The sequence below is a fragment of the Mustela erminea genome, chromosome 15 (genome assembly GCF_009829155.1).
Source record: "Mustela erminea isolate mMusErm1 chromosome 15, mMusErm1.Pri, whole genome shotgun sequence".
NCBI classification, from domain to species: Eukaryota; Metazoa; Chordata; class Mammalia; order Carnivora; family Mustelidae; genus Mustela; species Mustela erminea.
In genome coordinates this window covers 6551172-6623260 of record NC_045628.1, presented here as the reverse complement: position 1 = coordinate 6623260, position 72089 = coordinate 6551172, and positions in this window count along the sequence as shown.

Genomic DNA, 72089 nt, shown 5'->3' with positions numbered 1-72089 from the left:
ATACCAAGGAGAGCAGCAGAATTCCAGAATTTCTCCTCCAAGGAGGAGGAGAAAGCAAAGCACGGAACTCATGGCTTTCTCCCTGTGATTTTTTTTTTAGTCTTGCAGTTAATTTACTTTTTTTCTTTTTCATTTATTTTTTTTCTCGCCTTCTGGTAAAATTTTTTTTTAAAACTTTTACCCTTTTCTTTTTTAACGTTTTTTAACTAGTTTATCTAATATATATATTTTTTCTTTTTTATATTTTTCTTTATTTGTTTTTTTTTTTAATTCTTTCTTTTTTTCTATTTTTTTCGTTCTTCCTTTTGAACCTCTTTTTATCCCCTTTCTCCCCCCTCACGATTTGGGATCTCTTCTGATTTGGTTAAAGCATATTTTCCTGGGGTTGTTGCCACACTTTTAGTATTTTACTTGCTCCTTCATATAATCTTATCTGGACAAAATGACAAGACAGAAAAATTCACCACAAAAAAAAGAACAAGAGGCAGTACCGAAGGCTAGGGACCTAATCAATACAGACATTGGTAATATGTCAGATCAAGAGTTCAGAATGACAATTCTCAAGGTTCTAGCCGGGCTCTAAAAAGGCATGGAAGATATTAGAGAAACCCTCTCGAGAGATATAAAAGCCCTTTCTGGAGAAATAAAAGAACTAAAATCTAACCAAGTTGAAATCAAAAAAGCTATTAATAAGGTGCAATCAAAAATGGAGGCTCTCACTGCTAGGATAAATGAGGCAAAAGAAAGAATTAGTGATATAGAAGACCAAATGACAGAGAATAAAGAAGCTGAGCAAAAGAGGGACAAACAGCTACTGGACCATGAGGGGAGAATCTGAGAGATAAGTGACACCATAAGACGAAACAACATTAGAATAATTGGGATTCCAGAAGAAGAAGAAAGAGAGAGGGGAGCAGAAGGTATACTGGAGAGAATTATTGGGGAGAATTTCCCCAATATGGCAAAGGGAACGAGTATCAAATTTCAGGAGGTTCAGAGAACGCCCCTCAAAATCAATAAGAATAGGCCCACACCCCGTCACCTAATAGTAAAATTTACAAGTCTCAGTGACAAAGAGAAAATCCTGAAAGCAGCCCGGGAGAAGAAGTCTGTAACATACAAAGGTAAAAATATTAGATTGGCAGCTGACTTATCCACAGAGACCTGGCAGGCCAGAAAGAGCTGGCATGATATTTTCAGAGCACTAAACGAGAAAAACATGCAGCCAAGAATACTATATCCAGCTAGGCTATCATTGAAAATAGAAGGAGAGATTAAAAGCTTCCAGGACAAACAAAAACTGAAAGAATTTGCAAACACCAAACCAGCTCTACAGGAAATATTGAAAGGGGTCCTCTAAGCAAAGAGAGAGCCTACAAGTGGTAGATCAGAAAGGAACAGAGACAATATACAGTAACAGTCACCTTACAGGCAATACAATGGCACTAAATTCATATCTCTCAATAGTTACCCTGAATGTTAATGGGCTAAATGCCCCTGTCAAAAGATACAGGGTATCAGAATGGATAAAAAACAAAACCCATCTATATGTTGCCTCCAAGAAACTCATTTTAAGCCCGAAGACACCTCCAGATTTAAAGTGAGGGGGTGGAAAAGAATTTACCATGCTAATGGACATCAGAAGAAAGCAGGAGTGGCAATCCTTATATCAGATCAATTAGATTTTAAGCCAAAGACTATAATAAGAGATGAGGAAGGACACTATATCATACTCAAAGGGTCTGTCCAACAAGAAGATCTAACAATTTTAAATATCTATGCCCCCAACGTGGGAGCAGCCAACTATATAAACCAATTAATAACAAAATCAAAGAAACATATCAACAATAATACAATTATAGTAGGGGACTTTAACACTCCCCTCACTGAAATGGACTGATCATCCAAGCAAAAGATCAGCAAGGAAATAAAGGCCTTAAACGACACACTGGACCAGATGGACATCACAGATATATTCAGAACATTTCATCCCAAAGCAAGAGAATACACATTCTTCTCTAGTGCACATGGAACATTCTCCAGAATAGATCACATCCACGGTCCTAAATCAGGACTCAACTGGTATCAAAAGTTTAGGATCATTCCCTGCATATTTTCAGACTACAATGCTCTAAAGCTAGAACTCAACCACAAAAGGAAGTTTGGAAAGAACCCAAATACATGGAGACTAAACAGCATCCTTCTAAAGAATGAATGGGTCAACCGGGAAATTAAAGAAGAATTGAAAAAAATCATGGAAACAAATGATAATGAAAATACAACGGTTCAAAATCTGTGGCACAGGGGCGCCTGGGTGGCTCAGTGGGTTGAGCCGCTGCCTTCGGCTCAGGTCATGATCTCAGGGTCCTGGGATCGAGTCCCGCATCGGGCACTCTGCTCAGCAGGGAGCCTGCTTCCTCCTCTATATCTCTGCCTGCCTCTATGCCTACTTGTGATCTCTCTCTGTCAAATAAATAAATAAAATCTTTAAAAAAAAAAATCTGTGGCACACAACAAAGGCAGTCCTGAGAGGAAAATATATAGCAGTACAAGCCTTTCTCAAGAAACAAGAAAGGTCTCAAATATACAACCTAACCCTACACCTAAAGGAGCTGGAGAAAGAACAAGAAAGAAACCCTAAGCCCAGCAGGAGAAGAGAAATCATAAAGATCAGAGCAGAAATTAATGAAATAGAAACCAAGAAAACAATAGAACAAATCAACGAAACTAGGAGCTGGTTCTTTGAAAGAATTAATAAAATTGATAACCCCTGACCCGACTTATCAAAAAGAAAAGAGAAAGGACCCAAATAAATAAAATCATGAATGAAAGAGGAGAGATCACAACTAACACCAAAGAAATACAAACTATTATAAGAACATACTATGAGCAACTCTACGCCAACAAATTTGACAATCTGGAAGAAATGGATGCATTCCTAGAAACATATAAACTACCACAACTGAACCAGGAAGAAGTAGAAAGTCTGAACAGACCCATAACCAGTAAGGAGATTGAAACAGTCATTAAAAATCTCCAAACAAACAAAAGCCCAGGGCCAGATGGCTTCCCGGGGGAATTCTACCAAACATTTAAAGAAGAATTAATTCCTATTCTCCTGAAACTGTTCCAAAAAATAGAAATGGAAGGAAAACTTCCAAACTCATTTTATGAGGCCAGCATCACCTTGATCCCAAAACCAGACAAGGATCCCATCAAAAAAGAGAGCTATAGACCAATATCCTTGATGAACACAGATGCGAAAATTCTCACCAAAATACTAGCCAATAGGATTCAACATTACATTAAAAGGATTATTCACCACAACCAAGTGGGATTTATTCCAGGGCTTCAAGGTTGGTTCAACATCCACAAATCAGTCAATGTGATACAACACATCAATAAAAGAAAGAACAAGAACCATATGATACTCTCAATAGATGCTGAAAAAGCATTTGACAAAGTACAGCATCCCTTCCTGATCAAAACTCTTCAAAGTGTAGGGGTAGAGGGCACATACCTCAATATCATCAAAGCCATCTATGAAAAACCCACCGCAAATATCATTCTCAATGGAGAAAAACTGAAAGCTTTTCTGCTAAGGTCAGGAACATGGCAGGGATGTCCATTATCACCACTGCTATTCAACATAGTACTAGAGGTCCTAGCCTCAGCAATCAGACAACAAAAGGAAATTAAAGGCATCCAAATTGGCAAAGAAGAAGTCAAATTATCACTCTTCGCAGATGATATGATACTATATGTGGAAAACCCAAAAGACTCCACTCCAAAACTGCTAGAACTTGTACAGGAATTCAGTAAAGTGTCAGGATATAAAATGAATGCACAGAAATCAGTTGCATTTCTCTACACCAACAACAAGACAGAAGAAAGAGAAATTAAGGAGTCAATCCCATTTACAATTGCACCCAAAACCATAAGATACCTAGGAATAAACCTAACCAAAGAGGCACAGAATCTATACTCAGAAAACTATAAAGTACTCATGAAAGAAATTGAGGAAGACACAAAGAAATGGAAAAATGTTCCATGCTCCTGGATTAGAAGAATAAATATTGTGAAAATGTCTATGCTACCTAAAGCAATCTACACATTTAATGCAATTCCTATCAAAGTACCATCCATCTTTTTCAAAGAAATGGAACAAATAATTCTAAAATTTCTATGGAACCAGAAAAGACCTCGAATAGCCAAAGGGATATTGAAAAAGAAAGCCAACGTTGGTGGCATCACAATTCCGGACTTCAAGCTCTATTACAAACCTGTCATCATCAAGACAGCATGGTACTGGCACAAAAACAGACACATAGATCAATGGAACAGAATAGAGAGCCCAGAAATAGACCCTCAACTCTATGGTCAACTAATCTTCGACAAAGCAGGAAAGAATATCCAATGGAAAAAAGACAGCCTCTTCAATAAATGGTGCTGGGAAAATTGGACAGCCACATGCAGAAAAATGAAATTGGACCATTTCCTTACACCACACACAAAAATAGACTCAAAATGGATCAAGGACCTCAATGTGCGAAAGGAATCCATCAAAATCCTTGAGGAGAACACAGGCAGCAACCTCTTTGACCTCAGCCGCAGCAACATCTTCCTAGGAACATCGCCAAAGGCAAGGGAAGCAAGGGCAAAATGAACTATTGGGATTTCATCAAGATCAAAAGCTTTTGCACAGCAAAGGAAACAGTTAACAAAATCAAAAGACAACTGACAGAATGGGAGAAGATATTTGCAAACGACATATCAGATAAAGGACTTGTGTCCAAAATCTATAAAGAACTTAGCAAACTCAACACCCAAAGAACCAATAATCCAATCAAGAAATGGGCAGAGGACATGAACAGACATTTCTGCAAAGAAGACATCCAGATGGCCAACAGACACATGAAAAAGTGCTCCATATCACTCGGCATCAGGGAAATACAAATCAAAACCACAATGAGATATCATCTCACACCAGTCAGAATGGCTAAAATCAACAAGTCAGGAAATGACAGATGCTGGCGAGGATGCGGAGAAAGAGGAACCCTCTTACACTGTTGGTGGGAATGCAAGCTGGTGCAGCCACTCTGGAAAACAGCCTGGAGGTTCCTCAAAATGTTGAAAATAGAACTGCCCTATGACCCAGCAATTGCACTACTGGGTATTTACCCTAAAGATACAAACGTAGTGATCCAAAGGGGCACGTGCACCCGAATGTTTATAGCAGCAATGTCCACAATAGCCAAACTATGGAAAGAACCCAGATGTCCATCAACAGATGAATGGATCAAGAAGATGTGGTATATATACACAATAGAATACTATGCAGCCATCAAAAGAAATGGAATCTTGCCATTTGCCACAACATGGATGGAACTAGAGCGTATCATGCTGAGCGAAATAAGTCAAGCGGAGAAAGACAACAATCATATGATCTCCCTGATATGAGGAAGTGGTGATGCAACATGGGGGCTTAAGTGGGTAGGAGAAGAATCAATGAAATAAGATGGAATTGGGAGGGAGACAAACCATAAGTGACTCTTAATCTCACAAAACAAACTGAGGGTTGCTGGGGGGAGGGGGGTTGGGAGAAGGGGGTGGGATTATGGACATTGGGGAGGGTGTGTGCTTTGGTGAGTGTTGTGAAGTGTGTAAACCTGGTGATTCACAGACCTGTACCCCTGGGGATAAAAATATATGTTTATAAAAAATAAAAAATTAAAAAAAAATGAATATATATAATCCAAAATTCTTAACATGAGCTATAAATTACAATCACAATTTTATACAAATATATTCAAAATCATCTCATGCCTTATCCTTCTGTTCTTCCTATAACAGGGAAATATCTGTTTCTTAACAGAGAAAATTTTTTTCGTATTCACAGAATCAGTAAATACAATTCCTTTCTAAGCATATTTGAAGTTGCTCCCGTGACTACTCTCTCTCTCAGCTGCTTATTTCCTTTGTCATTTAAAAGATTTATCTAGGTGAGCCTGGGTGGCTTAGTCAGTTGAGCGTCTGCCTGTCTCAGGTCACCATCCTGAAGTCCTGGGATGGAGCCCTGCAACAGGCTCCCTGCTCAGCCGGGAGTCTCTTTTTTCTCTGCTCCTCACCCCGTTTGTGCTCTCTCTCTCTCTTTCCAAAGTAAGTAAATAAAAATCTTTAAAAAAAAAAATAAAAGATTTATCTAAATTTATCGTTTTGTCCATTTTTATAACTATTTTTCAAAATAAATCATATTTATATCTAAAAAAAAGAAAAAGAAAACTCTGTAGAATTGTATATTGACATGTAATTGTTGGACATGGGAAGTCAAAAGGAGAATTTAGAAATCTTGTCCTACAGGGATACCTGGGTGGCTCAGTGGGTTAAAGCCTCTGCCTTTGGTTCAGGTCATGATCTCAGGGTCCTGGGATCGAGCCCCACGTCGGGCTCTCTGCTCCACGGGGAGCCTGCTTCCTCCTCTCTCTCTCTCTCTCTGCCTACCTCTCTGCCTACTTGTGATTTCTCTCTCTTTCTGTCAATTAAATAAAATATTAAAAAAAAAAAAAAGAAAAGAAAAGAAATCCTGTCCTACATAGAAAGCAAATAAGCAAATGTTTTGACAGGGATGCTTGGAAAACAGAATATTATGTAAGGAAAGTCAAGGGCTGTAAAGACTCAAATGATATCAGGGAAAAATAGATTATCTTAGCAAAGTTTGAGAGTATTTCACTACCAACTTTCTATTTTTGCTAAAAATATAATGAAAACTAAAATGCCTTCTTCCATCATTTCACTAATACTCTGTCCTTTTAAAATACTTTATAATTTCACAAGCCAGTGAGTGCCAAAAATGCAATGCTTCATTCTTGGATTTGTTCCCTCTTCAGCGACCATACACATTTTTCCATCCAAATGCTTTGATTCCATATTCAGAAGTTCATCTACAAAGATGGAAAAGATCCTTTTAATTGAGAATCTAGGGTAGAGCCTGTCAAGAATACAAACAAATAAGACTTAGAAGAAGGCCAGTTAGATTTTGCTGGTGTTAGCGTGATGACTGGTGAGAGACTGCACACTGAGATTGACGGTCAAGGATTAGCTGCCATTCCTCTTGCTCTTGTGCAGTGTGACTTTGACCTCCCATGCCCCGTCCACTTCCCTTGAATCCAGGAGGGGCTGCCGACTGCTTGTAGCCAACACAACACAACAGAAGTGGCTCTATGTGATGCACAGGGCTGGGTTCCACAACGAGGCAGTTTTCGCCTCGTTCCCTGGACCACTGGTTCTTAGAGCTCCAAACAAGAAATCTGGATTCCCTGAGGCCGCCGTGCTGCCAGGGACCCAAACTGCCTGAAGATACTACCTGAGAGAGTTTTGTTCAATCATCCCAGGCTTCAGTTTGTCCAGCAGTAACGAAGGACATGTGAGCGAACGAGCTTCTGGGAGCCCCAAATTTCCAGCTGCGCCGTGTTGCAGCTGAGCCCCAGGTGTGAAGCAGGGACAAGCCATCCCCGCTGTCACTTCCTAACTCCTCACCCCCAGGATCCGTGAGGGTGTCTGTCGCTCTCAGTTACAGAGAGCCTCTTTCTACCCGCTCTCGTAATGGGGGCGTGTCCTTTCGAGGCTCATCTATGGATTAGTTACCCAATTTGGCTTGAGTCCTCTGGTCTGTGCACTGAAATCCCTTCCTCACGGAACCCTCCGGGACCCCTAGTTCTGATATTCCGTGAAATTTACACGTAGCTTATCGGTATCTGTATGCTAATACCCACCACCCGGTGTTTTACGTTTATTTTTCCTTCTGATGGCCTCGATAACCTACCATCTGACACTTAGTTCCATGCATTTTGCTGGAAGAAGAATGAATGAAGACTAAAGAATGAAAGAACTTGGGGCGCCTGCGCGGTTCAGTGGGTTGGGCCGCTGCCTTTGGCTCTGGTCATGATCCCACAGTCTTGGGATCCTGTTCCCGCATCATGCTCTCTGCTCAGCGGCGAGCCTGCTTCTCCCCCTCTCCCTCTCTCTCTGCCTGCCTCTCTGCCTACTTGTGATCTCTCTCTGTCAAATAAATAAGTAAAATCTTAAAAAAAAAAAAAAGAATTTAAGAACTTTTCTTATGTTACCTTGGGAAGGCTGCAGCCAAAACCAATGAGCCCTAAGGACAAGTGTGGTTAAAGGAGAACATGGGATTGCCACTGTGTTACCAGATTGTGATTCAAGTATTTGCTACAATGTGTGCACACGCGCTCTCATGGAATGTGAAAACAAGGTACTGGCCATCTAAATATGGAGTATGTGTTTTATTTATATGTATCCTATAATGGAGTTAGTATGCAAATTCAATTTCAGATCATACTTTTTAAATGGAAACAGGGAAGTATAACAAACCAGGACAACCGGATGTCCACAGTTCTCTGAAACTATTCAACACATGTTATAGGAGTGACCCTTTCCATGTGAATCATAAATTGAAAAAAATTAGAGCAAAATTTCTTCATTTAATTGATATAAAAACATGTCTTAGGAGAACTTATTGGGAGATACTGAAAATATAAAGTCTCAGTATTTTAGACCAAAAACATTAGAAATGGCGTACCTTTCTTTTCTCTTTTCTTACTTTCCTTTTCTTTGTGTTATTGCTCTGTCATATGCAAATGGCCAGGTGTAATAGAAAGATAATGTGCTAATTTTTAAGTCATAAAAACGAGATTAGACCTCTGATTCTCCAACAGAGCAGTAATGTGGTACCAGAAACCCAATGTAACCATTTTTACTTTTTTGTTGCCTCATGTGACAAGTATCAAAACGCTGCCTGAGGGGGTTTGTTATCACATGGGAGGGAACGCCACAGGTCGTGTCATCAGTGCCTGCTGTAGAGGAGACGCTCCTGAAATTAAAGAATGAGTACTGGACTGAAGGGTAATGAGATGCATAGATTTTTTTTTTTTTTAAGATTTTATCTATTTATTTGACAGAGATCACAAGTAGGCAGAGAGGCAGGCAGAGAGAGAGGAGGAAGCAGGCTCCACACCGAGCAGAGAGCCCAATGCCAGGCTCAATCCCAGGACCCTGGGACCATGACCTGAGTCAAAGGCAGAGGCTTTAACCCACTGAACCACCCAGGCGCCTGAGATGCATAGATCTTGAAACGTACTTCTCCTACCCAAGTACTACCCAGGCCCAACCCTGCTCAGCTTCTGAGATCAGAGAAGATCGGCCACAGACTTGAAGTGGACTTCGAATGCTACTGGGAAAATGAATCATGAGCTGTACCCCGCTCACGCCATACATTTGGTTAAAATAATGATTAAATAATTATTGTATCTTGTGAAGCTTAAGAATAGAAACTGGTCTGCTCTTCTATACACAATATTATTATACACAATAATACTATTTTACAATAAAAGGACACTTAGGCTCAGAGGCTTAAGTTGAATTTTCCCCCCTAAATAAGTACTATATATATATATATATATATATATATATATATATATGAAGTAGTATTAACGATCATACCAATAACTCAAGCTTGAAAGGTAGTATGTACTAGGCATCACGTAAATCACTCTGAGGTCTTCACAAGGGTCTTACATCCCTGACTTTGGCTTCTTCTCTGCACTATGTGTGGCTGATAGTGGATTCATCCTCTGCCCAAAAGTCATTTCTTAATTTCAGCATAATTTGCCATCTGGAGAGGCTAGGAATGAGGAACGGTTTTATTTCCAGACCCAGCAAACTCTGGCAATGCCACATGTACCAGTTCTTTTTCCAGATTACCTCTCTCCTCCAACATTTATCAAAGGCCGTGAGATGAAGCCAAGTGGTTCTCATATTACTGTCCTGCCTGGAAATCGCTTTTCTACATTTAAGCTTCACTAATAATTTTTTTTTAAGATTTTATTTATTTATTTGACAGAGAGAGAGAGATCACAAGTAGGCAGAGCAGCAGGCGGTGGGGGGGGCGGGGGAAGGGACGGGGAGGGGGGTGGAAGCAGGCTCCCTGCTGAGCAGAGCACCCAATGCGGTGTTCGATCCCAAGACACTGAGATCTTGACCTGAGCTGAAAGAAGAGGCTTTAACCCACTGAGCCACCCAGGCATCCCGCTAATACTTTTTTCTAAAGGTTTTATTTATTTATTTGACAGACAGAGAGAGAGATCACAAGTAGGCAGAGAAGGAGGCAGAGAGAGAGAGGTGGAAGCAGACTCCCTGCTGAGCAGAAAACCCAATGCAGGGCTTGATCCCAGGACCCTGAGATCATGACCTGAGCTGAAGGCAGAGGCTTAACCCACTGAACCACCCAGGTGCCCTGTTTTTAAAAATTCTTATGTTACTCTAGCCAGTGGTATTACAAAACTTTCTGCTACTATATAACAAGGATTTCCTTTTTGCTGGCTTTTAATATTATTTTTCTGATTTTCCTTCAACGGGGTCCCAAAAGCCTCCTTGAGACCCAGCAGGCTTTAGCTCATACTCTGCCCAAGCCTCCCTCATGAACAGTGTCCCTAATACTCTCCTTGCTTCTCTCCACCACTGTGTCCCCGAGCTAATGCCACATGCTTGGCTTCTTACAGCAGCTGCTTCCTTCTTCGTTCCAAAGTATGTTTTAATTCACCTTAAACCAGTGGCTTTGAACATCAACAATCATTTTACTGCTGACTAATCTGCTATGTGGGCCGGACTTGGAGAGGCACCCTGTCTCTGTCTCATGAAGAAACGGCAAGAGCAGCTGGAAGGCAGAGATGGCTTGACCTCAGGGACTGAAACCATCAAAGATCTCATGCATGCCTGACAATTGACGCTGGCTGTGGGCTGGGACTTCAGTGGGGCTGTGTTCATCAAAAGAGGCTGCTATAACAAAATACCACAGGTTGTTTAACTCAAACAATACTCGCTTATTTCTCACAGTTCTGCGTGCTGGGAAGTTCAAGATCAACGTGCCCAGCAGATTTGGCTCCTAGCATGAGTCCTCTTCCTACCTTGCAGATAGCTGCCATCTCACTGAGCCTCTCATGGCAGAGAGGGGAAGCACTGGTGTCTCTTTCTCTTCCTACAAGGGCACTAATCTTACCATGGGGGTCTCCCTTCAGGACCTCAGCGAAATCTAATTAACATCCAAAGTCTTACCGCCAAATACCATCATATTGAAGATTAGAGCTTCAACATATGGATTTGGGAAGACACAATCATTCAGTCCACAACAGACTATCAGCCAGAACACTCATGTATAGTGTCTCTCCAAGCTGCTGTTGGGTTTTATCCCAGCATGATGACAAGATTCTAAAAATGAACATCTTGAGGAAACACAGCAGAAGGGCATGACCTAGCTCTGCTCTGAATGTCTATGCATCACATTCACCAAGCTCTCTCCTTTGGGGTACCCTAGATCCCACTCAGGTTCAGAGGGATGAAATTCACTCACTCAAAGACAGCAGAGGTACACCACATGGTAAGAAGCACATGTGGAAGGGGGCTACTGTGGCACCCACTTTGGGAAGTACAGTCACCACAGTGGGCAAGTTTCCCTTTACCTACAGTGAAAAATGATAAACCCCAACACAGCCCAAGAATTTATAAGGAAAAACTCTCCTACAAATATAAAAACACCATCTCCTTATTGGAGAGCCTTAATTTATTTTGAAAAAGAAAGAAATAAAGAAATGAAAGAAAGAAAGAAAGAAAGAAAGAAAGAAAGAAAGAAAGAAAGAATCAATCAAGGAAGTGGCAATACGTGTCTTACAAGATTTCAGAATTGTTATGGACTAGAGGCCACTGTGTGCCTCCCATTCTCCCCCTTCCGGAACAGCACTGAAAGTCCTTATTCTGTTTCTCTGTCACAATGAACTACTGGGTGTGTGGTAACTTCTCTCTTTACCCCACAGGTCTTCAGACTGGAAGGACATCCTCGAATAGCAGTACAGAGGAACTATACTCAAGAAGCATCCTCCACACACGGACAGGACCTAGATGGGGCAATGGGACAGTTCTCAGTGGTATCAGGAGGGCATGAGCCTGTGGGTTCCTGGGGGAGGGTTCAAATGTATTTTGCACATGAGAAGGAAATGCATAGTTGTGAACAGGTTATGACAGGTTGTATTTTTCAAGAGGTCCTCTACAAGGTATATCACCCTACATGCTTTTCTTAACACGTTCATTAGCATTCCTCCCATCAAGTGGTGGGTTCTCGGTCCCTTCTCCTTGAACCTGGGTAAAATGCTGTGAATAGAGCAAAAGGAATACTAGTGGCTACCAAGGCTGGGTCATAGGCCAGTCACACTTCTTCCCTTTATCTCTTTGGGATACTCACTTGGGAAGCTGGCAAATGTGCTGTCAGGAAGCCAAGTAGTCACATGATAAGAACATGTGCACGTGAAAGAAAGCCCCAGCTGAAATCCCAGCTGATATCCAGCCCCCGCTGTCAGGCCAAGTGATCCGTATGCTGATTCTAGTCCCAGCTGTCAAATAACTCCAGCCCTTGGGCTGGCCCGGCTGATGCTGAGCTGTCTACACGGAGCTCTGACCACACTGTAGAACTGCAGGCAAACTAATCATTGCTGCTTTCACACTCTTGAGCTCTGGGGTCCTCTCCTGCCGCACTACATAGCTAGAACAGGACACATCAGCTAATATGAATCCACTGCTGCTTTTAACAAAGGGGCTTCCTTGCATCCTCCTATCAAGACCTGAAAATCTTGAATTCATATTGATATTATTATTCCATATATGTAGATTAAATAAACCGTTGTTTCACAATCTCCGGTAGCAGGACTGCCAGCTTCAAACCAAAAGCAAGTAATTTAAGTAGGGGAAAAAGAAAAAAAAGGCACGTTGGGGGGAGGGCATGCATGAGCTCATTGGTTCATTCCACCTTATCTCACTCAATACCTCATTTTATCAAGACAGACTCCAAAACACACACACATGCACAACATGATCTTCAAGCAGAGACTGTCAACTCAGATTTGTCCTATGGGCCTTATTGCACAATCCTATGATGAGTGTCATTTGGAAATGCTTATGCTAGAGGTAAGGCCTTCCTTTGCCAAGTATAATCTTTACTTCCATACAAAATCTAGGCTAGAAGACTTTGCGAGGTTAGTTTTACATCACATTTCCCCGCGGGAATTAATGTCAAAACGTATCTTTAAAAATAAATGATAGAAACCCAAAGTATAAGTAGTACGATCTACTCTAAAAGAATTCCACATATATATGTATATCTATACATGTATATATACACACATAATATAACATTATTTCACATAGATATCATGTTCTTATTCTGTCAAATTTTGTTCCTTTGTTTTCCCCTTTCTCTTCATCCTTTCTTTCAGATCCCAAGCATTTCCAAAAATTGTTGCATTTCAGATCGCACTGCCAGCTGCATACTTTTCTGCCTTACTAATCTGCAGACATCACTCACTTGATAACACTTCACACAGCTGTCTACCCCAGGCTTAAATGACTTTCTGATTTCTGAACAAGAAGTAGCTACACAAATAATGGCTCCAGGCCAAGGTCTTTGGCAGTGTGGTTTTATCCACCAGGCCTGGCACAGAGCAACCTTAAGAAAAATGGCTTTTTAATTTCTATTAAGAGTCTACATTTTTATCCTATCAAGTGACAAAGAACACAATTAGCGACTTGCTATATGGCTTGTCACACACATATCTTAGTGTTTTTTACCTCATTTCACTTCCCTTAGGGTTTATCAGAGAGGCCAGCTTGTCTTTCTTTTTTTTTTCTTCTTTTTTTTCTTTTTCCTTTTTCTTTCCCTTTCTCCCCCAGACCAATGTTACTATGACTCTGGCAACATTTTCTCCTCCTTTTTGTTATAATCAAAATACACCTAGTCCTTCAGGAGGCTCTTAATTGTTATCAGCTGGAAAAAGCTATCAGAAACTTGGAGTTAATGCTCCCTGATAGGTGGAGTCTCAACTGTGTCAACCCTTTGAACACAGCCCAGGCCTCCTTTCTAATACACGTTGCAATGGAAGTTGTTTACTGAAAGAAATAATGGGCCGAACAATTAAAATGTCATTAATTAAAATGTGCATTCAAAAAGCCAATAATAATCATAAATAATAAAAAAATAGCAGCAATGCACACACACACACAAATTGATAAGACGCAAAGAACCTAATGGAGCTGGATGGAACCACAGAAGACGTGAAAAGTCACGATTTTGTTCACCGTTAAGCAAAAACTCAAGAAATAGGAACTGCAGGCTTTCTATCAAACATGCTGACAAAATATACCAGCCAATAAATGTTTTAGGAAAAAAAAACCCTTGTTAGTTAAAAAAGATAGCACGAGAACAAAAATATCTGTTATAGATATTTTTCTGACTTAGGAAGAGAAAAGGTGGTACTTACTCAGAATCTGTTACCCTTTAGTCAGCTTGGGCTGTTTTGGCATCATTTGACTCTGAAAATGCAAAATGGATTTCATGTGAATGATACAAGATGCCTCCAGGTTAGGTCAGAGACAAAAAGGGACTCTCAGAAGAGGTGGATAGTTAATTCTTAGCCTGCTCCATTAAATTTTGCCAAATCTTACCGCTGCAATAATAGTCAGGGTTTTTAATTCTCTTTTTACCAGGTTCATTACAAACTGTACTAGTAAATATGCTGGAAAGTGCATTTAAAGCTAAAAGGAATAATGGCAAACAGCACTGATAACCTCTTATACCGCAAACCCCCTTTTTATTAACTTTTTTTCAACTTAAATAAAACCTAGAAAAAGAATTCATTGGAACTTTGCAAATGAACTTGAAAAAAGTATTATTTTTCTCCAGAATGAGTAGGCTGAATCTCAAAGTGCAGTTTAAAATCAGTCCATTGCATTCTCAATAATATCTTAAATATGGGGCAATTATAGTTCTCTCCTAAATCTCCTGACTTCTCGCAACGGGAATATTAAGCAAAATTGTAGATAGGTCTCAAAATTGGATTGCACTTTATTCTGCTCTCTAGACCAAAACCAAGATGAGCTGAGCTTGCCAATCACAGTCCCTTCTGCATATGAGATTATTTTATCAAAATAAGGGAAGAAAAGGAAACAATATGTCTTTTCAAGGACTAGAAACTATGCAAATAGCTTTCAACTGCCCCTTTATGATGGAAATGCAAAGGAAGGGGGCCCTGTAGGAGGAGGGCTGGCGGCCCTGTATTATTCCCATTCAGGGGTGATCCTTCCAACCGGACTCTGTCCATCTGTGTGCGACAGTGACACTGCTGTCTGACAGCTTTTCCTTTCACAAAGGCTTGGTGACTATCACTTCTCTCTGTTGGCATTCTTCTTTGAAATTTCAAGCAACTTTAGGGTAAAGGATACCCAAATCTGGTCCTTTTTTTTTTTTTCCTTGCCATTTTTTATGAATAAATGAAAGAAATACTCCTGAACACCTGGGTGGCTTATGTGGTGAATGAAGCCTCTGCCTTGGCTCCGGCCATGCGCTGGGCTTCCTGCTCAGCAGGAAATCTGGTTCTTCCTCTCCCTCTGTCCCTCCCTTCGCTTGTGCACCCCCCCCCACCATGTTCCCTCAAATAAATAAATAAAATCTTGAAAGAAAGAAAGAAAGAAACCCTCAGTCCATACTTCATGCCTTAAACCAGACTGGTAAACAGATAATCCTGCCCTAATCTCATCTTGACAATGGTTTTTTTCCAAGACAATATTACTGCGTTTGCCTACTCCTCAGAAATTACCCATCCCTGTACTCTGGCTGTGGAATAAACAAGCATCGAGCATGTCCAGGACAGTGAATCTCTGTTCTTCACTTTTGGGCATTTTGCTTTATAGCTGGTCACAAGAAGCTACTACTTTATTGATGTGTTTCTTTTTCATCGACTTGTATGTAAGCTCTATGAGGCCAGGGAGCTTTTTCTAATTCATAGCTGCGACCCCGTAAATTAGATCAATGTCTGACTGTCAATAGTCAATGAACATTTGCAGAATTAGTGGGACAATATATATTGAATGAATAGACGTACTAAACTCATAATTCATATTAGATGACTAGGATATGATGTAATGCCTCAGATTCCAGGTCTCAAATATCTTAAAACACTTATTTTAAGAATATCGCCAATAAACAAAGGAATTGGCATGTTTTACTACATCACCTCTAAAGAAAAACCTGGATAATATAAATATTATTCTTAATGCTCACATTGATGAGACACTATGATTGGATGGATTTGGTAGAAAAATATACACCATGTTCTTCAGTCTTGGGTCTCTCCAGCCCTTGTTCAAGGGAATCCTGTAAATTTGTCTGTGCCTAGGAGGTTCAAATTTAAATTTATTTACCAAGTATTAGAATAGGAATTATAATAATAAAAATGTTAAGATTATCCTTGATGAAAAAGCTGACTTTCACAACAGGCAGTAAGCTGTTATTATGAGAAGTTGGAGAAGGTGAAACTTTATAAACTATGCTCAAGAAGAGTTTTGACCAATTCACACCGCTCAGAGCTGTTCTGTAAACTCAGAAGTTTTACTGTGATGGAAATCTCTTCAGAATGTTCCCTGAACCACTGGACTGGTTAAATTAGTATTTGTCATTCATTTGGTTTTTATTTTATTTTATTCTTTTAAATTTTTTATTTATTTGAGAGAGAGAGAGAGCCAAGGAGGGCATGAGTTGGAGGAGAGGCAGAGGGAAACAGAAAAGCAGATTAACTGCTAAGCATGGAGGCCCACCTGGGACTTGACCCCAGGACCCTGAGATGACGACCTGACCTGAGGGCAGATGCTCACTGACTGAGCCACCCAGGTTCCCCTCATTCAGTTTTTAAAAACTTTATTGATGGCCATATTAAAAATATTCACTTTTCTAAAAACCATATTACTTCACATGCATTTAGAATGATAAGCTGTGTATCACCAGGACGGAGGGAAAACAAACAAACTGTCCTTTAAATATATTCAGAATTTGGGATGCCTGGGTGGCTCAGTCTGTTAAGCATCTACCTTCAGCTCAGGTCAAGATCCCAGGGTCCCGGAATCAAGTCCTGCATCAGGCTCCTTGTTCAGTGGGGAGCTTGCTTTTCCTTCAACCTGCCACTCTTCCTGCTTTCTCTCTCTCTCTCTCTCTGTGACAAATAAATAAATCTCTCTCTCAATCTCTCTCTCTCTCTCTCTATATATATATACACATATATATATATTCTGAATTTTAAGAAATGCATTTGGGGAAAAATTAAGGTGTATTTTGAACTGAAAGGAAAATAATTTAAAACTCCAATCTTGATTAATTTAAAAGACAAAAAATAGGATATACTGTGCATGAATTTAAAAAATCTAAACAGATCCATGAATAATGGGATTTATATTGAAAACATTAGCAAATTGAGCTTCCTACTTTACAGTAAATAAACACAGAGCATACAAGTAAAATCAGGATAGGCTCTAGGGACCAGGACTCACAAACGAGCATTTACACCAACCATTTCCAAGATTATTGGGGGGGGGGGGGACGCAGAATAAAAGGATCAACTTTAAAGTTTTCTTTTAGCCTAATAATCCATGTTATTCAAGTTCTGACAATGTTACTGTGAGGTCCGATCAGGCAGCTAACTGTGATGGAAAGACAGGGCTCCCTAATTAGCCATGAAGAAGGTCCTTGTGGAGGGAAGCAGATAACTTTTTCTTTCCATAGTATGAAATTGTAGACCTCGGGTCATTCAAATGACATCTTTTATTACTGCTGAATACAGAAATATGCTGTAATACAGAAGCTGCCCCTGGAGAGCTGAGTTATGGATTATTCTACCTAGGAAGAAGACAGACACTCACTTTAAAGCATTGTTCCATCTTAATACCAACAAGACTACATTACTTCTCCTGCTGGTAGCAGCAAACACTGCGACTGTGGGCTTTATATGGGTTCCTTTGTTATCGACCCCATTTCCCAGGGTTGACTTGTCTTTATGGTTATTTTAAGTCACACATGGAAACTACACTCACTGTATATGACTTGTCAGCTGAACTAAACTATTTTACAAAATTGTACAGTGCTTATTAAGAGCACAGTATGGTCTTAAAAATGAAGCAACACATTTTTTTTTTAAGTCCATTAAAAATAACATGAAGCAACTCACCAAACAGTCCTGGAGGAGAGCGAGTTACATTCTTCATATGGTACCAGCTTCATTTATCAAGTCTGAGCAGTTCTGATATATGCCATAAATGGTAGCCAAAACAAGAGCTGGAGGTACTCACGAGGGAGCACACAATGGGGGATCCAATGTCATGAGAGGCATCGCCTTTGGAGGGGAAATTCCCATGACTCGGTTTTGATAGTATATGAAATTCAATCAGCAGCATTTATCAAAAACTTTGCTAATTTGAGATAAGGAAAATAGCTATTTACAGCTATTGTTTTTAACTGATGTCTGAGTATTACCGTAATTCTCATAGTGATGCACTTGTTTATAAAAATACAAAATCTTCATTTTAGTTAACATAAACAGGCGACAACAGTTGCATCTGTTTTGATAAAATTAAAACAGTAATATAATTTTATATAAATTTATAAATATTTTATATAAATAAATTTTATTTGTTTAGAGAGAGAGCAAATGGGGGTAGGAGGAGAGAGAGAGAGAGAGAGAGAGAGAAGCAGAGTCCCCGCTGAGTACCAAACCTCAAGTGAGGCACGATCTCAAGTTCCTGAGATCATGACCTTAGTTGAAACCAAGAGTCAGATGCTTACCAGACTGAGCCACCCAGGTATCCCAAGCAGAAAAAAACCCCAAAAACGTAGTTTAGCTTTTCCTAATGGCAGATAAATCAAATGTAGTAGGGAAAGAGCATAATTCAGAAACGAATTCTAAAGGAGGATCTAAACTGGACTTGGAAAAAGAGAAACCTCAAAACTATGCATTTCTTGGACATGGGTGACAATGGACATGCTGGAAATCATTGTGGGGAACTTAGAATTTATCCTGTTGACTTGACTATCACTTTGGCAATATTTTATCTTTCGGTTTAATGAACTTAGACACGCATGTTGGTAAGCAATGTCCTAGTCAATTTATGTAGGGATGTAATATAAGTAAGTCCCTAATTGGAGCCACTCTTTGGTAATGAGATCATGGTAATAAAATATCCTCAATATGGACCAATGATAATTAACTATCTCAATCAAAGAAGAATGGATTTATTTTCATTAGACATATTTTTTCCTAGACCGGAGCAGGCTAGGGACAGAGAAGATTCTGTCCTAATTTCCCAGTATTCTCTCCCATCATCCCCTGACCCATCCCCACGTATATTTTACTTTTTTCCAGCATTGTATGCTTGGGTAAGAGGGCAAACTATGAATGGCTTTTCTTCCTTCTATACACAGAATGCCAACACACTCTGAACATTGGGTGCATGAATTAAAATGTAGTAAGTTTAGTTTTAGATGAGAAACTTGAGATTTCAAGAGAGATTAAGAAAACTTCCTAACTTCTAAAAGCTAAAAAACAATGAAATTTGACTCTAATCTAGACCCTTCCTTTCCCTGCTATTCGTATCAAATCCCACATACAGGATGGCAAGGGAGTGGTAATATAATATGGATAAAAAGTCTGACATTTGTTGCACCAGCAAAATAATAGTCTTTCTTCTTAGCCCCTTAGCATCTGTCCTGATGTGCATCGTCTCAATTTCACCAGTCACAGGTGCTCTGCAAGACTGTCCTATTTTACAGAGAACTAGAGGCTCAGAGAAGCAAAGCCAAGGGGCCACGTTCCCAGTGTTACCTTGAATCTAAAGCTCATGTTTCTACCCTTATGAAGTAACTAGTCAAAAAAATGATTTTACAGCATCGCCGATTAAACTGGTTCAGCATTTCACAAAATTTTTTTTTGTTTTTCCCCCCATTATCATTTATTTATTTATTTTACCTGAGGGAAATTAAATCTTTCTGTTTCTTAGGAATTTAACATTCTGGATTCATTTATTAGTTACAAAAGTCTGTTTTTGTTTTTGTTTTTTAAATTTAATTGATTAATTTTTTTTTCAGTGATCCAAGATTCAGTGTTTCTGCACACACAGGTGCTCCATGCAATACGTGCCTTCCTTAATACCGACCACCAGGCTCCCCCAAATCCCCATCCCCCTTCCCCTCCCCTCCAAAACCTTCAGTCATTTTTATGGTGAATTGCTGAATGATCTCTAGGTAACTGGACAGAAGGTTTAATGCAATGTCTTTACTGACACCCACAACCCCATTCAGCCATTCTGGCTAATTGAGTATTTGGAGCAAATCTGAAGAGTTTTTTGTCATTCAGTAAGTGTCTTGGGTATTGATTAATAAAAATTACATCATAGACTGCTTATGGAATCACATGTGAAGTAAGCTGCATTGTTCACATTTGGGACCAAGTAATTTTTTGTTGTGGGGGACTGTCTTGTGCATGGCAGAACACTGACCAGCATCCGTAGTCTCTACCAACAGGGTGGTATATGTTCCCCAATTGCCTCTCACTGGGAACCCCTGGGTCGCATACCTGTCAATCCTGTGATGCAAATGGAGATTCCAGAACCTAGACTATTTCGAACTCAATCTCTCTGTTTCCAAGTAAGGCTGGGTTTTCTTGGGATTGTCTCACACTGACAATATATCCAGCATTGCCATGAAGTTGTGGTAACTCAAAATTTTGCCTCTCTTTGACCGCTGGTCAAAATCAGTTAACCTTTTAGAGAGTCAGAAACCATAGGCTAATACCATATTTCACTTATCTTTTTTTTTTTTTAAATCTACCTGGGCTTTACCCTGAGATTGGCACAAATTGGATGTTTAATATATATATATATATATATATATATATATATATACACACACATATATATATATGTATGTGTATATATATATATATATATATATATATATACACATACATATATATATATGTGTGTATATATATATATATATATATATATATAGTTCCTGGTGGTAAAGTTAACTGCATATTATTGATATGAGATAATATGATAGAGAACACTTTAGAAATAGGATATCAATTTTAAGCAATGGATGAAAATCAAGATGCCAATGAAGTCATGAGGTGCTTTTGAAGGAATATTACCTCTAAATGTGTCTGTTTTAAGGAACAGGTGCACTGGTCATTCACATTGTTAAGTGGAAATCATTTGCTTTGGAAAATAATAATAAAATGAAGGGGGGAAAGAAAAGAAAAGAAAGAGAGAGGATAGGAAAACATATACTAGCATATACAGTTGAATACAAGATGTGTAAGATAGGGACTATCTCACCATTTTTTAAATTCATGGTTTTCTACTTGAATCAGTAGTTTTCGACTTGCACTCTAATATATTCAGTATCATGTGGCCAAAATGGACCTTATCTGAATTGCTTGCAAAAAGGAAACTTACCTAAAATGTAAATAAAATAGTCATTAAACATCCCATTATGGACATTGTTATTAGGTCCCTATTTTTTTTTTTTTTAAAGATCATTTGAGGGGCACCTGGGTGGCTCAGTGGGTTAAAGCCTCTGCTTTCGGCTCAGGTCATGATCCCAGGGTCCTGGGATCAAGTCCCGCATCGGGCTCTCTGCTCCGCGAGAAGCCTGCTTCCTCCTCTCTCTGCCTGCCTCTCTGCTTACCTGTGATTTCTCTCTGTCAAATAAATAAATAAAATCTTTAAAAAAAAAAAAAACATTTGAGGGGTGTCTGGGTAGCTCAATAGTTTAAGCATCTGCCTTCAGCCCAGGTCATGATCTTAGGGTCCTGGGATCCAGTTCTGCATTGGGTTCCCTGCTCAGTGGGGAATCTGCTTCTCCCTGTGACTCTGCTGCTCCCCCTGCTTGTGCTCTCTTGCTCTTTCTCTCTGTCAAATAAATAAATAGATCCTTTTAAAAAAATAAAGATCATTTGAGTGTTAAGTGTCAGCAGGTATACAGCTGTACACTCCTTGCCACTTCTTTTTCATGGATGACGCAACGCTTAGTGGTTTCAATAATCACAAAGCAGTTTGGAGCAGCTACCTCTGAAATACCTCTCTTCCACGTCAGCTTCAGAAGAGGTTGTGGCTGCTAGCTCTAACAACCACATTTCCATTTCTTCACTCCCCAGTTTGCTTCAAGAGCTCCAAATGCCTCTCTGGGCCCTTGTGAAAATTAAGTTGCTTGAGAACAAGAAGAAGCAAGCATAGCTGACTCTCCTTGTATTTAAAAAAAAAAAAAAATGAAAGAAGACAGTAAAAAGAAAAAGAAAAAAAAGTATTTAAAAAGGTGCAAAACACCAGTGGGAATTAAACTTGAAATGTTATCTGTACATTGATGGAAAATAAGCAGACTTAGAACTTTAGTATAATTATGCAACTATAGAATCACCCTGTGCACTAAAGGCCGATCTCTTGGTCCCACTTTTTGTTTTAGATTACTATCCAACCCCTTTACATTTTAGAGCCTAATAATAAAGTGGAAATAGCTAAAGAAAACACATTGTATCTTATCTGGAAACAAAGGAGACTGTTTTTACTTATCAGCAAGGAGACGTTTGTGGCCTAAGGAAACTATGTATGTGCTAAACACACGTGGAGATAGATATCCGAATTTAATTTAAATACTTGGCAAGTACCAGCAATCAGTGCCTGGCTGATACACACTTCAGATGTCTCCCGGTCTGCTGCATGTCATTCTTCTATATGTTCAGACTGAGTCCAGCAAAAATGGTTTGCAACGAGCACTCACACTGCGTCCACAATATTCCTTCATTTATTAAAAATAGCAATGAACCTCTGGGAGCTGTCTCATGGTAGCAGAATCTTGCTGATTTTAAGGGAAAAAAGACATTTTTGGTATGATGGTTTGTAAAAAGAAAAAAAAAAAAGACATAATTTGATTTGGCATATCCAATCTAGCTGCGCCCTTAATAGTGTTTCCTCCCCCATCACTGCGTGTATTTTTTTCTATATAGTTTCCCTTTTTCACATAAATAAAACTAAATTGGCATCAGTAAGCATTTTTAAATTACTGGAAAGACCATAGTGTAGGTAGTGGTTATAAGAATGTTTTATAGGCTTTCCAAATAGTGTACTTAAAAATGATAATTGGGTCAGATTTTATCTGTTTTAAAACTAAAATTACAAGATAGCACCTATACTTAAATGTTTAAGACCACCAACGTGGCCATACTTGATGCTTCCAGGTTAATTAGTTTTTACGTGCATCTTGAACATAGTTCCTCCTGTCATCCCTATGCAAATCTCTGAACCGCTAGCAAATGTGTCATTTATTAACAAAGTTGTAACTCTGTAGCGGTCTTTCTTTACAGTTTAGCTCTACACATGTTTGTGCATGTAAAACTGGTACAGGTGAGTACACTAATACATTACATGTGGGCCATGGTCCATTAAACATCAAGCGAAGATGACGTCCATCTGCCTGGCATATGATCTTCCTGAGCACACATGTCGGAGGGAGCACCAAATGGGTCTCGCCGTGATGGCCAAGTATGGAAGACAGCTTCTGCTTTCAGTTTGGAGTGATTCTTTTCTCCCTTTTACATTTATGACAAATACTTGGAGCAGTTTTTAGATCGCTTAGCCATAACATTTTGACACAAAATATTCTATTACTCCTCTTTTACTCTTTTGATTATTTACATTTGAAATGCCTCTGAGAATGTGAAGCCAGTCGATAGCAAACAGTTATCATTAGTGACTACAGACGTGTGGAAATCAAAATCTTTTCCATCTCATACAACCAAAACCAAAGAAAGAAAGATTTAAAGGCTTGCCAAAAATATTTAAAACGGAGACAGACACTGCTAAGGGAAACAGTGTGAGAATTATCACAGGGGGAGAGTCTGGGGAGGTTCTGAAGGGCGGAAAAGGTACAATGGACAGATAATGTCAAGAATTATTTCAAAATATCAGCTGTGGTTAAGGCAATGGAATTTTCTTAAATGTTGTCTCTCACATTTGGGGAGCATTTATCATGCTCTGGAAAGGTAGGTAAAAGAAAGAATGTGTCAAGATTTTAACTTTGTAGAAAATGATATTTTGTTTCAGTTTTGCACCCTGTATTTCGTTAGATAAAAATTAGTAAACGCTGGAAATTTCACTTTTGAAAAGCTTGGAAAATAGAGCAAAATCAGAATCATATTTTTAATTCCAAATTCATTGAAATATATGCCTGCTAGTTTAAATTAAACAGAACTAGCAGTTCTGAAGTACAATCAGCTCAGAAGCTGAGCTTCAAAACAGGAGTAATTGTTATCTGAATAAGGTGATGGAGAAGAGTCTTAGTAGGTAGGAACCTTCCAAAGCTGCATCCATCTAAAATAGAGTGCTTGTTACTACAGGAGTAACTTTATCCACGACTGGATTTAACAATCCAGTTTTAGATGTTACCAAAATGTAAGAAGCTGCAGTTTAAAAATTAACAAACCAAGTACTTTTCGAAAATGAAAATCCTGTAGGAAGCAGTCGTCCAGTCTTGGTTGGTGAGGAAGTCTGTGAAGAGTTTCCCCAGAGCCTCTGTAGCATCAAGAAAATGCAGAGGTTTGCAGGTCAGCTACGTGTCCTGGCTACGCACTTTCCTTTTCCCGAGAGCACTTCTCCCTGCCCTCGCCCAGCCCCCACCCTTTAAGAACACAAGACCTGGACTGTTTATTTAATTCCTGCTCTTCAGGATTTTCAAACTTCAATATTCTAAGGACAGAGCCTTCAATATCGCCTGACAGGGCTTATCAGTTTAGACTGAAGCTATTTAGCTGTGGCTGGTCTTTTGACTTAACAATGGCAGCAACAAAAAGCGGGGTTAAGAATGTCTGAGCTCCTGGGGCACCTTGGTGGCTCAGTGGGCTAAGCCTCTGCCTTCAGCTCAGGTCATGATCTCAGAGTCCTGGGATCGAGTCCCACATCGGGCTTTCTGCTGGGCGGGGAACCTGCTTCCTCCTCTCTCTCTCTATGCCTACTTGTGATTTCTGTCTGATAAATACATAAATAAAATCTTAAAAAAAAAAAGAAAAGAAAAAGAATGTCTGAGTCCCTGCTTATACTAAACAAATATCAAAACATTTAGCGTAAAATCTATACCAAATCATTATCTTGATAAACTTCTTAGGAAATTGTATACATGGAATAGAACGTACTTATCTAGGAATTAAACTTAAAAATCTCATTAATTCCTCAAAATGAAAAATGAAGACTCTTTCTGTCACTTTGTGCATTATATGATGACCGGAGACTCTGGAAAAGGCAAAATGAGGAAGACAATTAAAAGATCAGGAAAGTAGGGAGAGTAGGGAGCAATGGCTAGGCAAAACCGAGAGGAGTTTTAGGGCAGTGACAGGACTCTGAGCGATACATATTACCATGAGGGATATCCAAACCCACAGAAGGTACAACACTGAGCGTGCTTCCCAAGGTGAGCTCTCAGCTTTGCGTAGTTGTGAAGCGTCAGTGTAGTTTCCTCTGAGTAAAAGATGTTCCACCCTGGTGAATAATTCTGATAATGGAGGAGCCCACATTTTTGGAGGAGTCCACAATTTTGTTGGAAACTTAAAATTGCTCTTAAAAGGTAGAGACTTCAGAAAGAAGGAATAAGTGCCATGGAAAACTATGGTATACTAAAGGACACATGATCAAAGAACAGGAGTGCACCACCTCTAAAAAAGAGAAGAAAGAGGAGTGAGTGCCTGAGAGTCTCAGTTGGTGAAGTGTCTGCTTTAGCTCAGGTCATGATCATAGGGTCCTGGAATCGAGTCCTGAGTCTGGCTCCCTGATCAGCGGGGAGCCTGCTTCTCCCTCTGCCCTCTGCCTCTCTCCCTGCTTGTGTGTTCCCCACACCCATCTCTTCTGACAAATAAATAAGTAACATCTTTAAAAAGGGGGGGGGCGCCTGGGTGGCTCAGTGGGTTAAAGCTTCTGCCTTCAGCTGGGGTCGTGATCCCAGAGTCCTGGGATCGAGCCCCGCGTCAGGGTCTCTGCTTGGCGGGGTCTCTGCTTGGCTTCTTCCTCTCTCTCTGCCTGCCTCTCTACCTACTTGTGGTCTCTGTCAAATAAATAAATAAAATCTTTATCAAAAAAAAAAAAAGAGAGAGAGAGAGAGAGAGAGAAAAGACAGGGAGAAGGATAACACAGTGGGCGAGTAATCTGACCTCGCTGAAAGATGGCCACAACAATATTATCATAAAGGAATTGAATCTGAAGGAAACACAATACAATTTTAATAATTAGCAAACCAAGTGCACAATTAAAATGGTGTTATCAGTTTTCATTGTATGAAAACACTAAGACCAAAAGGAAAAGAGTCACATAAACTATTAAGAAAACACGTAACTGGACCGGCGTGGGCAGTATAAACAAGGGTATTTATGGCAGCTCATTCTAGAGTGCTGGCTGATCTCTCTCTGAGGGCTGCTCAGATCAATTCTAGAAAGAGCCACTTAGTTCCCTACCACGGATCATGTACATAACCACGTGATACTTTTTAAATAAAGAGGGCGCTTCAGTGTCATTAGTCGCATGGGGTAGCAGCAATCTAAAATCAAGAGGGCAAAAGAAAGAACAGGAAAGAAACATCCCCATAAAAAGAAGACGACATCGTGATGTCACACGTGTTGTTTTCCCCAAAATGCACGTGTGTAACACTGGAGGCAGAGGTCATGGGCAGAAAGAAGGGGGCTTCGGGCAGGTGGGGAGGCGCAGAGCTGGCCCTCGTCCTTCGGAGCCTTGTCCACAGTCAGCTCACCGATGATCATGTTCTTAGGTTCCATGTCACGGGAATGAATACCAAACCCTGAAATCATTTAAAGTGGCAGTTGGTAAGTACAGGAGACATTTACCTGAGAGAAAGCTGTAAAGTGTAGCTGCTGGAGAAAAGGAAAGTTAAAAGATGTTACTATGAGGCATAAGAAGAAAATAAGCTTTGCTCATTGCTGTTAATTTTTCCCGTCACCGTGTCAACAATGACTATACACCTACGTTAATAAGGCATTCTTAGGGGCACCTGGGTGGCTCAGTGGGGTAAAGCCTCTGCCTTCGGCTCAGGTCATGAACTCAGGGTCCTGGGATCGAGCCCTGCATAGGGCTCTCTGATCAGCAGGGAGCATGCTTCCCCCGCCCCCTCTCTCTCTGCCTCTCTGCCTACTTGTGATCTCTGTCAAATAAATAAATAAAATCCTAAAAAAAAAATGCATTCTTAAAAAAAAAAAAGATTTTATTTATTTATTTGAGAGAGAAAGAGAGCAGGAATGATGGGAAGAGACAGAAGAAGAAGGGAACTCCCGCTCCCTTCCCCCGCCACTGCCGAACAGGGAACCCGATGCGGGACTGGATCCTAGGACCCTGGGAACATGCCCTGAGTCTAAGGCGGATGCTCCACCTAGTGAGTCACCCAGTCGCCCCTAACAATGTGTTCTTAATCACGCCAGGTATTCTACTTGACTGAAAAATTTAAATTATAATGTGGGTTACGTGATTCTTAGAATTTCTAGGGGTCCACAGCAGAGAACTTTATGTTCTTGGGGTCTACATCAAGCAGAAAAATATATACATATACATACATATTCATAGGCTATGTGCCAAGTAAAATGCATGCATCCATATTACCACGCTCAGATTTACCTGAAATATATAGACATACACGTTCTTGAGTTTTAATAGTATCTTTTGCCTTATTACTTCAAACACCAATGGCTTTAATTCTTCTTTTACCTCATTATTTTAAAATCTAACTTATTCATCCCCATCCTGATTTATTTTTTCCTGTATTTTCTCATGAGGAAAATCAGAGGAAAGAGAAAAGTGGAAGAGAAATAAAAAAAGGAGAAAGAAATTGAACACCGGAACACCCCTAACTATGTTTTCAGGCTGTTGACCAGGAATCCCACGAAATATTGCAGCATATAGCTTGCAGAGGTATTTTGTCCGAATTCAGTAAGAATTTTGTTTAATCTCTATGAGGGGTACTTTAAATTTTATAATTGGGACTTTTTAGAAACCACAGTGCTTAAAAAAGCCTGAACTGAATTTATAGCTTTGTAAATAACCTCGACGGTACATATGCAAACAAGCTTTCCTATATGGGGGAAAATAATAAAGCAGACAGTATTTTCTAACAGATGACAGAAAAATGTGTTATTAGACACCTATTTTAATGAGTTCAATTACTCACCTGCCCTGGATCTCTCTACTCTGATGGATCAAAATAGTCTAGATCTTAAAGGGTATTACTTCGCTTTCCTAATTCATAGCTGTTTCCTATCCGATTGCCAGATTTTTTAAATAAAGGGATTGTGAGAATTTCCACACTGTTTTGGAAGCAGATGTAATCACGCCTCTCCCCCAGCATCTAAAAGGTGGCCTATAGCCTAATTGGAAACTCTTGCATAGAGGAATTTCCTTTAAATAGTAACGAGAGGAGTATCTTTTTTTTTTTCCTTCCCCTTGAACAGCTGTAGAGTGTTAGCAAGAATAGTTTTACTCTATTTTCCCCAAATTTGTGCTAAGTGCTAATCAGATTACAAATTCAAATGATAAAATCAAGCTAACGGGGAAACTTGAAAAATTAAAAAATACAAGGGCAGCCTAAGCAGTTAACAAATAGCCTTAACCTTAAAATTATTATTTTTATAATGTGTACATAAAGAATATTCACTTTTTCCATGAATCATAGTTGCCGGAGCCATACCTCTCAAAGGGAGATTAGACAACACAGTCTAATTAATTCCATAGCTGTTGGAGGCAAAAAACTATCAGACTATAGGTAACACATTTATTTGACTTTACTTTTAAAGACAGCAACTAAAAATTAAGACTAAAAGGAAGCTTCTGTTGTTGTGTTGTAGTTGATTACTTGGGGAATTTACCAACAGAATAATTTTGCTATTTTCAGCTTGTTGTTAAGTGCTTCTTCCCTGAATGCCTAGGTAGGCTCAGAAAATACCTTTTAAAGCTTGGGATATTGCCATTTCCTGTAAATGTAGCCACATAACGGTGTGAGGTCTAAAGGTCTGTTTCTTTTACATTTTGACGGCTTGCATTACGCTAGTCATACTAAAACCAACAGAAAGCAAAGGAAGGAGAGGAACTTCTGGTCACCCGCTTTCGTCCCCTGGAGCCCATTAGAGGCTGCCTGAGTTCCCATCAAGGGCATCTGAGCCTTAGGCATCATCTTCTATAAGGAATTGTCTGTCTTGTTAGATGGAGAAAGGGCACAAGCGATGCCCCGATGTTCTTGCTTTCTCACCAACTTCTTCCGCATACCCCGTGTCCTTGTCGCGGCTGTCACTTCTCTCTTTTCTCAGTGGGTACAAGAGAGGCTGGGTTCTGCTGTTCGCCGTTATTGATGCTACGGCATCAGAACCTCCCAGTTCCCGTAAAGAACACCTGTGCATCCTCGGAGGCTCCGCAAGCAGCCCGGGGCCCGGCAACCAGGCAGCCTCAGCGAAACCCCCCGGCGCCTGCTCCTTGGTCATCCAGCACAACTCCGTTCTCTGCGCTCCCCAGTAACCACTGCACTTTCTCTCTCCCTTTCGGGTCTTCCTCTGGGAATATTCACTTGGGAATTTCTTATTTTTAGAGCTTCTCTTCTCGAAACTAAGCAAACTACCCAAAGCCCAGCCTACGTCCGTGACCGCTAGGCTCCCTTTCTTCTCTCATTTCACAGTTTTGCTACAGACACTGTCACAGGCTACACTTACACTAGTTGAATGTGTTGTATGTACTTATTCTACGCGAACACGTGGTGTTGCTAAATATACTGACATTATTTATTTATCAATTGCCTTTAGGATGCTAATCATTGTTTGAAGACCTCTGGCTTGATATCCTGCCTTTCAGTGTTGAAATCTCCAAGATCTAACACAGAGTAAAGCACCTAGAAGATGATCAGGAAATATTTGCAGAAGGAGCTAAGACAGATTTGGCTGCCAGGACCCCTGTGTGGCTTCCAGCAATGGTTTCTTCTTCTTTAGGAAAGATTCAGACCCTTTTTCCCTTTTCTGCAGGTCCTTGAGAGTTGGGATTTTTAAGATTGAAGAGATGATTCAATGACATTGTTGTTTCCTTTGTCTTTTATTTTGGGAGTTTTACTACGTCTTACTTTTTGCTTAATCTGTTTTATTTTGGAGTGACTTTATGTTTTAATACTGATTCTGAAGTGGCTATAATAGAGACCAGAGGAAAAGCATTTCTCTACCGGTTTGTTTCTCATATTAGCACTGGTATCATCTCAGAGATGCCCTCCTGAGAGAATGAAAAAACATTTTCTCAATAGGACTCGAGTCATCAAAGTCAAGAATCTATAACCAACACACTATTAATGAGAAGGGAAGCAATTAATTCACATGCATTGACACTTATATTTGAATATATCATGGAATTATATTGTAGTGCTCCTAACTGCTAAATAACATTTATTTTAATGCTAAACTGCCTAAGACCTTTTAGGGAGATTAGAATCAGTGGTAGGTTATGCAACTACTCTAAAATTAAAGGCTTGCTTCAGATAATCCAAACGCTGGTAAATGATAGCTAAATTGCTCTCATTCATCACCTTTAAAGACCTAGTATATTAAAATAGCATGTGGAGGCTTTGAATCTCAGTCCAAGTCATAGACATATAAGAATATTCCATTTTTCTGTTTTCTATTGAATCAATTTAATTTTGAGGTCCATCAAGTACTATTCTTAATTTCAGTCTTATAAAGTGCAAAAGTGTGTGTACGTGTGTGTGTGTGTGTGTGTGTGTGTTAGCCCACAGACAGGGGAGGACTGTGATCATAGGTGTCCTGTTCAAAATAACATCATAATAATATTCACTTTCCCTTATCTTATGTTTCCCTGATATTATACAGCTTTTGTCTCCTTCTGTGCCATATGGGGGACCAAAAGCTTTTGTGAGGTCCTCTGCTCCAGTTACCTAGTCACAGTCCGCCTTGGCCACCCACAATAAGCCACATGAGGCTCTCCACTTCTCATGCTCTTTCTTTTCCCCTTGTCTCGCGCGAATCTGCTGATTCCAAGTCAACCTGTTTTTCCCAGCAGACTGTTTTTTTTCTGTTCTAGCTCTTCAAAGGCTCGAAGTGAACCTATAGGCTGAGGTTTCAGAAATAACACAAGGAAAAAATGTGGGCAATTTCGGTCCATATGATGAAAGAACAGACAGAAATGCTACATGAAGCAGTTAATGCCTTGAAGCACCATTCAGACACAATTCAAATGGAAATTGGACATTTACCTATCTGGTCTAAGTGCTCCCTTCAGTCGTGCCGGTCAGGGCTCTGAGTTTCACATGCAACCAGATTAGTGTATTTCAATTACTAGAACATAAAGTGTGGCGATGATTAGTTCCAGAAGCAGAGGGGAAACAGCAAAGCAAAAATGTGCTCCAACTCTGCCCCGTTAACTAAAACAGAGCAGTCTCTATGACTGATGTCTAATATAATTGTTTGTAGTATAATGTAATTTGACCCAAGATCAAGTACTAATTTCCTAATAAGAGGAAGTTTGTATGGTGCCTGGGTGGCTCAGTGGGTTAAGCCTCTGCCTTCGGCTCAGGTCATGATCTCAGGGTCCTGGGATTGAGCCCCGCGTCGGGCTCTCTGCCTCCCCTCTCTTTGCCTGCCTTTTGCCTAGTTGTGATCTCCCTCTCTCTCTCTCTGTCAAAGAAATTTAAAAGAAAAAATATTTTTTTTTTTAAAAGAGAAAGTTTGTCCCTAAATCAGAATCCCAAATAGGATGGATAGAATGGGAAGAATGGATAGGATAGAATCGAATAGAATGGATCCCAGATAGGATCTCAAGAGCACCTGGTAAGATATGAATGGGTTAGTGAAAGACAAATCATTATTGTCAGAAAAATAATTAAAAGTATATTCTATACAACAATGGGCAATAGGCCAATAGTGACATCTTACTAAAATAATGACACATTTACTTATCATATAGATGTAAATGAAGAACTCAAATGACTTAGAACTTTTTTTTTTTTTTAAGATTTTATTTATTTATTTGACAGAGACAGAGAGAGGGCACAAACAGGCAGAGGGAGAGAGAGAAGCAGGCTCCCCACCAAGCAAGGAGCCCTATGTGGGACCCCATCCCAGGACCCTGGGATCATGACCTGAGCTGAAGGCAGTTGCTTAACCAACTGAGCCACCCAGACATCTCGACTTAAATGTCTTCACGTATGTATTAGACTAATGAAAACTCTATAAATTAATATCTGTTAAAACTATCTCCAATCCTGGTTAGGTCACTTATTGTGATGTTATTTTATGCGTCAATTTTCTGATCTATGGAAGGGCTACTACTATTTATAGGTTAAATATAGTAAGGTTAAATTAGCTAATACAAGTACTGTGCTTAAGAACAGTAAGTTCTATACAAAAGCTGGCTATTAACTGAACCAGTTTACAGTCTGCAGAGAAACAATGGAGATTACAGAGCCTTTGTATAAATAAAAAAGGAGATATCACTCATTGGAAACCATCCTCAGCCTGAGAACGTATCTGGAGCAGCAATCAAGCCCTTTAAAGGAAGCATGGTGCCATTGTTCTGTGGCTAGAATTGCACGAGCTGAGAATTCTCTACATGTGTGTCTAACCGTGGCTGTTTCCCCCCAGCCCAAAGGTTGAGCTCCCACTGAAAAGAAATACAATCTGCAGTTCACCATTTCGGAATTTACTATTTGGAGGAGGGAGTTAATGGGAAATGACAGTCCAATACACCTAGTTGTGGGACCAGAAATCCTACCCTACTCAAACATCTTCCCCTTCACCCTGACAATGGAAACATTCATGAATTGTATGTAAGGCTCTACCTTCTCCTTGAAGATGGGGAAGAGGAGGAGACGCACATTCCCGACCTAAGAAGGTGAGACACGCTTCAGCGGCCCCTGGACAGCTGATTTTCAGTCTTCTTTCTTTCCTTTCTCTTCTTTGACCTTGTTGGTTGTAAAAGTGTGTGCAGTTGGAGCCCTGGTGGTTTTTCCATCACCCCTTCCTCCAATAAAAATGGTGCCTTGTTTAATTTGTGAGGAGCCCTCCCAGACTCTCCTGCTCTGCCTGAGCCCCAGAATTCAGACTGGGTGGGAGAGCCACCATGAGACAGAACCAGGATTGGTGTGGTGCCTGGTATTGGGCTAGACGGAGAATTTGCATCTCAAACTCTGGATGCCAATAATTAAACCCTTGAATAATGCAGGCCATTGCTGTTTGTGGTGGGTATAGCTTCTGTTAAACTGAGTCCTTGGAAATATTTTTCCCTCCCCTAATGAGTTTAAAAAGGAATTTGTTATTTGCTATCAAAGCTGGTTATGATCAGATCATGCTACTAGCTTTATAAAACCTTTTGCCAAATGGGAAAAACTATAAGAGGTAAATAATTGTATGGGTCATAAATAAACACATCTTACAAAACACATCTAAGGTATTAAGCAGGCTGTTAGTTATGAGAGCCCAATAATGTTAATGGAAAACATACCAGCACATTCCCCCTGTTTGGGAGAATGTCCTTTGCCATGTTTGGAATTCTTTCAAAAATGTGGAGGCAAACATTTAAAGAGTTTAGGGGCTGTTTTTATTTTTGCCAAAGTGTGACTTTTAATTCCCCCAAAATGCAAGACGGTTGCTCCAAAAACAACATGGAGTTTTAGAACACTCATCTGTTTCTATTAAAAACATGTAATATTTTGATCAAATGAAGATCAACTTGAATTAATTAAATTTACCATTTACATCATCTTAACATGTACATATTGCACTTTAGAAAAAGTTCTACGGAAATTGCACGAAACCAAGTGAAATAAACGTTTGCTGCTAAGAATAAATTTCACATTTTACCCACATCATCATACGATTTGGGGCTGTGGATACACAGCTCACATAAAGGTTTCTAGGCCCTACTTTGGTCCTGGACTCTCTTTTGTGGAAGGAAAATAGTAAAATAAATAAATAAATAAAAAATAAAAAAAATAAAATGTACAGATGGAAGAAGATTTCAGGTATCAAGTATCAAACAAGAACATATGAACCTATACAATAATACACCCTGTGTAAAGCATTTTTATTTTCTGTTTTAGTTTTCAGGGAGTTTTTACTTATACAATGTTGGATTCTCATACTATACGCCTCATCTGTCTTCTTCATGTGTCTATAAATAACAACAGGTGCCGTCCCATTTTCTCACTGAAACGCACCTAAACTACCGGTCGCCACAAACATGCTCGTCTTCCTTGGTACCTTCATCTGTGTCTTTCCCTCTGAATGCCCCCAGCAGCCCCTAGACCTGCTCCCGGAAGGAGGTTCAAGGCTCATCAGCGGGTTTTCCTCTTTGAAGCCATGGTCTCCTCTGGATGCTCAAGCCTTTTCAAGATGCTTCTATCCCCATCTGCCCTGTGATTAATTTCATGTCACTACTGTCTTGTCCCTGAGTGACAGAGTGATTCCCATGAAGGCTGGTGCTGCTTCACCCTCACCTTAATAGCCCTGATGCCAAATATAGCCTCTGTTCAGTATCTGGAATGTAGTAGATGCTCAGGAAATGTTTATTACAATAGCGCATGATCAGGGCATGAGCTAAAGCATTTCCAAACTAAGGAAGGATGAATTAGAAGAAAATCTATACCTAATTATCTTCCAAGAGAAAATTTACCTTTCAAACGTGAACTATTTCATCCGTGCTCTAGGAAGCTCACTCTTAAGTCATTCTCAAATGTAAAAATGACTTTTGGTTTTTCCTTCTGCTCTAAGTCATTAAGCAGCAAGTAAATGCAGGCACTCAAGTATTATTAAATTATTTTATTTTTACTTATTTTTTTTAAAGATTTTTTATTTATATTAGAGAGATCCCAAGTAGGTAGAGAGGCAGGCAGAGAGAGAGGAGGAAGCAGGCTTCCTGCCAAGCAGAGAGCCTGATGCGGGGTCTCAATCCCAGGACCCTGGGATCATGACCTGAGCCGAAGGCAGAGGCTTTAACTCACTGAGCCACCCAGGTGCCCCAAATTATTTTATTTTTTAAAGAGTTTATTATTTATTTATTCACTTAGAGAACGAGCATGAGCAGGGGGAGGGGCAGAGGGAAAGGGACAGAGACTCTCAAGCAGACTTGAAGTTCCATCTCATGACCCTGAGATCATGACCTGAGCTGAAATCAAGAGTTGGGCACTGAACCACGCAAACCCCCTAGGCGACCTTCAAGTATCATTCTTGTTTCTAAGATCTAGTCTTAAGCTGACTAAACTGGAACTTTTGCTCGAATAGCATCTTTTAGGTATTGAGACTTACATAAATGTCATTCATTTTTTTTTTTTTTTAAATCAGTGAGCACTCTGTACATATTCAATGAGCAGAACTTAAGGGTAACTAAGTCTTTTAGTACAGAAGACACCAAACATTTGTCTTCCTCATAGCTCAACACAACTGTGACAATAAATGACTTGGAGTCTTGTCCTGCTGTGAACCCTGTGCCATTCCCCGGTCCCTCCTTCAAGCAGTTACACACAGATTTCATGGACTTAATGAAATTTTTAAAGAGGAGCTTGGCTTGCTTTTCATCACAAGACGTTAGATTTTTTTGATGTTGTGTGTCTGTACAAAGATTGGCTTTTCATGGGCATAGTAGGAAATTAAACCAGACATTCACCACCTTTGAGTTTCTTAGAGCCACAGTTTGGTGCCACAAGTTGCTCATATTCTTAAATGAATTACATTCCCAACTGTTGAAGAGTAAAGGGTCCCCTGGAGACAAGAGGGGGAAATTGCGAGTTTCTCCATGGGCTCCCCAGGGACACTTCCCTTTACTGCAGTCAGCAGAGAATAGACTGATCACAGAAAATAAGGTATTTCATCTATTTGGGGGGTCTTTTTACCTGTTTCCCTGCGGGCCTTAAGCAATCTGAATGAGTCTCCTCACTGTCAGGGTCAGGCTACCACCTTCTCAACTCGAGACTCACTTTTCCCTTTGGACGGCCCAGGGGGTCCCCAACTTCCCATGTGCAAGTACAATCAGAAGAGATGTCTGCAAAATGGTGACAAGCTCTAGCATTCCCCACTATACCTAAAACACAACACTTCGAGTAAACTCGAATCGGCGAATATTAGCAACTTCAAGTCTCACAGGTCCCCGGTCTGTGACTCTCTCCTACTGTCGCTGAGAGCGCAGAAGTCATGATATTTCCTTCGGACTGGTCCTTCTCTCCTGAGTCACAGAGCCTGCTGCGCCTCCCTGGTGGTTCTGTGCACTTGGCATAAAATAGGCCATCACTATTCTCTTGCAATGTGTTCCCCAGTCTCCCTTTTCCTATTATTCATGACGTCCGTACTTCCCATTATTTGTATGTTCACTGAGAAATCTCAAAATCAAAACTCCCCCGAACCGATCCTCGGATCTGACCCTGAAATGGGCTGGGGGGCGGGGAGGTGAGTTGGGGTGGGGTGGGCCGCGGAGCGAGACCCGCAGAGCTGAGGACCCTCCTTCCCTTGTCTCGGGCGGCCACACACTGTGAGGAGAGCTGGGTCTGGGCCCATTTCTGTTCACCTCCCGCCCCCTGCTGCTTCAGAGGTCAACCTCCGGACTGGGCGATGGGGGCCCACAGGCAAGCTCTAGGTCAGCCTTCTTTCATGCGGAGTTTAGTACCTCCCGTCTGTCCTGCAGACACGGAGAAGGTGTTCTTAAAACGGCAATGCCTCGTGGCCACTGCTAACCAGCTGAGAAAGTCCCCCAGATGAATCCTACCTGGGGATCCCTTAAGAACAGCAGCACAGTGAGGACGAGGCCCCTGGTCCTGCTCCCCACTCTGGCCGAGCCACACACACTCATAATATCGTTCTGAGCTTGGAACGTTTGCCAATCCCCACCTGGCAAAGAACATTATCTTGTAGAGGAATAACTCTGATCTTGTTTTTTTTACTCGTTATTTTTTTTTTAATTTTTTTCAAATGTCCCTTCCCTTTCACAAAGTTTTTATCTATCACTGTGTTACACCAATTTTGATGAAGACGTTGAAGAGAGAGACCTCACCCTTCATGTGGCCGGTGTGGCATCCAGCCCTCTCCGGGCAGTGAGGATCCTGACTGATGCCAACGGCACCTGTTCATGTGAAATCGAGATGGTTTTCAGGGTTAGTTTCCTAACAGAATTGTTTTATTCCAAAAACCAAACAAACAAACAAACAAAAAAACAACCAACCAACCAAACAAACAAACAGATCATTTTTAAGTATCAAAATAAACATTCTCAGGTCAACAGAGATCATCACAGTTTTCCTGGCTGATTCCCATACAACATTTGTGCATGTGCGTTGCTTGTTTATTTTTCTAAAGAATATTTTTGGGAGGCACTACAGATAGATTGTATGTCCTCAAATTCAATGCCCATCATTTATATTTGGTGATATTTTGAAACTTTGCTGAGTGTTCCCCTTATTAGGCTCAAATTTAGTTCTAGGATAACTTTCAGTTCACAACAGAAATGATAAATGTATTTTCTCCTTTCCAACTTGGTACCTAAGTTTCTCAGAGGTCCCTCCTTGCCCCAGTACGTATTCTCCCCAGTTCCCACCCCATCCGCGCTGTGCCCTAGCCAACGGGGCTTCTGTCAGCTTTCTGTGGCTGCTGTGACAATCCTCGCAAATCCAGAGCCTTAAAACAACAGAAATTTACTCTTCCAGAGTCTGGAGGTCAGAAGTCCAAAACCAGCACCTCTGGGCCGAAATCATGATTTCACAAAGCCAACACTCCTCTGGAGGCTCCAGGGAGAATCTGCACCTTGCCTCTTCCCGCTTCTGGGGGCTGCTGACCGTCTGTACCTCGGTGTCCACATCAGCTTCCCCTCTACCTCTCCTAGGTGAAAGCATGGAGGACCTCCGTGGGTAATCGAGGATCGTCCCCCCATCTCAAGATGCCTGATCACATCTGCAAGGATCCTTTTCTGGATAAGATGCCATTTGCAGGCTCAAAGGATGAGGATTTGATCTCTTCGGGGAATACTATTCAGCTTATGATGGGGGTGTGAAGAAAGAGAGTAGAAACTAAACAGGCGATTTACAAACACCTCCTTGGGACACTGAACGTGTTGGCTGTATTACTGCCAGATGTGTGTGTAACGCAGGAGACAGTGCCTGTGATGCTGGCAGCCACCGTTTTGGCCTTGGCAGGGGGGATTTCAGATCCGCACATCAAACACGAAAAGCCTCAGAACAGCTATGAGCTGGCATTAACAAGTCTCATATGGACAGTGGCAGCCATAATTAGGCCGGGCATTGGCAATGGCTCCTCTTTTGTCGGACCGCACAGTGGTAAAGGCATAATTGATAGATATTAGTGGCACAGTTTCCAATTCAGACTTCAGAATGAAGAGCAGACATTATGACAGTGATTCAGAGGAAGCGAGGAAAAATAGGAAATGCAAAACAGAAAACAAGGGAAAATGAGCTAGCAGAGCCCTGAAGAGACCTCCCAAACACACATTTTCTAGGGAGGAGGCTTCCAAAACTATCGGAAAGGATTTTGAAGGAACCCAGAATTTCAGCAGCAGAGATCACAGAGCTGGAAAAATGCTATTTGATAACTTATGTTTGCCCCACAGGCCAGGCCAGTTTAGGAAACACACATGATGTAATTGTCCTTTGTTTCTATATGGTTCTCACATCATACTAGGGATTTCTCTGTGGACCATCCCTGTTCATGTCTTTAACACAAATCATTTAGATTATTCACCGTGCTGTCATGCTCTAAATCGAGAAAGTTTCCCCATGGGGAACCCATTGGCTTGACACCAACAAACCCACATGAAAAGAGGGTCAGGTATATTTGATTTTCTCGGGAGGCATTTTGAGGATGCTCTGAGCTGTCATTGAGCCTCTCCACTCAGCTAGAGCTATCCCTGGAGTGCGCTGGGGACCACTCAACTTTCCTCACTGACGGATGGAACAGTGGGGTGCTGCCTTGCCTTGTTGGTCTTGGGCACTCGGACTCTCTGGACCTACACAGAGTCATGAGTTCTACATCCATGGAGGGCTCCTAGATAAGGACTTAAGGTTCTATGATAAAAAATGGTCTTGTCCTTATAAGGTCTTTCATGAAGTATGATACTCTCTACACAGTACAAAATCCAACCCAAGCATGAGATCATTACATTTGAATTTTTACCCCCAGGGCCTTGTCTATAATAGGTGCTCAGTATGTGCCTTTAACAGGGAAGAACTGGGTATATATGGTTACGTGTGTTGCTGATTAGTAAGTAAGTCTCTGGAACTGGAAAATCCTAAACCCGATTTTCAGTTCCCCAAAGACAGAAATACACAACACTTCAGGTAAAACTTTCTAGGTGTTTTCTCTCATCTCTCATCACAACTAAATCGTATATAATAACATAAAAGTTCCCCACACAAACTGCTAAAGTGTTTTTTGAGATCTCTTTTACTTAATGGGGAAGGCCTCTCTCTGTTTGCTTTCTCTTCTCTCCCTGGAGCCGTTGTCAAGGAAAAACAGATCCAAAGTGGCCGGTCAGCAGTGAAAGGCTTCACCGAGAGTGCCATACGAGAACCAAACTGGGAACTCCCTGGGAGACGCATGACGAGTGGCCAGCTCCCCAAAGAAGAGAATTAAGAAGACATGGGAGCTACCACGAAAAGCAGAACGAGGGTTAAGATTAGTAGGAAAGCACAATGCAGTTGCATGTCAGCAGGCTGAGACTAGGAGCTGAGGAATTCCGGGGACACCGTCTTAGGACGCCGTGTTGCATCTTCACCGAGAAGGCGGGCCTATCCGGTTGGACATAGTATCTCTGCTTTTGAGCTCAGGAACCCAGCCAGCTTGGGATACTACCCACCTCCTGCTTATTTATGACTAAATGATCTGAGCACAGGAAAAGTGAGCTTTGCCACCCCCACTTAGCAAAGGGTAACATCTTCCCTAGAAGATGCTGGACCCACATAAAATCAGGTTTCATCATTCCATTTGCATCCCAAAATAACAACAAAAGAACTTAACTGAGCAAAACCAAATGTTTTGCTTTCCTTTTTCCCTCTAAGAGACAAGTAAGAGGCTTTGGATTCCTGTGCTTAAGTGAGAAGAATCTGGGTTAATGATACAGCATAGAGTTGTGTCAGCTCTGTCCCTGCATCACGCGCCCCTCGAAACAGCCATTGCCCATTGTGGAGAAGGCTCTGAGAGGCTTTATTATATCAAGATAACATATCGTGTTCCTGAAGCACATGCCCTGTGTGTCCTGGTGTGGCCGGTGGGAAGAGCTCTTCTGCTTCCCCAGCTTGTCAGGGGATGTGGACTAAATGTTGCTTAAGGAATAGGCCAGTAACAGAGAAAACACTACAGGATTGAATGGTCCTCTTACTCTGTTGTGTAGATACACGATGCATTAAAAATCCCTCACCTGTTTGCTTAAAAATTATACACAATCAATTTAACCGAAATTATGCCTGTTACCTTAAGGAACACTTTCTTTCAAGGCTTGCCTTTGACCACTGTCTCATAATGATCGTGATACTGACATGTCCAATTAAAATCACAGTTGTCTGCTGTAAAAATAACAGTCAGGGTTGGGTCTGAAGCTGATCACTGGGAGCGTAAATCACACAGCTCTCCACAATGCAAGTGTTCTGTCTCCTTAGGGAACCCCGCAGACTGACAGCGCCTGGCGGCATGTGACACGCCCAGACAGAGCAGCTTCACAACCCTGCAGAGGGGCTGGCAGAGTGGTAAGTGGAGTGTCCAGGGACACAAGTTCATCAGGCAGCAAGCTAGGAACATCCTCATAGTCTACCTATGGTACACACATCTCCCTCATGCATTGAAAGTTGGTGTCTTTTTAATTCCAATATTCTTTAACCTCTTTAGACATCATTTTGCCCAATTTGGAAATCTAGGAAATCTTAGAGGGAAAAAAAAAAAAACAATTAGCAAATTAGCATCTGACTGTTGGCTTTTGGAATTATACATACTGCCTTGGTAGAAAGTAATAATTAGAGACTTGACACCATACATTTTTCCTGTATTCCATCATGGAGTTAAGACTTATTTTGCATATTTTATTTCTGGGGTTTTCCGCTGGCTAAGTGTTACACTACTGAATTTTGTTGACTTCTTTGCACTAACTAGACTCGATTACACTAGGCTGGACATTCAAGACTTTCCTCCAAACTGCTCTGCTCTCTCTATTCTGGCCTCCCACGCCAACTCCAAATGTGCTTGAACTTGCAGGACACACAAGCGTTGTCTCTGTACAATGCTGGACCTATACTCATAATGCATCCATCAGCCTCTGATGTCTTTCTGTATCTCACTAACCATTCGGTTCAATTGGGCACACATGTATTGATCGCTAGACCCATTACGGTGTGTGACTCATAGATAGTGCACATTTGTGTTTGTAAATAAATGATGACATGACCATGTACAAATGTTTTCTTAAGTGCTATAGGGCATAGAACAATATAAATGATATGATCTTTAACCTTAAGGAAATCACAAGCTAGACAGTAAAATAATACTGTAAACAACTATTAATAATGCATGAAACGGGTTCCATAATCATGAAGATGACATACAAGGCTACTCTGCCGGGGGAGGGGGGGAAGTGCTGGGAGTTCAGGGAAGGCTTTCTAAGACCTGGCATTTTATTTTGGGACACTGATATGTAAATATAGGGAAAGACATAGCTGGCTTCAGCAAAGCTCTGAGCGGTGCTTTATGTATGAAAGCGTGAGATGGGTCTTAAGAACACTCAAGAGCTGCTTGATTGCAACTCCATCCTCAAAGTTCATGGCAAACCTCATCTCATAATAAAGCTTTTCCTAAGTCCACATGCACTGCTTGTACTTCCCTGTACTCCCCATACTCGTGTGTTTGTTTGGAGATGAGATGTACCCATCAGGTCAGACAAACTGCACTATAGGAATTTGCCCATCTGAATTCCCAGTGGCTTTACCCAGTGAAGATCATTGCCTGTTAAGGCTCCAGCACCATCTTAGGAGATCTGCTGGACATCATTTTTGCTGACTCCAAGGGCATCCCTGGAGGCCTCCGGTGGACCCTCTGCATTGTCCACCTACAAAGAGGGAGAATGCAGGGGCAGGTCTTATAGAGATGCCCATGACTTCTACCACATTCTGTGGCTGTGACTGTCACAAAGCCCCCGGAGATGGATGGGGCCTGGGAAAAGCAGCGTTCCTGGGCACAAAGGAGGAATCTGGAAAAGATTTGTGGATACACAATATTGTGTGTGCCACAGTGAATACATACTCAATTCACGTGGCCCCAGTGACGTAGTAAGTATCTGCCACTGAGCATGTCTAGTCAAAATATCACCTTTCACAGTGTGATATCTGGAAAGATGATGAACTATAGATCAATATTTCTTGTTCTATTTAATATCTCTTTTTGTTTGCTCATTCTTATCCATGAGGAATTCTCTAACTTTAAAAATATTAATATGGTTATATTCACAAAAATTCCTATGTATGTATGTATGTATGTATTTATTTATTTATTATTTTTTGTCTTCATTTTTTTATTGGGTTATGTTAGTCACCATAAAATACATCATTAGATTTTTGATGCAGTATTCCAAGATTCATTGCTTATGTACAACACCCAAGTTATGCAAGATGACCATAAAGAAATTCTGGAAACAGAAGTAAATTATCTTGACAAATGGTCACTGATGTCATCATGTTACATTACATGGTACATTCAATGTTACCTCCTTAGAAAATACACTTTGATGTTGGATGCAAAATTTTAATGAACGTGGTCCATGAATATAGCATTTCTATCAGTATATAAAAATGCATCTGACATGTGGCTTCGATAAATATTCTTTCTGATTTTTAGTGAATGAGCTTGTGCTTCTGGCATATTCCACTAGAAGTAAGCAAAGAGATTTTAATCTGTAAAATCAATCTATCAATCAATACAAAAAGACTTAAACATTCACATGTTTTCAGATTCTATCACCATGCTGTATATATTTTTATCACTGCCACAAAATATTTTGAAGTTATCTTAAGATTTTAAGTTTGAAGTTATTATCAATTACTAAGATTAATTTTGCAACACCCAAATGTTTAGGTCAATTTTCAGAAACCCTGGCAGGGAGATAAGCAAAGCTCTAGGGGCACACAAACATGGTGGGGCTAGCAGATCCATCCCATACTCTTAGCTACCATATTGCTCTTCTCAGCGTTGGTTGGTCTGAGAACACATGAGACATGCGCACCATTCTGGCTTCCCCTCCACAATTCTTTCACAATTGTCCTTCTCTCTGTCATACTTTCCCCTTTATTGGGGATTTATGCTCCTTTGTGTTCCCACCCATCAGCACAAGAGGATGACTAGGCTAGTCCACCCATCCAGGAGGTAGATAAAACAAGTTGAACATATCGCCTCTGCCCCCGCCCAGAGGCCCTAGCCTTTGATGGGGGAAGAAAATTATCTATAAAACACCAGGGACTTAGGACCCAGATCCAATACATATCAACATAGAATGCCTGTTAGCAACTTACTCGAGGCTCTACCTTTGCTAACGGTAGCGGGCATTGGCCCCAAGCGGATGGTGACGAGAAAAAACATTCCTATTAAATGTTAAACATATGAAAAGTATTGGGAAAAAAATAAGAGTCCACGCTCTTTTTTGCTGTTAGATACACATAAATGTGATGAAAAATAAGCTGCCGGAGGAATAAAAACATACAGGCCCTGGGATTATTAAAAAATGGAGAAATAACCATTTGGGTAAGATCAGTTTAGTTTAATTGTCTGACCCTCTTTGAAGCCCCACCACTGAGAGAAGACAGTAATGTGACTGAGAAGCACCTATTCCTGCTCTGGAGGCAGAAAAATTGTCAAGAATCACCACAAAAAAATCATAGGTTAGGTAAGGCTCATAGCCAAGTCTTGAGTGGACAACCCACAGTAATTGGGAGCATTTAAGTAGCTGCACAAAATGCCCATTGAGGCAGCTCACCCATGCCTTCCCCACCCCCTAAAGCTTTCAGATAACCTAATAAATGATTTCTGAGTGCATCTATAATATATTAAACCAGAGGTCAGAAAGCTGGAAGCCATGGGCCAACCTGCTCACAGCCTGTGTCTGCAAATGCTTTATTAGAAGCATATAACCTCAAAATATTTTGTGGCAGTGATAAAAATACACACAAGATCATGATAGAATCTTAAAATATGTGAATGTTTAAGTCTTTTTTATTGATTGATAGATTGATTTTACAGATTAAAATCTGGAAACAAATAACACAAAGTTGAGTAGCTGCCACAGACACAGTATGGCCCACAAAACCTAAAATATTTGTTATCTTCCCCTTTTCATAACACCTTTGCTAACCACTATTGAACTATAATCAATCCACTCTAATATACATGCTTAAAGGCTTTGCAAAAACCTAAACCTTGGTCAATTTCCTCCTATATATGTAATTAAGTATATTTAGGAAACCAGTGGCTCCCTCCTCCATGCACTTCTAGTCTCAAAGCAGATGAACAAGCAAAACTTAAACTCCACATCAAAGTACCGGCTTACAGGAAATCAGCTGGGCATTTCCTAATGCCATCTCTAAAACAAGGTGCTGACGTGCTTGCAATGAATCGTGTCACACAGAGATCCTACAGCTTTCTCTCCAAACAGACAGAGAGAAAATCATGGATGTGCCATGAATCACATTTCCATTCCATCACCAGGAATGTAGCAAATGAGATGTGCTAGACCCATGAAATCCATGCAGAAATAAAGTGGTTTGTTTTTCTTTTTGTTTTGTTTTGTGTTTTTTGTTGTTGTTGTTGTTTGTTTGTTTGTTCCTGTTCTCATGAAGAATAAACCCTGCAATTTACCCAGGAAATCTGAAATACAGCCGTGCTCAGTGATGCCACATGAGAAGTCCATGAGGCTTTCGGAACAACGGTGACAGGCAGCTTTGACATAGCAGGTGAAACCTGATGAAGATGAAAGGGAGGGACATAGGACGTGAGATAGGAGTTCAAGCCCGAAGCCAACAAGGAGCAGGGGAGGGGAGAATGCACAGGAGCACAGAAAAGGAGGGACCATCAGGAGTCCACAGAATAAGGAAGTTAGCAAGGTCAGGCACCAAACCCAAAGGCTCAAGGTCTTATCTTTATTTCTGAAGAAATCTTCTAGCACAGTCTCTTCAAAATTAATAGTTACCAAACCTCAGTGCCTCTCTTGACAGGTAATGGATACTACTAAGGATAGGCAATGGGTTGTTGGCAGCATTATTTGAATTCAAAAAAAATTTTTTTTTGAATTCAAATACTTTAAAAAGAAACCAAACATGAAAATTAAAACATGAAATAGAATATAAACATAACTAAAACATGAATATAAACAAAATAAAACATGAAATAGAATATAAACATCTAAAACATACTTTTTTGAAATGTTCCATGGTAACAATATTCTAGGAGCCACAGGTAGCATCATTGAAGATAAAGAACATACACTTTGAGTCTGGTAGGCTATGGTTTCAAAGGCGAACTGGTCTCCATACACATGTGTGTCTAGGTTCCAGGAACTCAGGGACCATGTCTTAATCTCGGACATGGCCCAGTGCTCAGCAAAGGGCTAGCCACATGGTAAGTGCTTGGGAAAATTTTTCAATGGTTCACTGGACAAGCTCTTTACACCATTTCCTAATTGGCAGTAAATTCCAGAGCCAGTATTCAAACCCAGTGAAACAACTACCCCACCTTTCTCTGTGATGGAAAATAGAATTGAATTATGCGTGGCTGGCTCAGTTCACGGGACTGTATTAGGACCGAAGAAGATGTCATTATATTAGAATGCATTTTGTGAACTATGAGCCACTGCAGAAACACAAGTACTGGAGAGATGTAATAAATTTGGAGGATGTAATAAATTTGTATCACTTCTTTCAGTTAGAGTCACTATTCTCTAGCAATAGAGAACTACAAAGGAGAAACATCTTTTTTTTTTTTTTTAAGATTTTATTTATTTATTTGACAGAGAGAGATCACAAGTAGGCAGAGAGGCAGACAGAGAGAGAGGGAGAAGCAGGCTCCCCGCTGAGCAGAGAGCCCGATGCGGGGCTTGATCACAAGACCCTGGGATCATGACTGAGCCGAAGGCAGAGGCTTAACCCACTGAGCCACCCGGGTGCCCCAAGAAGAACCATCTTAAGACAGATTTTTTTCCCACCTTTTTATTTAGGAATGTTCTGAAACCTCTAGCATATTATTTCTTAAGAGTTCACCACTGTATATTATAGGTTTGTGGTTACTGACTTTTTAATTTTAATTTAAACCCAGGAGAGCATTTTCTTTTATTCAGCCAGATCCCAGCAAACTCCTCAAAAATTACTCCCCCACCCTGCCAACCTATTCAAATGCACGGGCACACACATTCAAGAAGAGCATTTGCATTTTGGGAACCTGAAAATAATTCTGTGTGTGTGTGTGTGTCCCTGCCACAAGATAAAAACCCACCAGCTTCCTGGAGTCCATCATGATCAATAAACTTCCGACATCTGAGAGCACCACAAGTATTGGAAGGGATCTTTATGTGGTCCTCCAGATTTCACTAAGAGTTGCTCTGTGTGAGGCTCTCGTCAGTGTACAGAGACTAATGCTGATGTTTTGGAAGAAATGTCTGATTGACTGCAGAGGAAGTGTCTTCCGCATTGGAAACCGCATAATACTTCCGTTTCTTATCTTTTCTAGGTCTACAGTTCTTAATTAGCCAACGATGCAGAATTTGAAGATTAAGGAATTTAAAGTACTCTTAAGTAGCCAGAAACACACACGCACATATGCATACTTGATAAACTAGAGATGCAACTGTTCATTTTAGAGGTGTTTTCAGAACCCATTACAAGATGTCTGCACCTGCTGGGTTTGGGCTACAGTTTCTCCTGGGCATTGTCACCATCACATGGTAGAGGCTACGTCGAATGTGCACTATGTGAACACGCCCTCCTTTCAGACTTTAACGTCCACACAACTGGGCTTCTTGTTAAAGTACAGCTATGGGTTCGACGGGTCTGGAGAGGACCCAAGAGTCTGCATTTCTAACAAGTCCCAGAAGAGGTTGGCTGATGCTGTGGGACCCACAGATCACACTGCTAGAGGGAAAGACCCACATTGGTTCCCACATCAGACCCACATCTGTTCGCTTTCGACTCTTAGACCTGAGCGGAGTTCCCCTTGGGAGCTCTGGCTTGGCCCCTCTCTGCTCTGCCTTCCATTCTATTTGCCACATCACATGAAGGGATTTAATGATTATGCTGTTGTCCAAATTCGCCTAGGAGACACTTGAGGGCGTTATCTTTAACTACTTTTCTATATTTTATTATGCTCCACTTTATTAATATGTATCTTAAATAATACTTTAAAAAAACACTCACATAAAATAACTAGCTAATGAAGAGAAAACCTACTAAAATAGCCCAGTTTTCTATTCCTACCCAAGTATATCACTTGTGGAGTTATTGTTTTAATATAATAAAAATCAAAGATTGGGGTGCTGGGTGGCTCAAGTGGGTTAAAGCCTCTGCCTTCAGCTCAGGTCATGGTCTCAGGGTCCTGGGATGGAGCCCCGAATTGGGCTTTCTGCTTGGCAGGGAGCCTGCTTCCCCACCTCTCTCTCTCTGCTTGCCTCTCTGCCTACTTGTGATCTCTGTCTGTCAAATAAATTAATAAAATATTTAAAGAAATAAAAAAATCAAAGATTGAACCTCGCTATCTCAACTAAGTGAATTAGTTTGCTGGAAAGATGCTGGGAAAGGAAAGAATTGGTGTGATTTGGGACCAGATGGCAGGAAGTGCAGGTGAGGTCTCGGGCTGACCCGAGCGGCTGTTTCTCCCTCTGCAGGGTCCCTCTAAGCTCTATAGTATTTTTCAATCTTTGTGGCACTACCTCCAGACACAGTCCTAGTACTAAGCTTCTGATCATCAGGGTTTAACTCAAGAGCCTATCTCCCTCCCTGGCCAAGATCAGAGGAAATGTGGCCCCAGTGGGGGCAGCAGATCTAGGAAGCTGATTCCCTGCTGAGACCACACAAAACAGGGGAAACCCCCCCAAAAAAGGGAGGGCTGTCAGATGAAGGGAGTGACTGTGGCTATTCATCAGTGCAAAAAAGTAACAAATGTTGCCATACACAGGTAATCAGATATTGTATTAAAGTATGCAAGGTTGTCACACAATTGTTATTAAATATCTCAGAAAACATACAATGTTAAAAAAAAAAAAGTCAGTTGTAGACACCTGCCTAAATATTACAGAAAGCAGGTTTTCGTGGCTAAAGAAAACAACCTAATGTAAGATCTCTAATTCTTTTTTTTATTTTGTTAAAATTATAGAACATAAAATAATCCATTTTCTTCTGAGACTTTTTCTCCTTCACAATTATTCTGTTGGGTGAGATGTGGTTGCTGAGTATATCTACCTCCTTTTATAGCAAATTCTACTCATTTCAAATCTGTTAAATGAACATTGTTGTTTTTTTTTTTTTCACCCTTTCTAGTGAATATTAGAGAAAAGAACAAGGGAAAGGTGGTTAATTCAGAAAAATCCTATTATCTCCATGACACAGAGATTCCATTTGTACATGAATGGCAAACAGTGGCATTGTTTCTGTTTAGAAGAAATAAAATTGAATATACGTATTTGTATTGTCGGTAGTTTCCTCCTTAAACAGAAACACTTCAGTTGTCTTTACCATGTCTAGTTATTTAAATTATTTTTTAATGTGGCAAAGGCCTTGGAATTAATCAGCCCCATCTGCATACACAAAAGACATGACATAGGGAACAAAAACGTCGGAGGACAAAACTAGGCTTCCTTTCACAGGCAATGGGGGAAATTAGTGTCATCACTAGGTTGAAGACATAAAGAGATTCAAAATTAAAAATCCTTTGAACGCTTCCAACAAGATTCCTATAATCAGCTGAAAGATAAGTAATGATCAAAGCCCTTTAAAACAGTATTGTTCACTCCATTAGAACTGTTTAAATGTACCCTACTATTCACCAGAAATTATACAAGATTACTGCAGAAGCTACGCCATTGTTTCAGCAAGGCACCCAGATGTTTTAAGGATGGCTTCCCCCACCAACAAAAGGTTAGAAGCCAAGATACAAAAACAGCTGCAGTTATAAACCTTAATTACCGGGAACATCCTCCCACATAGGTGCCCAATTGCTCTGACAAATTGATTTACCCTGGAGAGTGGGGGCTAGAGGTGGTGTCCGGGACTAGGGAGCCGGATGGGAGAATGGCAACTTCTTTCCTCCATGGAACCAAATTTTGGCCACTTCTTCAAACAAACCCTCGCAAAGTGCTCAGTAGCTTTGCATCTGGGATATGTTAACCTCCTACAAATTGCTTTTTCCTTTAGTCCATGTTATCCCAGCTCCAGGATGATGGGTGAAAAGAGATAAGCACGTTTCTATGCACCTCATTACCGCCGTTAGCTTGTGCACTCGCCCGGGGACATTACACACAGCAGTGCCACGTTGGGATCTGAGAACATTCCTAAGCAGGAGTCCAGAATAATGAACATTTGACAGATTCACTAACTCTTTACTCTTACTCCCTGATGCACTGTGAGCTTTTAATAACACTATTGTTATTGCTTTCATTGATAGTGATTTGGAAGGGACGTCTTCCATCTCCATCCTTAAACGTCTTGAAGGTTTCAGGTGACATGGTCTATCAACACAGGTTGAAAACGGGAGAAAATTAGCAAGGTTCTAGAAACCGATTTCTATCAACCATTTTGGAAGAACACACAGCAACTTCAACGTCATGTTCTAGGCAATGTCAGCTTAAATGCTGCAGACTCCACCAAGTCCAGGAATGCACCGAGAGAGGGAGATGCTACGAGCTATGCATGACCTCTGAAGGTGTGGGAGCTCAGGCCAGGTTAAGTAGGCAAGGGTCAAAATATGGTGCTTTCAGTGTCCGACTGTAAATGTCTAGTCTAGTTTTGACTGGTTGAGTTCTAGGTTTTGTTCACCCTCCCACTTTATTCTCAACTCCCAAATAGCACATCATAGGTGAGGCAGGGTTGAAATGGACATCACTGCTATCCTTAGAACGCACTGAAATCTGAGAATCTAAGTAATCTTGGGGAAAATGGCAACATGCAACACCTCTGGGTTTGCCTTGGAGTCCCAGAAATAGCCTTCTGAGATTCTCATATACATATATTTAACAATCACACAACCCAACAGGGACACACCACCTCTAGCCATGACCTGTGGTCTCCCTTCCTCCACACCCCCGCATACGAACTCCCGCGATCGGCAGGATAGCAGTGTTGATTTTTTGTATTCTGAGACAGTGATTCTTGAACATGAGTTGCATCCAAATCATCTTCAGGAGTTGTTAACCCTAATAACCACAATAATTATAATAATCATAACTTGTTTTTACGGAGCACCCAGTAAGTACTCTGCTAACCACTCCTCAAGGACACCCTCCTCCAAGTACACAAACATTTTAGAAAATCAGAATCACCAGAGGTGGGGAACTGGCACCACCCAGATGATTTTAATTTATATCGAGCTTTGAAAACAACTGTGAAAAAGGGACATTACTCTCCAACTGAGTTCCCAGACCCTGGGGATGAGTATTTACTGGTGAACAGAGGGTTTAAGATGCCTCGAGGAAAACCTAGCCCACCCCCCTAAAACCCATAGGAGCTTTTAAGTAAGTCACCGAGGAGATTCCAAATTTTTCTGGAAGGCCTTATTTATTTATTTATTTATTTCCTGCTATGACTCTGGACTCCCACACTTCTCTATGCTGTATTCCCAAGTTCTTTGGTAATTAGATACACTGGCCCAGCTCCACATCCAGCCTTGTGGTTAGCATGCTTGTTATGCTCGAAGATTCCACGGTGTTCGCTGTCAATTGTGGAGTCCTCTGCACTGAGTAAGGAGGAAGTTTTGGATGACGATCTGTAGACTCTAAGTTCCTGGCAAAGTACTTCTTAAAATAATTTTAAGGAAACACGATCTTATAGGACTTCACATATTCAGGACCTTCCACTTGGAATGGTTTTTCACCAGTGGTACTGGCGAGCTGGTGAAAGCTAAATCACCGTTCCCGGGTCTTGAATCCTCTTATTACATTTTACAAATGAAATGTTAATAACCAGGGGAGCCAGATTAGAGTATGACCGGAAGGCGATGAATTTATGGATTTTTTATCGCTTAAATATAGCATATGCAGTTTCATTATAGTGGAAGAATAAGATATGCAATTAAAAAAATAGTCAATGATGGGGCACCTGGGTGGCTCAGTGGATTAAGCCTCTGCCTTCCGCTCAGGTCATGATCTCAGGGTCCTGGGATCGAGCCCCACATCGGGGGGGGGGTCTCTGCTCAGCAGGGAGCCTGCTTCCCCCTCTCTGTCTCTGCCTGCCTCTCTGCCTACTTGTGATCTCTATCTGGCAAATAAATGAATAAAATATTTAAAAATAAATAAATAAATAGTTAATGAGTTAACTCGGGCAGTGGCTTCTGCCCACACTCAGACCGTGGTAAGCTGCATATAATACAGGGTGGGGAAGATGCTTTCTCCATGAATGCCTTAACAACTGGACTTCAAAGAGCCATGGAATGAGCAGGTTTACTCAGTGGTGTTGCTTTTCCTGTGAGAATCGAAGATAATTTCTAATCTGTTATTTCACGGAAATAGATCAACAACTTTGAACAACAATTAAATGATTGACTTGGATGTACATCCTAAGTAATGTAAAGACAGCTAATCAAAGAGCTTTTACCTAACATACCGAATAATCTGGCAAAACCACAATAGTGAAAGCTAAAATTCTTTGAAGTAGAAAGCGCCTACCTGAAATTGATGCAAAATGTGAAGGGTTAAGCAGGACTGACTTTAAAACCACTTTTCCATGGGTAACACTGCCAAGGGGAAAGGAACTGCTATTTTGCATGAAGGAAGTAAAGCATTTCATTGAAAGTGAGTTAAAGCATTTTCGATATTTACTCTACAAGACAAGCTATAGGCAACATGGAGGGAGCTGGGTTTTATTATATGCTTTTCATATTAGGCCTTACAATTTTGATTCTGAATCTTTAAATACACACTTAAGACATCTTTATGATAGAGAAAGGAATATTAAAATCTGTTTAAAGCATGCCTTATCAGAATGAGTGCTGCTGGCCGGGCTTTTCCCCCATTATTCCATTTTAACTTAACCATGTCAGACTCATGCCTCCTAGCCATATTGGCAGGGGTAGCTTAATGAGATAAAAAGGAAAAGAAAAAAAAAAAAGAAAGAAAAAAGAAAAGAAAAGAAGAAAAGAAATAAAGAAAAAAGAAAGGAACAGGCTAATGAGCTAGATGGCTTTGGTAGCTCTGACCTGGAAATGCTTTTTTCTGTATAGATTCGTTTTAATGAATACCATGTCAACCTGCCCTTATTCACCTTTCTGTGACTTCTGTGTTTGAATGTATCAGATATCAGCATTGGTGGGGCAATTTGCCTGTCCGATTTTGAAAGGCAAACTTTCTGTTCGTGACATCACTCAAACTGCCACACAAGCATTGTGTTCAGAGTAACAGGCAATATAGCTTGAATTTTTTCCTCCGTATTGCATTTTCAAAGAAAGACAGAAAAAACAAAAACAAAACAAAACAAAGCAACAACAACAAAAAAAAGCCAACAAAAAATACAAGGAAGAGCATAAAGAGAAATTCATCCGAGCCAGGGGGAGGTCACCATTTGATGACTTGGATCCAACGCCAACCACACCTCGGTACGGTGAACTCCAACCCTTCCCTTATGCCTGTGTGCATTTTTTTTTACTCCGTTTTCTAAGGAACAAGAAACATCTGTCTTTTTGAGCCTCTTCCCAGCACCAATCCCATGGACAGATGTTTTCCAAACACGTTGTCTGCGAACATTTAAAGGAATAGTATATTTGCATAAACTCTGGGAATTCCAAGCTTCGTGCTTTCCATACTGTTTTAGTTTTTTAAATCAATATTTTTTTGTTCTGTACCCATCATTTTGTTTTACTCCTCATAAAGCAGACATTGTGTGCACACATCTGTTAAATCTGGGCTGCATTTATTACAGTTCTGTTCTTCCAGAAACAGGAAGGATTAATTACCACAGACCGGCTCTAGAAGCACCCCCGTGTTTCTTAACACACAAAATTAATTCAGAGTTGACAAAACTCTTCCAGACACAGCCTGCTTCCTGCTGATGACGCTTTATTAGCATATTCTTCCCAGAAAAAAAAATGCCTCATAGACCCTTTTTACCTCTCCTCGGAGTTCAATTTGTACAGCACTGAGTGACAGGCAGCAAAATGGCTTGAATATATCGAAGGCAAGTTGCCAAAATTCTCCTGATAGCAGCACTTTGGAGCCTTTGTTCTGAGCACATTAAAGTCACAGAAGGTCCATGTACTGGAGACAGTGCGGGGCAGGCAGGATGTTCTCAGTAAGACAAAACAGCAGGTGATAAATGACATTAAATAACAGTGAGAATTTACCACAGACTAAATTAACTACTGGAGTGAAATGTTCTCAGCTCTGAGGCTATATTAACAGGGAATTTATAATTAGGCGATTATCATTCTTTTTAGTGTTTGAGGAAGTCTATATGTAAAAATGATGAAGACAGCTCTATTTGACTCTGGAGACACACTGCTGGAAGTGGTTCTAAAAACGCGAGAGAATAATTCTTCTTTCAAGCCTTATAAAGTCATTTGTAAAAATAAGTACTTGGAAGTGAATTAGATTGCTGGATATCTGCACGCGCTCACACACATAGACACACACACACACACACACACACACACACGCACAGAAAAAGTGCAGCGTCAGAGAACAGACTGCCAGGAAATCAAACTCTCCAAAATAGAGTCTTGTTGGTGATCTCAAAATCCATAAATCCATGTGAGGCTGATTACTGGCGTGAGAATTTTTAAGGTGCCCGTGAATTTTGTTTTCTCTTTCTCTTTGTTTTTGTGAGTTTCTCTTGCCATCAAAGATAGTATCCTTAAAAATATCCTACTCCTTTTCTAAACCTTAAGGAATTCCTTTATGACCCTTGTCCTGTTTGTGGAGAGAGCATTTCACCCTGGATTTTACCCTAAAACCTCTGTGAATCTGGAAGTTTGCAATAAAATCCTTCAAAAAAAAAAAAAAAAAAGTCAGGGAAGGAAAATGAACTGATAAATTCGCCATTGACTGGGTCCTCCTAAAATCACCGCACAGCAATCGCTTCATCAAATACCCTTAAACAAAATAACAAAAACAGAAAACTACGATAATCTTCAAACTTTTTAAAGCCATTTTTCTTTACACAGTTATTTTTCTCTCCCAGATCTATGCTTATGTCCGAGGAATAGTGTTCATAGCTTCCTGCCTATCCATAAGAATCCCTTTAAAAAAAGGAACGAGTTCCAAACGGTGCCAGGAGCACATATGGGTCCTTGGTAGAATTCTCACCATGTCACATCTTGTGCACTTTCCATGAGGATTTCTCTTAAAGCTAGAACACTTCATTTTTGGCAACCGAGCCCCGTATGTCTAGACACATTATAGTGCTTGGTTACAATTGTATTTCCATAATAAACTAGTATCCATTCATTCATAACTTTCTCAAAAAGTTCTCCTTTTGGGCTTTAAACGCTCCAAGCTTAGCCTCAGCCAAAAGGTGAATATTTGGAAAGTTTCTGCTAAATCCATTTTATCAGATATTGACTTGTGTGACTCAAAAATCATTTTCCATATGTCCACAAGAATTATTACCCCAGAAAGTAACCCAGGAGGAGCTGACTTCTAGAATTTAAGTCTTGAATGTGATTAGTCCTTTGAGAAGCAAACTTAAAAGCTGGAATGAAAGATTCCAATTTCAAACCAAAATTATCCTATATGTATGCTTATTCCATTAAAGCAAAAACACTCATAAACACAACTTCACTTTTTCATTTCTTGTGGACATATCCCTATGTGTGCACCCCTTTCCACTTACTGTCTTGAAAGCGCTATTACTGAACTCTCAACTAAATGCTGAGAAGTTCGCGGCGAGCTGTACATCTTCTGCATATGCGGGGGTACAGTGTTCGTAACGTGGTTTTCTCGTTCTTCCTTTCTTTGTTTCCTTTTTAATTTGTCCATTTGAGAGAGAAAGAGAGAGAGTGGGTGAGAGAAGATATGAGTGGGGAGAAGGTCAGAGGGAGAAGCAGACTCCCCACGGAGCTGGGAGCCCTTTGTGGGACTCGATTCTGGGACTCTGGGATCATGGCCCGAGCTGAAGGCAGTCGCTCAACCAACTGAGCCACCCAGGCGCCCTAGCATGGGTGTACTTTCTAATAGCATCTTCAGGTCCCCAGACAGCGTTGGTCATCTGCTCCGCTTAGCAGCAGTCTCTCTCCATGTCATGCAGATGTGGGTGAGCGACTGGTACAGGTTACTGTTAGACGGATGATTTTTAAATGTGTACTAACTTGAGTTTTTCATTTCTCCTTTATGACATAATCTATACCAGGTTTTTTTTAATTGAGATCAAATGACCTGTAACATTATAGGAAGATTATAAATATACCACATGTATGAAAGAAATAAACAGAATCTGAGCTTATTTACTCATTCTGACCCATTTCTTCTCTTTCAATTCCATCCGCCTCTTTGGGCACCCAGTGTCCTGAGATTCTCGAGGGACTATCTTTCATAACGGATTAATTAATAAGCACCAACTCAATGGCTTAATGAATCAGCCCTTCCAAAATTGTATTTTTTTTTTTAAAGAATACTCACAAAAGCAAGGTAGACAATCAAACTGACAGTGGAATTTGAAGCACTTGGCCCATGGACAATGGTGAGACTTTGTTCAGCGCAACGAAGTATTTTTTTACCTCCTCATGCCTCAAGTGCCTCTTCCACAGAATAGGAAAAATAACCGAGTCCACCCATTTGGCTAATCGTGAAACTTAAACAAGACTGTGCATACATGCCACTTTAAAGAGTTCTGAATAAAAATGTCCTCCAAGAATAAGGGTTACATCGATGCGACTGTCATTATTCTGATTACCAGAGATGACTAAGAGAGCTCTGACAATGTCCATTCTGAGCCCTAATGCAGTGCTGACAATCCTAGAGGATGATCTCCCCACTTTTAAATGAACAGCAATTCTGAAATGTAGATAAATATCCATTCTTACAATCTGGGTAAAATGTTTTATTACAAAAAAACACATCTAGAATCCCTTTTCAAACTTACTGGAACAGACGTTCACCACTAACTCATGTATGTGAATGGCAAGTCTCAAATGATCCCATAAGGACCCGACGTTATCCAAACCAACATGCCCTCGGAGCGCGTGTAGTGGAGCCGGGTTGGCCTCCTAACCCACCAAACAGCCTATACCCTTTACTCTAGCAAACCATTTTCACTCTCTCCAATGCTGTTGAACATTCTCGAATGTTCAGTTGAACGTTCTCGAATCCAGGACCATGAGATATCCATTGAAAAGATTAGTTAAAGTAAGCTTTCAGTATTTTAATGACCAGACACTTTCTGCATTGTTTTATCTATAAAGGGAAGCTGTAGACAACATGGCCTTAGATGCCTTTTAGCGACTTCGCATCTGTTGTCAAACTGAAAAGAACAGCATAGAAATGAAGAAAAATGTAATTTGGTGATGTTGCGTGAACTTAGTTGATTTTCATTATTTTTCTATGCGTATCACAATATGGTAAAGGCACTATGTAGATTTTTTTTTTTCTTTTTCTTTTTTGGTGTTCCTAGGATAGAAAGAGAAGAGAAATACCTTCTAAGACTATTTTATAGTAAGTTCCAAATAAGTTATTTTATAATGACTCATAGGATCATGAACCAAGATAGACAGGTCTAACTACACTGAAATATAGTGATTAAAAATCTTACCCGTATCAATAGTGCAAAGCAACAAAGTACCAAAAACCAAATAAACATATCGCAGGCCTTCCTTCTAAAATCAATCTTCCTTCTAACGCTGCTTGTTTTCCTTTCTCTACTTTTATTATGAGGCAATTTCTACTCCTATGCTTAAACACAAAACACACTTCAATAAAAATTACACATAAAATGCATATTCTTGTTCTTTGTCATAAGGTCAGTAATAACTCCGTACTTCAGTCACATTTACATAACACCTACTAGATTATGAAGCATTCCCCTACTCAAGAAATCCCTTCATCATCACCAGAACCCTGTAATGTATTCATTAATACCTTCGTTTTACAACTGAGGTTAAGTGGTTTACCCAAACTCCTGCTTCTATAAATTACCAGAGACAAGAGGCAGACCCAGAGCTTCAGGTCACAGATTCCAGCCTATCACATTCCTCTGTGGACCATTATTTTAAGCTACAAGTGACAGTACCTTTGAAATGATTCTTAAAAACAAACTAGAGATTTCGCAGTATGGCAGGCAGTGCTGTGCTGTTTTTGCGCATTATTTTAATTAATATTCAAAACAACAATGTGAGATATGAGCTTTAATTGTGGCCTTCTACAGATAAAAAAAAAAGTCTCAAAATTACTAACTTATGAATGTCCCAGTAGAAATAAAAACCCCTATGTCTCTGACCTCAGATTCTGATCACTTAGTTGCAATCTTGGAGAATTATGTAAAATTGTTTTAAATGTGATTCTCATGGGCTCTCGTGGAAAACTTGTTACTGAATTCTTGAAGGGAGGGTGACACGAAGATACTGTAGTTTGTTGACCTGAGCGTTCGGTGATGTCAGGCCCTATGAGGTTTATCTTCCGGGTTCTAGCGTCAAGGATCCTAGTGAAGTAGCAAGTCAGATATGGGGTTAAGGAATCCAAAGAGGGAACAGAACGACCATGTATATTTCACACACCATTTAAAAATTAGTTTGTAGCAAGTGTGAGGCTCTGCAGACAGAATCTGCAAGCAGCAGCCCAGGCGGCAAAGTGGCTGGAGATGATGCCCCGTAACTCACGGAGTCTCTGCAGTGAGAACATCATTCTGCAGTTCTCTGTTTGGGAGGAAGTGGCTGTGGCGAGGAAGGACACGAACACAGGCCAGGCTGCAGAGAATGATTCTAAGTGTGGGGATCCTATTAAGCGGGATGGAGAAGAAAGTATGAGTAATGAACAAACGAGAGTTTGAGAAATGAGACATCTCGGCCAGAAATAAGGCAAGGTCATGGATATACTTGGAGTCAAGTAATGTTAAGTAGTGGGGAATAAAATGGAGGCTTTTATGATCATTTATCCCTCTGGGTTGGATCATGCATAAGAGTAGGATTAGCTCAAAGTCAGAAAGGCTTGAAGCCAGAAAGCCAGAGCACTATGAGAAAGACATTTCATTAATCTAAATATATTAGTTAGCCAGGGTCTAGACAAGGACTTTATGGATAAGAAAGTAAAGAAAGAGGTAATTTAACACAACAGAAATTGGAATGGCCATAACAGATTTAAGATAAGAAGCATCAAATTTAAAACCCATTTGCATTTGGAAAAAGCATAATAGATTTTAATAATAAATAAAAAACTATAGCAGCTCATTCAATCTTTTATTTTTCTTTTTTTTTCCCTGCCAGTCTGTCTCCCTTGTGGGGATTACACAAAAGGTAAAATGAATGGAATGTTACTGCTTCTATTCCCTTGGCATAAAGATAGCCTATTGGCCATGTCAGTGATGAACTTAACTTCTAAAAAGTGTAAGGGGGTAAAAAGGAAAAAGAGATTTTATCAAATTTGTTCACAATGCTGATGGATTAAGATGCTGATTTTTAATGTGCACCTTAATTTTGCATACTACAAGCTAGGTCTGTAGCATATCATCCACCTGGACAAATCATAGTTAGTCAATTCGAAAGCAATTCAAAATTGCAATAATGCAATTTCGTAATGCCCCCTCCCAATTTATTTTTTCGCCATTCGGATGAGCATTTTGGGGCTTCAGGGGCTTTTTAGTGCCTGCATCTAAGAACCTCAGACTCCCAGCCTTGGTGCTCAGCCACCAGGGCAGCTTAGCTCACACACCAACTTCCATCAGTGGCGCTCTGCGTGCAAAGCCCTTGCTGTGCTCTTCCTGACGTTGACTCTCCACAGTTAAATCTTTCCATTTATCATATGACCACACACACCAACATGTTGCATGTCACTATGTCTCTGTCTCCTGCTGCACCCAGCTGTACTCTTCAAGGTCTGCAGATCTCTGTGAGATTGGGGCGTGCACTTCTGCCGCAGGAGCTCTGGGTCCTGGCTGCACATTCGGGACACCTGCTGCACGTCCCGGACACCTGCTGCACATCCGGGCCATGGTCAGGCCTTTGGGCGCATGTGATCTCTAGAGGTTGCAAAGACTCTGTGGAATCCCCCAACTTTCTATGTATACTTTCCTCTGAGAAATCCCACAGAATGGCAAAGGAAATAATTTAGTCAATGTCACCTAAATTAAAGATAGCAAAACCGAGTATTAAGGAAAAATGGCAATAATAACAATTTTATATAATTTTGACCTGAGTATTAAGGACAAAATACTCCCTTGCTCCCGCCCAACATGGCTGACACAAGGACATTATGTATTTCTTTGTTTCTGCAAAAGGAGAGCGTGATGATGGCAATGTCAACAAGAATAGGAGAAATGTCGACATTGTATATTTTTCTTAAAACAACGGTTTTCAAAAAATACAATTTTGAAAATCACACGGAGAAACTTGTTAAACTGCAACGAAGATATAAAACTTCAAGTTTATCAAATTGTCTATATATCATATTTTATCATCTTAAATTGTTATTTCTACTACTAATAATAGTTATTTTTAATTGTATATATAGGGAAAAATACTCAAATGTTTTTTGTGTCGCTGTTGGGCGCCTTAATCCTCACTTCTGTATGACACATTAAAAAAAAAAAGGAAGAGGAAGAATTGTTGTTACGAATCAAACCTACCGTTCAGAAACGCAGACCTGAATTTTAGGATTCCTTTTGAATACTGCATTATTAAATCCTTAGAAATGATATTATTTTCAGCTTAACCTGAGAAAACAAAATCTAAAAGAAGTTGCAAAGCTTGGCCAAGCTCTCACAGCAGGATGGTGGAAGACCTCAGGGGAGCACAGGTGTCCTGAGTTCCTGTGTCCATATTCAAGCACAGGCTTGTGCTTAGGGCCTCCCACGACCTAAAGGCTCACCTCCCTCCCTGGCTGTCGAGCTTGGGAGAGGGGACCAGACGCACAGGCTCAGCCTCTGCTGGGCTCTCCACCATGTCTCCATGAAGTAACAGTCAAGTTTGTTTTTTACGATGTGATAAATTCGGTGGGTCGGCTGTTGTCCAGAACTGTCAGGAATGGAGTGAGGTAGTCTGCGGGTTTGAAGGCACATGTGTTCGGAGGCCAGGAGAGCCAAACCTTTATTCTCGTATAACTTTTATTAGCGATAGCTCAGCTGTTTTAATCCCAGATCTCTGATCTCCTATGTCAGTCTCTGGATTGGCTATAAGCTTGGGAGCAAAGAAGAATACGAGTGACTGGCCACCTTCCCGAACCTTTCACAGACTCCAATAATAGAGCTGAGACCCAACCCCAGGTTTTGTGATTCCACGTATAGGAACATTTAGGGAACGCTTGCTGTTATTCTGTAATTAGGAGTGAAATTCAAGTGTAAATATGAAGAGCAGCTCTGGGAAAATGGGCATCTGGGCACAGGAGCCTGTTCCATCCCTGCCTTTGCCAATCCTTCCCAGAAATAAAAGCCACAGCGAGGTGGGAGGCCTCGCAAGACTGTTTTGAACACTAAGCAGGGAGAGTCTGGGGCCTTGGAAAGTGGATGAAGATGGAAAAAAGTGAGTGAAATGAAGAATGAGCGGAGCATAGGACTAAAGGCAAAGCACATGAAGAGGTGATTTTCAAGGATCGATAGTCAACTGCCTCACACATCCCAAAGTTACATCCCCTCATGGTATATAAATGAACTCCGATTAAGATAATATTAAGGTATAATTTCCTCTACCAATCAAACAGCAAAGATTCTAAAGAGAGTGGGAGATCAGAGAGACAACATATACTTGTCATGCTACTTAATTACATATCAAAAGCCTTAAAATGTGCATATGCTCTAATTAATTTCCACTTTCAAAATTCAACCTACAGAAATAATTTGAGCTAGGTATGAAGTATGCATGCATGTGTATATAGAGAGAGTATTACATAATACTAATATATATTTAAGGGATTTAAAAATTGTCAATAGGAAAAATCAAAATAATCTCCATTATGCCCTTCACTTAAATCATGCAGAAGTACATGCATATGATAGAATGTGATAGCTCTTAAAAACGGTTGTAAAATAGTAGCTATTACTACTGGAAATACTTAGATAGTTAGGTATAAAAGAATTGAACTGTGATGTCATGCATTCTTTAGCGTTATTTTTTTTTTTTTTTTTAAAGATTTTATTTATTCATTTGACACAGAGAGATCACAAGTAGGCAGAGAGGCAGGCAGAGAGAGAGAGAGGAGGAAGCAGGCTCCCCGCGGAGCAGAGAGCCCGATGCGGGACTCGATCCCAGGACCCTGAGATCATGACCTGAGCCGAAGGCAGCGACTTAACCCACTGAGCCACCCAGGCGCCCATCTTTAGCGTTATTTTTAAAAACCAACATGAAGCACAATCAGATGCAGAGAATGAGAGACCAATAGAAGAAAAAAACATCTATTATTAACATCTTTCTTTCAGCAAGTAGTTTCAATTAACTTTTTAAAACTATTTGATTTTCTCTCACTTTTCTGGGCTTTTTTAGTACTCAGTACTGACAATTTTTTTTTTGTATATTTAGATATATATTTTCCCTTTTAAAGTTAATAACTTCGTGGAAACCACTTTAGTTGTCTAATACCTCTTCATTCACAACTTATTAATAGATCCTTACTTTTTTGTATAAAGTTGAAATGTACCCAATTTAAAATATTTATCTGCCCAGAATCTCTTGTAGATAAGGTTTTGCCAGAATGTGTGGAAAGTGGTATGTTAAGATAAGTTACTGCTTACATATGTCTTTTCAGCTTCTGCATTTTGTCCTTTGCTCTCCTTAACCTTCTTCCTATCAGGAATACAAGCATGTTGGCCAGGGACATAGCAGCCATGTTATTAACATGCGAATAGCAAGCCCTAACGTAGGCAAGAAATAAGAAAAAAAATTGTGTCCTTGATAATTTCATCATGCCATGACACAAGCTCTGTACTACCTACATTTGTGTTTCTTTTTATATGAGGGAAAAAAAAAAATAGCTCTCTACCTTGTAAAGTACTCTGGACCAATTTGTTTTGTATGTAACCAAAAGTAATCTTAACTGACACAAAGCAAGAGAGGAAAATTTTAATTGCATTAAAATTAATACTCTTTAAAACTGAGTTATAAATGATGATGGTAGAAAACTTCTAACTTCAGTAGACATTTGAATCAAGGAGTTAAATGGGATGAAAGGATTCCAGAAGATCTCCAGAGCGGGGATTTCTCTCACTATCTTCACCATATTTCAATACTTTGGGTATCAAAAATAGTTGAAGAACGTGCACTAGTGTTCTATTCAATGTCAACCTCAGACTTGGGTTTTCCTTAGGAGTTGACTGTCAAACATTATGCAATTGCATATACTTTATTTCTGTTCCAAGGATTAAAAATAGAAGTTTTCATTTAGTAAGACATCTTATGTCAAGTGACTTTAACAGTAACAGTATATATTACCAAACAGAATTTTCAGATTTAAAAGTAGGGTCATGAATAAAAATACTGTCAAGCGAAAAGGGGATTTTGACCACTGAACAAGATTCATCCCTGAAAAATCTGCAGGACTCCAGCAAATAGGATTCATGCCTTTGATCTTTCTCAAAACTTAATCTGCCTCTATATGTAATTCTAACCCCGGGTCATTTCAAATGTAACCTCTGTTCCAAAAATATCCATTTCTTTTTTCTTACCTTACTGGAGTATTAAAACTAACTTTTGGCATTGTCAGTATTTAGTAGGCCCTTGTAGACATGACTAAAACACCCAGCACTAGAAGATATTCCATTAAAATGCAGCATTTTTCCAAATGATGGTTCAATGAACCATAACAAAATAGAACCTCCTCTCTCTGGAAGTGATCAGACAGGTTCAAAAAGAATATTTGATGATATGCCAAGCCAGCACATTGCTACCATTATAGAAGCAATGCCCACACCCAAAACAGCCAGACTTTTCTTCTCAATTATAGGCCAGCTGTCACCCATAGTGAGCCTGATTTAGCACAAGATCAAAAATCCCGACTCCCTCTACATGGGTTCAGTGACATTTCACAGTGGCACAGAACCCAGGTAAAACCATTTAAAAAGTGATTTGGGACCATGTCAGGAAGAAATTGAGACCTAGGGCCATGTTTCCCCATATCATTAGACAGTTTTGTACATTACACTGAGCTGTTCACATAGAAATTTCACCGTAATGTTGAAAATAAGCTGCCTGCTTTGTAATTCATGTATACATTCATGCACCGAGCCAATACCTATTGAGAAAATGTAATTAAAATGTTAGGATTAAAATGATATACTAAGCTTTTTACCATGCTTCTGATGCTATCATCATGTTTTGTTGTTTTTATTGTTCGTTCAAACAACTTTTGTTCCTCTAAATGTCATCATATACCTGTTTTCTGAAACTCAGGTGAAGCTAGCTATCTGTTTATTCCCTTCAGTGCCATGTTTCATGGTATCAGTATTTTAGGCACCTAAGCTGTATTTTCTATTTTATGTATTGTAGAACAACAAAGCCTGAAATTCTTCTGTAAGTGTCATCAATCTGCATCACCATATCTATGCTCCTGTGCAGGGAAGCAAAGCATAATTAATGAAATAATAGAGTATCAGGCCGGACTCTCAAAGTAATCCAGATGAAAGCACTATTTTACAGCATATTAAAAAAGCAGTGCCTTCAGCCGCTGGGTGGATAACATAGTACTTCAGAAAGGTAGTCATGGTCCTGCACTGCAATCCTTACCTGTGGTTCCTGTTCTGCCTTCAAGAGCCCCAGAAAAGTCTAAATGTTCTTTCATGTAATGTCCTGAAAGATTTTGAAAGTAGCTCCTTCTGCACCTGTCAATCCTTCCCCACCCCAGTCTCAACCAATTTGCCTCCTTTTCAAGAAATACCTCCTCAGTTCTTTCAAACGATCCCCATAGGGGATGCTCTCCTAGCTTAACTTTATACTTCTTCTCTAGATGTGTTTGAATTAGTCTGTCAATGACGCGCTTGAAGAGCAGATGCAGCTTGTGGGTGGGATGTGTCAACTTCTCGAAAGAGCGAGAACATTCCTGTTTCCCTCACCAGGTGAGTTTTACTCATATGAGTATTTTTGGCCTTCACCACTCTCTGTTGTCTCAGATTGAGCCTTTGGTCAATTAACACTTAGATTTTTCTAGGCGTACCTGGGTAGCTAAGTAGGTTAAGCATCTGCCTTTGGCTCAGGTCATGATCCCAAGGTCCTGGGATTGAGCACCTTCGACCATCGGGCTCCCTGCTCACTGGGGAGTCTGCTTCTCCCTCTCGTGCTCCCCCCTGCTTGTGCTAGCGTGCGTGTGCTCGCTCTCTCTCACTCTCTCTCTCTCTGTCAATTAAATAAATAAAATCTTTAAAAGAAAAGACTTAGATCTTTCTTAGAAAGCCTGATATTGATACATATTTAACCTGTCTATAACTGGATTTTATCTTCTGGACTTAGTGTAGAGTGTTATAATTATATATAGTATATTGTATTTCCTAAGGTTGATTCTAATCTCCATCTTTTCAAGATCTTTTCAGTTTCTGAAATGTTTTAATGTGAGTCTGATAATTTATTTTTTTTAAAGATTGTATTTATTTATCTGACAGAGAGAGATCACAAGTAGGCAGAGAGGCAGGCAGAGTTGGGAGCGGGACGGGGAGCAGGCTCCCTGCTGAGCAGAGAGCCCAATGCAGGACTCGATCCCAGGACCCTGAGATCATGACCTGAGCTGAAGGCAGAGGCTTAACCCACTGAGCCACTCAAGTGCCCAGAGTCTGATAATTTCATGAATGCTCAAAAAAAAATCTCAAAAATACCTAAGACTATATTTGATTAGTGGAGATAGTCTAGGTTAAGATTTAATTCCCTTACCTGATTTTTCCAGGTTCAATTCCAGGTAAGAAGTTGCAATTCTGAATTGTACTTCTATCGTCTGAGATGTCAGCCCCTGCCACCCTCTCATCAGGCATAAAAAATCAATCAATCAAGGTAACTTTTTTTTATAGTGAACCAGAGACCATGTTACCTACTAGGAAAGCTTCAGAATTGGTGTGAGAGTGAAGGGAGGTAGTATTTGCAGAACTTTATTGAAAAATTTAAGCTTTAAGCAATTATAAGTTAACTTTCTAGGAAAGTGATCTGCTTCCTATAAGATGTTTCTCAGCCTTTATATTTTAGGACATACACTATTAATTATCACTATATTTAAAGTGTTTATCAGATCTCAGAAGTAAACCCATACTTATATGCTCAATTAATCTACAACAAAGGAGGAAAGAATATGCAGTAGAGAAAAGATAGTCTTCAAAAAATGGTTCTGGGAGAATTAGACGGCTACCTGCAAAAGAAAGAAGCTGGACCACTTTCTTACACCATACACAAAAAACAAACTCAAAATGGATTGAAGACCTAAATGTGAGCCCTCAGACCATAAAAATTCTATAAGAAGACATAGGCAATCATTTCTTTGACATCAGCAGTAAAAAAAAAAAGAAAAAAAATTTCTCCAGATATGTCTCTTCAGGCAAGGGAAACAAGAACAAAATTAAACTATAGGGACTATACCAAAATAAAAGCTTTGTACAGCAAAGGAGACCATCATCAAAGTGAGAAGGAACCTAATGAATTTATTGAGCAGAATAAATGGCAAGATATTTGCAAATGACATATATAATAAGAGGTTAGTACCCAAAATATATAAAGAACTTACACAATTCAACACTAAAAAAATAAAAAATAATCTGTTCAAAAAATGGGCAGAGGTCCTGAGTAGACATTTTTTTTTTCCTAAAGAAGACAGACAAATGGCCAACAGACACATACAAAAGTGCTCAACATCACTAATCATCAGGAAAATGCAAGTCAAAACCACAATGAGACATCACCTCACACCAGACAGAATGGCTAGACCCAAGACAAGAAATAACAAATGTAGACAAGAAATAACAAATGTAGGCATAAATGTGGAGAAAACAGAGTTCTAGTGCACTGTGGGTGGGAAGGTAAATTGGTGCAGCCACTGGAAAACATTATAGATTTTCCTCAAAAAATTAAAGGTGGAATAATCATATGATCCAGTAATTCTACTAGATATCTACCTAAAGAAAATAAAAACACTAATTTGAAAACATATAGGAACTCGTATGTTTACTGCAGCATTACCTACAATAGCCAAGACATGGAAGCAACACAACTGTCCATCTATAGATGAATGTATAAAGAAGTTGTGCTACACACACACACACACACACACACACACACACACACAGGAATACTACTCAGCCATAAAAAAGAATGAAATCTTGACATTTGCAAAAACATGGATGGATATAGAGAGTATAATGCTTGGTGAAATAAGTCAGACAATGAAAGACAAATACTGTATGATTTCACTTATATGTGAAATTTAAAAACACAATAAATGAACAAAATAAAAAAGAGTTATAAAAAAATAACCAGACTCTTTTGTTTTGTTTTGTTTTTATTTTTTATTTATTTTTAAAAATTTTTTTCAATTTATTTATTTTCAGAAAAACAGTATTCATTATTTTTTCACCACACCCAGTGCTCCATGAAATCCTTGCCCTCTATAATAACCAAACAGACTCTTAAATACAGAGAACAAATCAGTGGTTGCCAGAGGGGAAGGCAGTAGGGGTGTGGGTGAAATAGATAAAGGGTATTAAGAAAACATGTATCATAAGGAGCACCAAGGAATGTAAGGAATTGTTTAATCATTATACTGTACACCTGAAACTAATACAACATTGTATGTTAATTATACTTCAATAAAAAGTACAGTGTTTATCACATCTCAAATTATTGACTTTTACTTCCTCTATACAAGCGTTTTACTCTGACTTATTGTATAGTTGGTTTTTAAACTTTTTCTCCTTTCATCTTACCTCAATTCCCAAACTCTAAGATTCTTAAAAATTATGTGTGTGTCATACTCATTTTGAATCTCAATTTCAATTTATACAATGTAAGTGTTTCATGATTATTAGTTGTGTTAAGTTAAATCAGTGCTGCCTTCATTTTATGGTCCTGTGGTCTTATGGTCCTACACCACATCCATCAGAAATCAATGTTTATGAAAAAGTTAAAGGGATGCTTATCTATTTTGTAAGTTATTTTAACAATGATTGAGTTCTCATCTAAAATCCTTCTTTGAAATAAGGATAAAAAAAGAGAAAAAGTCATACTAATGAATCAATGTGCTAGGGGAAAAATAACATGAAGAAAGCTAAGTAAAGGAGAATGCAGTCACAAAAGGTAACATGGCTATGTGTTTTCTGGGTTTTAGGAAGTAGGGGCAAATCAACCTGTACCATTGAATACCTGATTCCTTCTTTGAACTTAATTTGAATCATGACATTGCATGGTACATACTGGCCATCTTTTCATTGGTATTAAGCCAGATCAACCCATGCATCCTTACTGGAAAAACTTCCATCATCTGGGAAAATAGGAAGTACCAATGATGACTATTAATTTCCATTTGGTTATTTCAAAATTGTATGAAAATGTGAGTAAAGTTTATATCCAGATTTACCTAACATAAAATTTCTATATTTTCTCTTTGTCTTCTGGCATCTCTCAGTTTAATCACTTTCTTATATTGCTTGTACAATAAATAATGTGTATAGATTATAAATACATGAACTTCAATATTTGTGTTTACAAATGAAATTCACTTGTACCAACCTAGTAATATGGGAAAAATTCTAATAGAGGTTAATCTGTATGCTCCCTTCAGAATTTTAGAAAATCAGGACAAGACATCAAGATATTTACTTATTAATAGACTTGAGGTAATGTGAAAGAAATAATGAAAAACAAGAAAGGGATATTCGAAGGTTTGCAACATATGAAGAATCATCATAAATGAGTGGGAGAAAGGGAAAGCAGTGAGATTATATATGATCTGAAATTCTTCCTATTTAATTACATTGTCTAAAATAACATGATAACATAGATATGCATACTGCTGACATTCTTTGCAGCAGCATTAATGATGCATTAAAACTAGATGACAATAGAGCAACAAAATGAGTAAGACTGTGACAACTGAAAGACTTTAATGGTTTAATGTACCTATCATTTCCATCTCTTCAGAGACAAGTTCTGTTTTTTTAGTTTTCTCTTTTCCTGAAGTGTTTTGCATTATTAGTAAGAGCAGTATTCCTTATGTATTATTTTCCTTTAAAGTCATCTTTAGGTTCAATTCAGAAGTATTATGAATGGATGTTAAATACATATTGAATTACATCACTAAGCAAACTACTGAAATGCATTAATAAAATGGAAGTGTTAAAGTTACTAACACTTGGTTGAAGTAAGCAGGATTTCATAATTTCTTAAAATGGATACATGGAAATAAAGAATGCAACATGTACATAATGTAAAGTTACCCTATGATTCAATGCTTAATCTGGCAATGCTTAATCAAGTGATTAAAATGTAAGAGTAGACATTTAACAAGATATTGCTAAAAATCAAATGATATTTTTTGTTTTGTGTTAACCTTGGAAATTTTTAAAATAATTGTCCTTCCATATCATATTTCTTTAATTTAGCTAGAAGTGTTTTAAATAACTATACAAAATTCATCATAAGTTACTTTTCCAAAGATTTTATTTCCCTAACATAGTTCATTTCCAAAAGACTGTTGAAGATTAAATACTGAAGAGTACTTGTAAAATAAGACAGAGAAAGTAACATTAGGAAATTGGTAAAAAATATTCAGTTTATGGTATGGTTAAAGAATATTTGAAATTTCTTCAAGCAAACAGGCAGGTGATTTATATTCTAAGAGTATTCATTTAAGTTATAACTATGTTAAAATATTCATTCTCTAATTTTTTGAAACTCACAAACCAGTGTACCAATTTCAAGGTATATGACTAAAATAAAATATGAAATTGATTACTTTAAACACTGGTTTGAGAAAAGAAACATGAAAATGTTTATTTTCAAAACAGATATTTTTTGTGATACCATATTGAAAAATTTTACACTGACTTAGGAACCTACTAGTGTAAAGGAAAACTCTTGTGTATTTTAAGACTAAGACCATATCTAAGAAACTATAACCCAAAAAGATGAGAAGAAAGAATGAATTCTCATTCTATCTGATATTATAACAGAGTTAGTATATATAGTTATTCTATTGAATATAATTCTGGAAATATTAAAGCAAATATTCTAATTCACCATTGATCATACCCATATGAATGGGAATATATTAATTATTTTTAAGGTCATCCAAAAGTATCACAAAACTGAATAAATCTTATATAAATATGTATTAATATTTCTAGGGCACTATTTATGACATGAGAAAACTGGCAAAACAATCAGAAAAATTTAATCAATGTATTATAACTTAGATATGAATATTTTGTTTTTCCATTGAATATCTTATGATAGCAGGAAATAATGAGTCATTTATAGAAAGTACATCATGACAAAGATAGATATATTTTCACAAAGATACATTTTATTTCCCTTCAAAATACTTGGTCTATCTAAGCTCAAAGCAGAATGGTACCAAATCTATTGTTGACCTTACAGTTATTCAGAACCTTAAATTAATAAAAATTGATAGAGAAATTTTTTTTAAAGAAGTTAGTCCTAAAAGTCAGCTGTAGGGTAAATTCACACACGCTATTCTTAAAATAGTTTGTATCATCTGTCCTGCTTGAAACCATTATTATCTGGAAGAAAACCACCTCTGGGTGGAGGTCTTACAATTCTGCTGGCTATGAATTCGAGGACAAGTCACTGAGTACATCGAGTACACTACTTTGTTTGTTTTTATATATTTATACTGGGAGGGAGCCCCATTATGCAGAGAATATATCCGTGCTCCCCACTTAGTCTGATCCCTCTGAGCTAACGGTATGATTTGATTTTCTTGTTTTTTCTTTTAGTTTGTGTATGTAGTCTTTCACAGGAAGAGAAGAGTCACCGTCTAGGCCTTCTTGAAGTCACTATTATCTATACCAGTGAATATCAATCCTGGATGTGCATTACAATGACTTGGGAAGATCTGGCTTTAAATACTAATGCCAAGGCCATGACATTGGAGAATCTGGTTCAATTCGGGAGGAATAGTATTAGGTCATCAGTGTGCTATGAAAGACTCTCAAGTGAACCAAACTGCAGCCAGAGTTGATAAGTACTGGTGTATATTCCTAGATCAATTCCTAGCACATTCTCTAGGCCAGCAGATAGCACAGAAAAATTACCACGATAGACAAAGGAATATCACCTTAAAGAATCAGAGAAAATAGCTCTTACCAAAATGTATTTCCTGCAAGAAACAGGAAAACATTTCAAAATTGCTTTTAAGATCACTCTCAACAAGATTCTAGAAACTATTCTATCTATAAAACAATAGCTTATTCTTCAAATAAGTAGAGTGGAAAAATCTATAAAATTACAAAATGGTAACAGGATGGTATAATTATTACTGTTGTATTCAAAATATCAACAATAAGGCACACATTATATTTAGATTTATAAAGAGTAAAATGTTTAATGTTGAGTTTTTTTTTCATTTACCTATTAAAGAAAATGCTATGAATGTAGAAATATCAAAAGCTTAAAATAATGAAAAAGTTTAAGAAGAAATGGATAAATGAACTTAATATTCAAACCAAGTAATAATTCATACACACACACACACTCTTATTTATTTATTTATTTGAGAGGGAGAATGAGAGAGGGAGAGAGAGAGAGCATGGTGGGGAGGGTCATAGGGAGAAGCAGACTATACACTGAGCAGGGAGTCCAATGTGGAACTAGATCCTGGGACTCCAGGATCATGACCAGAGCTGAAGACAGTCGCTTAACCAACTGAGCCACCCAGGCACACCAATTCATCTATCTTTTTAATAGAAAAGTAATTAAATAGTTATTAATGTCCAAATTACTTTAGTATTGACATACAGTATTGACTTAGAATTCTCTGGCTATATCTAGACATTTCTCACTTTTTCCTTCTTTCTTTTCCTTTTCTTTTTCTTTTTTTGTATGTCAGTGCTCCCAGACTGCTTCCTACTTTGTGCAAGACTTTGTGCTACATGGAGTTCCATCTCTCAAACAAAGAAACAAAAACAGTGTGCAGTCTCTTCCTTCCTATGCCCTTTGCAGTCAAAATGAAATCAGAAGATGCCAAAGACAGTTGAATGTATCTTATCTCCAAGTATTTTGAAACTTGAGTGGATGTCATGAAAATAAAAGTTTAAGGTTTACATCTGAGATTTAAAGGTCCAGCAAGTGATATACTAGAAAAGCTGAATCCAGCGGCTGCATTCTCTGAATCTTCCCATATATTCCCATTTCACTAATCAGTTTCCAATTCTTTCCTGTTCAATGCCTCATCTTCTAAGTAACCTTTCTTTATCTCTTAGGGTCCTTGAATGAAAGCACAATTAATGAATTTTGACTAGCATAGGAGAAGAAGCAATTTATTAGGATAATAATAGGAAGCTTATTATTTTCCAGACTGTTTTAGCAGCAATGGCAAATGAGGGAATTACCTCAGAGACAGGAAAACAAAACAAAACAAAACAAAACAAACAACAACAACAACAAAAAAAACAACATAACAACAGACTTGCTAGACTTATCTATATCAGTAATATTTGTGAGAATTTTCAAAGGAATGGATTCTGAGGGTGTTCAATCAGGAAAAATAAAAATGTTTCAATTTGGACCCTTACCCAAAGACTCTGGATAGATTAGTTTATCTTGAGCATTTAGACTTATTTCTAGTTGTTTAATAAGCATGTTGGCTAA